The following is a 71470-nucleotide window of genomic DNA, read 5'->3' as shown; positions in this document are numbered from 1 at the left end:
CCAAAATCAGCCGGGCCGCGCTTAGCACCATCGATGTGTGGTTGTACTGGTCTAGGAGCCATTGAAGGCACCGGCGGCGGAGGGATGGCGCGAGTATACACCGGTGGGCGACCCCGCAGCTTGCTGTGTTCAGATTCTTCCTCCTGAATCCAGGCAAGTGCCGCTGCTCTGGAAACGCTCGTCGGCGCGTGTTGGCGCACTCCTGTGCGGACCTCATCCCGGAGAACGATGATAAACTGAGAGACAAAAAATTTCTGATTCAAGGACGGATCCAGCGTGATTAGATGATACATAATAGCCTCAAACGAGAGCCTGTACTCAGCAACAGTAGAAGTTTGCTTGAGGTGATGCAGAGGATGCAGCAAGCCATCAAACTCATCTTGCCCAAACTCAGTCTGCACTGCCTCCATGAATGAAAACCAATCCCCCAGACCATGCAGGCGCTTGTACTCTTGACACCATAGCGCGGCATGGCCGTCCATATACAACACAGCTGTAGAAACCCAATGCTCTGGTGGCATTTGATACAACTCAAAATAGGTGTGGCAGAGGTCAAACCAGAGGCGCGGGGCGTCGCCACTGAACCGTGGAAATTCATGCTTTGGCGGCTTGTGACGGTAGGTGTCGCGCGGGGACCGTGGTGGTGAGGCCTGGCGGTGCGGGTGCGTGTTGCGATGAACAGGCGGCGGCGGTGGCCATGGTGGAACGTGGAGGAGTGGGGGTCCCTTGTTGACCAACACTGCCACGGGGTGTGTGGTGGAGAACGAAGGAGCTGTCCGCACCACCGCCTCCATGGCCTGGGTACGCTTGACCGCATCCAACCCCTCGCTGAAATCGGCCACCTGGGTACTCAGCTACTGGACTTCGGTCGACAACGACGAAAATTTCGTCAGTAATTCCTCCAGAGTTTTCTGCACGCCCTCCATGGCTTGGAGCACGAACTTGGTCTGCGCAGACAGAGTCGAAGACGGTGCCGTTGCTGCCGCCCCAAATCAAGCCTACCCTGCTCAGGATTTTGCGTCGGATCGCTGGAGCAACCCAACACCTTTTGCGGTGTATTTTATGGCCGGATCGAGGGATTGAGGCACGTCGGCGGTTCGAAACCAGTCTCTGATACCAAGTTATCACGGCCCATGCTGGATCGGACCAGGGGAGGTAGAGGGAGATTTGGAAGGAGAAGGGGGTCTAGGTAGATGAAGGAGGAAGGAGGAACTTGTTCAGCAAGAGAGCGAATACAGAGTTTTGGATAATTCCCAATTACCAAGATCCCCTTCTTTGGTCGTTCTCACATACATATAACCTGGGCAACACTTGCCCCACCTATCACAGTCTAGCTCCTAACGAAGACTATTCTACACTCCCTGCTCGTGGGCCCTGGTCGTTCTCGTCACCTGGTAGCACTGGTAGTGCCTCGCTGTCCGCCTTCTCTTCTCTGGTGATAGGAGGAGAGGAGGGTGTGACATTGTTGTCATGTCGCGGGTGTCATCTGTTCACTGTCATGCACGCTCCATCAAGCCAAGTTTCAGTGATACGTCCATTTTGCATCATGCTATTATATCAATATTTATTGCATTATGGGCTGTTATTTCACATTATGTCACAATACTTATGTCTATTCTCTCTTATTTTACAAGGTTTACATAAGGAGGGAGAATGCCGGCAGCTGGAATTCTGGGCTGGAAAAGGAGCAAATATTAGAGACCTATTCTGCACAACTCCAAAAGTCCCGAAACTCCACGGAATGCCTTATAATAAATAATGAGAAATCCTCGCCAAAGATGAAGACCAGGGGTCCCACACCCCTTCCACGAGGGTGCCCCCCTAGGGCGTGCCCCCTACCTCGTGGGCCCCCTGGTGGCTCTCCAATGACCATCTTCTCCTATATGAAGTCTTTCATCGAGAAAAAATAAGAAGCAACCTTTCGGGACGAAACTCCGCCGCCATGAGGCGGAACCTTGGCGGAACCAATCTAGAGCTCCGGCAGAGCTGTTCTGCCGGGGAAACTTTCCTCCCGGAGGGGGAAATCATCGCCATCGTCATCACCAACGCTCCTCTCATCGGGAGAGGGCAATCTCCATCAACATCTTCATCAGCACTATCTCATCTCAAAACCCTAGTTCATCTCTTGTATCCAATTCTTGTCTCCAAGTCCAGGATTGGTGCTAGTAGGTTGCTAGTAGTGTTAATTACTCCTTGTAGTTGATGCTAGTTGGTTTAATTGGTGGAAGATCATATGTTCAGATCCTTTATGCATATTATTACCCCTTTGATTATGAATATGAATATGCTTTGTGAGTAGTTACGTTTGTTCTTGAGGACAAGGGAGAGGTCTTGCTATTAGTAGTCATGTGAATTTGGTATTCGTTCGATATTTTGATGAGATGTATGTTGTCTAGCCTCTAGTGGTGTTATGTGAACGTCGACTACATAACACTTCACCATTGTTTGGTCCTAGAGGAAGGCATTGGGAAGTAATAAGTAGATGATGGTTTGCTAGAGTGACAAAAGGTTAAACCCTAGTTTATGTGTTGCTTCGTAAGGGGCTGATTTGGATCCATATGTTTCATGCTATGGTTAGGTTTACCTTAATACTTTTGTTGTAGTTGTAGATGCTTGCAATGGAGGTTAATCATAAGTGGGATGCTTGTGCAAGTAAGGACAACACCCAAGCACCGGTCCACCCACATACCAAATTATCAAAGTACCGAACGCGAATCATATGAACGTGATGAAAACTAGCTTGACGATATTCCCATGTGTCCTCGGGAGCGCTTTTCCTTATATAAGAGTTTGTCCAGGCTTGTCCTTTGTACAAAAAGGATTGGGCCACCTTGCTGCACTTTATTTACTTTTGTTACTTGTTGCTCATTACAAATTATCTCATCACAAAAAACTATCTGTTACCACTTATTTCAGTACTTGCAGAGAATACCTTACTGAAAACCGCTTATCATTTCCTTCTGCTCCTCGTTGGGTTCGACACTCTTACTTATCGAAAGGACTACGATAGATCCCCTATACTTGTGGGTCATCAAGACTCTTTTCTGGCGCCGTTGCCGGGGAGTGAAGCTCCTTTGGTAGGTGGAATTTGGTAAGGAAAAATTTATATAGTGTACTGAAATTTACTGTCACTTGTTACTATGAAAAGTAATCCTTTGAGGGGCTTGTTCGGGGTATCTTCACCCCAACCAGTAGAGCAAAGAGTTGCTCCTCAACCTACTGAACCTATTGAAGATGAAATTCCTTACGAGTATCCTTCGGGTATGATAGAAAACTGCTAGCTAATCCTTTTACAGGAGATGGAACAAAGCATCCTGATGAACACCTAATATATGTGGATGAAGTTTGTGGATTATTTAAGCTTGCAGGTGTACCCGATGATGTTGCTAAGAAGAAGGTCTTCCCTTTATCTTTGAAGGGAGACGCATTGATATGGTACAGGCTATGTGATGATACAAGATCATGGAACTATAGAAGATTGAAATTGGAATTTCATCAAAAGTATTACCCTATGCATCTTGTTCATCGTGATCGCAATTATATATATAATTTTTGGCCTTGCGAAGGAGAAAGCATCGCTCAAGCTTGGGGAGGATTAAATCAATGTTATATTCATGCCCCAATCATGAGCTCTCAAGAGAAATGATTATGCAAAAAATTTATGCTTGGCTTTCTGAAAATAATCGCACCATGCTCGATACTTCTTGTGCTGGATCTTTTATGATGAAGACTATTGGATTTAGATGGGATTTATTGGATAGAATTAAACGCAACTCTGAAGATTGGGATCTCGACAAAGGTAAGGAGTCAGGTATGACACCTAAGTTTGATTGTGTTAAATCTTTTATGGATACCGATATTTTCCATAAGTTTAGCACTAAATATGGACTTGATTCTGAGATAGTAGCTTCTTTATGTGAATCTTTTGCTACTTATGTTGATCTCCCTAAGGAGAAGTGGTTTAAATATCATCCTCCCATGGAAGTAAAAGTAATTGCACCCATTGAAGTTGAAGAAAATACTGTCACTTATAATGATCCTATTGTTCCTACTTGTTATGTTGAGAAACCACATTTCCCTGTTAGGATAAAGGATCATGCTAAAGCTTCAACTGTGGTTCGTAAAAGCAATATTAAAACATATACACCTCCTGAGCAAGTTAAAGTTGAACCTAATATTGCTATTGTTAAAGATCTCTTGTCTGATAATATAGATGGGCATGTTATTTATTTTTGTGATGAAACTGCTAGAATTGCTAAACCCCGTGATACAGCTAAACCTAGACCTGTGATAGGCATGCCTGTTATTTCTGTTAAAATAGGAGATCATTGTTGTCATGGCTTATGTGATATGGGTGCTAGTGCTAGTGCAATACCTATTGACTTATACAACAAAATTATGCATGATATTGCACCTATTTAGTTAGAAGATATTGATGTCACAATTAAACTTGCTAATAGAGATACTATTCACCAATGGGAATTGTTAGAGATGTTGAAGTCTTGTGTGGGAAAACTAAATATCCTGCTGATTTTCTTATTCTTGGTTCCCCACAAGATAGCTTTTGTCCCATTATATTTGGTAGACCCTTCTTAAATACTGTTAATGTTATCATAGATTGCACAAGGGATGTTGTTACTGTCGGCTTAGATGATATGACTCATGAATTTAATTTATCTAAATTTAGTAAACAACACCGTGAATAAGAATTGCCTAGTAAGGATGAAATTGTTGGTCTTGCTTCTATTGCCGTACCTCCTAGTGATCCTTTAGAACAATATTTGCTAGACCATGAGAATGATATGTTTATGAATGAAAGAAGGGAAATAGATGAAGTATTCTGTAAACAGGAACCTATGCCGAAACACAATTTGCCTGTTGAAATCCTAGGGGATCCCCCTCTACCTAAGGGTGATCCCTTGTTTGAGAGTAAACCATTGCATGATAATCTTAAATATGCTTATCTTGATGAAAAGAAGATATATCATGTTATTATTAGTGCTAACCTTTCAGAGCATGAAGAAGAAAGATTATTGAAAACTCTGAAGAAGCACCGTGCTGCTATTGGATATACTCTTGATGATCTTAAGGGCATTAGTCCCACTCTATGTCAACATAAAATAAATTTGGAAGCAGATGTCAAACCAGTTCGTGATCCTCAACGACGTCTGAATCCTAAAATGAAAGAAGTGGTAAGAAAAGAAATACTAAAGCTTCTGGAGGCAGGTACAATTTATCCCGTTGCTGATAGTCAGTGGGTAAGTCCTGTTCATTGTGTCCCTAAGAAGGGAGGTATTACTGTTGTTCCTAATGATAAAGATGAATTGATTCCACAAAGAATTATTACAGGTTATAGGGTGGTAATTGATTTCCGCAAATTAAATAAGGCTACTAAGAAAAATCATTACCCCTTACCTTTTATCGATCAAATGCTAGAAAGATTATGCAAACATACACATTACTGCTTTCTAGATGGTTATTCTGGTTTCTCTCAAATACCTGTGTCGGCTAAAGATCAATCAAAGACTACTTTTACATGCCCTTTTGGTACTTTTGCTTATAGACATATGCCTTTTGGTTTATTAATGCACCTGGTACCTCTCAAAGATGCATGATGGCTATATTCTCTGACTTCTGTGAAAAGATTTGTGAGGTTTTCATGGACATTTCCGTCTATGGATCTTCTTTTGATGATTGCTTGAGCAATCTTGATCAAGTTTTGCAGAGATGTGAAGAAACTAATCTTGTCTTGAATTGGGAAAAGTGCCACTTTATGGTTAATGGAGGTATTGTCTTGGGGCATAAAGTTTCTGAAAGAGGTATTGAAGTTGATAAAGCCAAGGTTGATGCTATTGAAAAGATGCCATGTCCCAAGGACATCAAAGGTATAAGAAGTTTCCTTGGTCATGCCGGATTTTATAGGAGGTTCATTAAGGACTTCTCAAAAATTTCTCGGCCTCTGACCAATTTATTACAAAAAGATATACCATTTGTCTTTGATGATGATTGTGTAGAAACATTTGAAATACTTAATAAAGCATTAGTCTCTGCACCTATTGTTCAGCCACCTGATTGAAATTTACCCTTTGAAATTATGTGTGATGCTAGCGATTATGCTGTAGGTGTTGTTCTAGGGCAAAGAGTTGATAAGAAATTAAATGTTATCCATTATGCTAGTAAGACTGTAGACAATGCTCAAAGAAATTATGCTACTACTGAAAAAGAACTTTTAGTAGTTGTATTTGCTTGTGATAAGTTCAGACCTTATATTGTTGATTCTAAAGTAACTATCCACATTGATCATGCTTCTATTAAATATCTTATGGAGAAGAAAGACGCTAAACCTAGACTTATTAGATGGGTTCTCTTGCTACAAGAATTTGATTTGCATATTGTTGATAGAAAAGGAGCTGAGAACCCCGTTGTAGACAACTTATCTAGGTTAGAGAATGTTCTTGATGACCCACTACCTATTGATGATAGCTTTCCTGATGAACAATTAAATTTCATAAGTACTTCTCGTAATACCCCTTGGTATGCTGATTATGCTAATTACATAGTTGCTAAATTTATACCACCTAGCTTCACATACCAACAAAAGAAAAAGTTCTTCTATGATTTGAGAAATTACTTTTGGGATAACCCACATCTTTATAAAGAAGGAGTAGATGGTGTTATTAGACGTTGTGTACCTGAGCATGAACAGGAACAGATCCTACGCAAGTGCCACTCTGAAACTTATGGAGGACACCACGCGGGAGATAGAACTGCACATAAGGTATTGCAATCCGGTTTTTATTGGCCTACTCTCTTCAAGGATGCCCGTAAGTTTGTCCTATCTTGTGATGAATGTCAAAGAATTGGTAACATTAGTAGATGTCAAGAAATGCCTATGAATTACTCACTTGTTATTGAACCATTTGATGTTTGGGGCTTTGATTATATGGGGCCTTTTCCTGCCTCTAACGGTTATACACATATTTTAGTTGTTGTTGATTACGTTACTAAGTGGGTAGATGCTATTCCAACTAGTAGTGTTGATCATATCACTTCTATTAAAATGCTTAAAGAAGTTATTTTTCCTAGGTTTGGAGTCCCTAGATATTTAATGACTGATGGTGGTTCACATTTTATTCATGGTGCTTTCCGTAAAATGCTTGCTAAATATGACGTCAATCATAGAATTGCATCTTCATATCACCCACAGTCTAGTGGTCAAGTAGAATTGAGTAATAGAGAACTTAAATTAATTTTGCAAAAGACTGTCAATAGGTCTAGAAAGAATTGGTCCAAGAAACTTGATGATGCATTATGGGCCTATAGAACTGCATATAAAAATCCTATGGGTATGTCTCCGTATAAAATGGTATATGGAAAAGCATGTCACTTACCTCTCGAACTAGAACATAAGGCATATTGGGCTATTAAAGAGCTCAATTATGATTTCAAACTTGCCGGTGAAAAGAGGTTATTTGATATTAACTCACTTTATGAATGGAGAACCCAAGCCTACGAAAATGCCAAGTTGTTTAAAGAAAAAGTTAAAAGGTGGCATGACAAAAGGATACAAAAGCGTGAGTTTAATGTAGGTGATTATGTATTGCTATACAACTCCCATTTAAGATTTTTTGCAAGAAAACTTCTCTCTAAATGGGAAGGCCCCTATGTTATCGAGGAGGTCTATCATTCCGGTGCCATAAAAATCAACAACTTCGAAGGCACAAATCCGAAGGTGGTAAACGACCAGAGAATTAAACATTATATCTCAGGTAATCCCATAAATGTTGAAACCAATATTATTGAAACTGTAACCCCGGAGGAATACATAAGGGACACTTTCCAGAACATTTCAGACTCCGAGAAGGAATAGGTATGTGGTACGGTAAGTAAACCGACTCCAAAACAATTTTTAAGGCAATATTTCTCCGTTTTGGAATATTTAGAAAAATAGAAAATTAAGTAGCATTCCGGGAAGGACACGAGGGCCCCGCGAGGGTGGAGGGCGCGCCCTACCCCCTGGGCGCGCCCCTACCTCATGAGCTCCTCGTGTGCCTTCCGGACTCCGTTTTCTTACACAATACGTATTTTGGTCAGTAAAAATTCACTACCTATTCTCCCGAAGGTTTTGACTCTCGTATCACGCAATTATCCTCTGTTTTTGTTTCGAGTTGTCCCGCTGCAGATTAGATCAACATGTCTCCCCAGGATTCGGAAGGAGAAAGCTATGTGGATGATTACTTAGCTAATCCTAAGGTCTATGGAGATGTGGAGCAAGATGGTTGGACCACGGAGGAAGAAGAGGACTATGAACCCAATGGGAAAGAGGAGACGAGCTCAGATGAAGATGAAGCCCCATTACCTCAACCTGGGGATATGCACGTGGAGTTCAAAAAGTCAAGTCTCCCTGATAGGGTAAAGAAACCAAAATTTGAGTTTATCCCTTTTCGTCTCTTGCAAGAAAATAAGCAGGACCTATGCAAAAAGATATTAACCCTGGAGTGGGAGATTGATGATCTGAGGGATCAAAATGTCGTCCTCAAGCATAAATTAAGGGAGAAGTCTATGCCATCGACTAAGTCAACAACACCTCCACCTTCTTCACCAACCAAGGAGATATAATCACATGGGTATGGGCACTCCCTTTGGCAACCGCCAAGCTTGGGGGAGGTGCCCCGGTATTGTATGACAATCACAACTCCTATCTTTACCGTTTTCCTTAGTTTGATCCTATTAGTAGTATTTTGATCTAGTAGAATATAGTTTATGGCATGACCTAGTTTTAAGTTTTGCTTTATGATCTCTCTATGTAATCGATTCCGTGAGCTATATAATAAAATTAGTGTTGGGTCAAGGGCTTGATTTCCTTGCTATGATCTTGGGTGAATAAAAGAAAAGAGAAAAAGAATAAGAAGAAACAAAAGTTCATATTGATCTTATTGATAGTAATGACTTCACATAGAAAGAATGTGATGATTAAAAGTTGTTGGGAGTTGGCAGACATAGCTTTGGTCATCGTTGCAATTAATAGGAAGTAATAAGGAAAGAGAGGTTTCACATATAAATATATTATCATTGACATCTTTTATGATTGAGAGCACTCATCAAAATATGACATGTTAAAGAGTTGATGTTGGACAAGGAAGACAACTTAATGGGTTATGTTTTCTTATATCTGAGATAAAGTATGTTGTCATGGATCATCCAACATGTTGAGCTTGCCTTTCCCCCTCATGCTAGCCAAATTCTCAGCACCAAGTAGAGATACTACTTGTGCTTCCAAATACCCTTAAACCAGTTTTGCCATGAGAGTCCACCATATCTACCTATGGATTGAGTAAGATCCTTCAAGTAAGTTGTCATCGGTGCAAACAATAAAAATTGCTCTAAATATGTATGATTAGTGTGGGAGAAATAAGCTTCATACGATCTTGTGATGTGGAAGTAATAAAAGCGACGGACTGCATAATAAAGGTTCATATCACAAGGGGCAATATAAAGTGACGTTCTTTCGCATTAAGATTTTGTACATCCAACCATAAAAGCACATGGCAACCTCTGCTTCCCTCTGCGAAGGGCCTATCTTTTATTATTATCTTCTACCTTATGCAAGAGTCATGGTGATCTTCACCTTTCCTTTTTACATTTTATCCTTTGACAAGCACAGTGTGTTGGAAAGATCCTGATAGATATATCTAATTGGATCTAGGGGGGCATGAGTTATTGTTGTTGACATTACCCTCGAGGTAAAAGGTTGTGAGGCGAAACTATAAGCCCCTATCTTTCTATGTGTCTGATTAAAACTCCGTAACCACAAGTATTGCGCGAGTGTTAGCAATTATCAAGGACTAGATGATAGTTGAGTATGTGGACTTGCTTTTTAGCTCTGACATAGGCTCTTTCTGATGTTATGATAAATTACAATTTCTTCAATGACTGAGGTTATAGTTTGTTGGTTCTCAATAAGGTTTTTGATTCATACATTTGCATTGTGAAAAGATCATCACTTGAACATAAGTAATCATATGACAATATCTATGTATGTTGCTATTATGAGAATAATCATGATGCCCTCATGTCCGTATTTTATTTTTATCGACGCCTCTACCTCTAAACATGGGGACATATTTATTGTTATCGGCTTTCGCTTGAGGACAAGTGAGGTCTAAGCTTGGGGGAGTTGATACGTCCATTTTGCATCATGCTTTTATATCGATATTTATTGCATTATGGGCTGTTATTTCACATTATGTCACAATACTTATGGCTATTCTCTCTTATTTTACAAGGTTTACATAAGGAGGGAGAATGCCGGCAGCTGGAATTCTGGGCTGGAAAAGGAGCAAATATTAGAGACCTATTCTGCACAACTCCAAAAGTCCTGAAACTCCACAGAATGCCTTATAATAAATAATGAAAAATCCTTGCCAAAGGTGAAGAACAGGGGGCCCACACCCCTTCCACGAGGGTGGGGGAACCCCCCCCCCCCTAGGGCGCGCCCCCTACCTCGTGGGCCCACTAGTGGCTCTCCAATTACCATCTTCTCCTATATGAAGTCTTTCGTCAAGAAAAAAATAAGAAGCAACCTTTCGGGACGAAACTCTGCCGCCACGAGGCGGAACCTTGGCGGAACCAATCTAGAGCTCTGGCAGAGCTGTTCTGTCAGGGAAACTTCCCTCCCGGAGGGGGAAATCATCGCCATCGTCATCACCAACGCTCCTCTCATCGGGAGAGGGCAATCTCCATCAACATCTTCATCAGCACCATCTCATCTCAAAACCCTAGTTCATCTCTTGTATCCAATTCTTGTCTCTAAGTCCGGGATTGCTGCTAGTAGGTTGCTACTAGTGTTAATTACTCCTTGTAGTTGATGCTAGTTGGTTTAATTGGTGAAAGATCGTATGTTCAGATCCTTTATGCATATTATTACCCTTCTGATTATGAATATGAATATGCTTTGTGAGTAGTTACATTTGTTCCTGAGGACAAGGGAGAAGTCTTGCTATTAGTAGTCATGTGAATTTGATATTCGTTCGATATTTTGATGAGATGTATGTTGTCTAGCCTCTAGTGGTGTTATGTGAACGTCGACTACATAAGACTTCACCATTATTTGGGCCTAGAGGAAGGCATTGGGAAGTAATAAGTAGATGATGGGTTGCTAGAGTGACAGAAGCTTAAACCCTAGTTTATGCGTTGTTTCGTAAGGGGCTGATTTAGATCCATATGTTTCATGCTATGGTTAGGTTTACCTTAATACTTTTGTTGTAGTTGCGGATGCTTGCAATAGAGGTTAATCATAAGTGAGATGTTTGTTCAAGTAAGAACAACACCCAAGCACCAGTCCACCCACATGTCAAATTATCAAAGTACCGAACGCGAATCATATGAACGTGATGAAAACTAGCTTGACGATATTCACATGTGTCCTCGGGAGCGCTTTTCCTTATATAAGAGTTTGTTCAGGCTTGTCCTTTGCTACAAAAAGGATTAGACCACCTTGCTGCACTTTATTTACTTTTGTTACTTGTTGCTCGTTACAAATTATCTCATCACAAAACTATCTGCTACCACTTATTTCAGTACTTGCAGAGAATACCTTGCTGAAAACCGCTTATCATTTCCTTCTGCTCCTCGTTGGGTTCGACACTCTTACTTATCAAAAGGACTATGATAGATCCCCAATACTTGTGCGTCATCATTCAGCCCTATGTTTTTTTCTCCTAGCTGCTCGAAGCTCATGTTCAGAGCTGCACCGACCAACTGCCGAACGAGCCGGCATGCCCCGTCTGCCGGCAAAGATGTGCAGGTCAAGGCGCAGGCCTGCCCTCGATGCTAGGCGCAGCGCCTGGTCTGGATATGACAAAGATGTGCAGGTCAAGGCGCAGGCCTGCCCTCGATGTTAGTCGCAGTGCCTGGTCTAGATACGGCAAAGATGTGCAGGTCAAGGCGCAGGCATGCCCTCGATGCTAGCCGCAACGCCTGGTCTGGATACGGTAAAGATGTGCAGGTCAAGGCGCAGGCCTACCCTCGATGCTAGCCGCAGCGCCTGTTCTGGATACGGCAAAGATGTGCAGGTCAAGGTGCAGGCCTGCCCTCGATGCTAGCCGCAGCGCCTGGTCTGGATACGGCAAAGATGTGGAGGTCAAGGCGCAGGCCTGCCCTCGATGCTAGCCGCAGCGCCTGGTCTGGATACGGCAAAGACGTGCAAGTCAAGGCGCAGGCCTGCCCTTGATGCTAGCCGCAGCGCCTGGTCTGAATACGAGGCGGACAGTGGAAGAGCGTTGTACTGTACTAGCTAGGCAGAATCTCCCCTTTGCCTTCTAGTGCATCTGTACCTATGAGATGGCACAAGACGTCGCCACTGGCTAATAACAACACACAATCTGAATATTTCATACAGATTTGCTATTTCACATCTAAATGTGAAATAGTTATCTCACATCTAAGTTCATAGCCATTAGATCTCGTCCTATCTTCAAGATTCGCGCTAGTTGTTTTTCTATCGTTGTAGTGCGTTTTCGCTCGCGTCCTCGTCGTTCGTCTGTGAGCGCAGCCAACTCGAGCGTGCTGTGTTGGTTTTGTTTGTTTTTCACAGGCCGCGTTGCTTTTTTGTTGGGCTGGTGGGCTGTTTTCATGAAACGAACACGAGGGAGCGGCGTTCAGTTTTCCCCCACGCTATATGTGCTCGAGGCGCAGGGGATTTCTGGAGGGTGAAGGAGAGGGAGACGCATTGTAGGTAGTTTGCTATTTCTTCTTCCTTGTTCCTTTTTTATGTGGTGTCGTTGTTGTTTTTTATTCCTTGCTCACTGATTTTAGCAGCATATATCTGGGGGTTCGCTCCTCAATGTCCCGAATTGTGGGTAGGGTCCGTTAGCAGCTGTACATTTTCATTTTGTTTCTTATTTGTTTGTCCGTAGATCTATGGTTCTTTCATCCCCTCCAATCTTTCGAAATGTGGTGTATGGTTCATCAATTTTTTTGAATCTACTAGATAATTGCCCGTGCATTGCAACATGAGTATAAATATTTTAATAGATTAGTCTGTTACGGCACGTCTATAATTATATTAATGCGCTAAAAATCTTAGCAAGTATTTGTATGCAATCGCCACAATTTACCTATTGTCTTATTGGTAAGCACTTATTTGGTAAGAATTTAATGACTTAACAAAGAAAATATGTTTTTTTATTTTGGTAAGTTAATAAAACATAAGACAACTGATTCCATTTTAAGGAAAATCGATGGGAGAAAAGTCAGAAATGGGAGAAAAAATCAAAGAGAAGAAGGAAAGAGGGGGACGTATATTATTGGTAAGCACTTATTTGGTAAGAATTTAATGACTTACCCAAGAAAATATGTTTTTACTTTGGTAAGTTAATAAAACATAAGACAACTAATTCCATTTTAAGGAAAATCAATGGGAGAAAAATCAGAAATGGGAGAGAAAAATGAAAGAGAAGAAGGAAAAAGGGGGACATATATAAGGAAGGTTGGACGAAAGAGAGGTGAAATGGGAACCTTGCATTCTTTTTAAGTAGTAAGAGATAGAGATAAGAATGCTCTGCTTGTCTTTTTTTTTAGAACATAGACGTCAGAGACGTCCGGCTTTAAATTAATAAAGCCCACAAAACTTAGGCAGAGTAGCACAACCACCGAACAAAACAACATAAACTAACACGACAGTTAAGAGGATAGGCCGCTAAATGAGCGCAAAGTTGCGTTACAAGGCGGAGAACGGCCCAAAAGCAGCGAGCACGCAGGCTCGGAAGGTACTAAGACCAAAAGGGGGTTGCCCATCCCTATGCGGCAACCAGTTGAGCAGGCGACGGAGCTCGAGCCTCGGAGTAGACGGCGTGGAGACGACAGATAGCTTGGCGGTGGAGATCAGAGTCCTGTTGTCTTCCCAGCGATGCCCATTGCTGCAAGAAAACGATGCATTTGAAGATAACGTCAGCGGGATGCGAGGGGAACACCCCCTCAATAGTAAACTTGTTACGGGTATTCCAAATAGCCCATAGCATAGCCGCCGCACAAGTCCACATGACCCTACGAGAGGCGCCTTGAAACCCAGATAAGGAAGACACGAGCTCAGGTCGGGAGCGTGGATCCCAATCCACTCCCGCGGCCTCCCGGACCGCGCTCCAAGCGAAACGAGCCAGGGAGCAAAGGAAGAAGGTGTGGTCAGCATCTTCCGGGACCCCACACAGCGCACAGGGGCCAGAGGCGGGGCCGTTGCGTTTAGCGAGGTTAATAGAGGTAGGAAGGCGATCTTGACAAAGTTGCCAAAGGAAGACCTTAATTTTGAGCGGGATCTTTGCCTTCCAAAGCCCCGTGGCCGCCGCCGGGATCTGACCATGGCATAGCTCTCTGTACATGGATTTGACAGAGAATTTGCCGGAGCTCGCAAGTCTCCACGAGATCAGGTCCGCGGATTCCGACAATCGGACGTCCGCAAGTAGCGCCAGAAGGCGGTCCCAATCTGCCAACTCCGGCCCGATTAGCTCACGTCTGAAGTTAATACAGGGGGGAGGTGCTAAGAGCCGAGGCAACCCGTTGCTCGGGTTCGACCGCTAAGGAGTATAGTTGTCGAAACTCCCCCCATAATGGGCGCTGGCCAATCCAATGATCAAGCCAGAGACGCGTAGAGCGTCCGTTGTTAACCGCAAACTTTGCGCCCCTGGCAAAGAGGGGTTTAAGGGATTGAATGGAATTCCAGAAAGGAGACCCACTGGGAGCCGCGTCAAAAAAATCCCCTCGCGGGAAATATTTTTCCCGGAGGAGGTCGATCCAGAGGCCAGTCTCATCCTGAGTCATTTTCCAGATCCACTTGCACATTAGTGCGATGTTCATCAACTTGGAGTTGATGATCCCAAGACCCTCCTGGGTTTTGGGACGACACACGGCTTGCCATTTAACCATATGGTATTTTCGTTTTGGTCCCGCTCCTTCCCAAAAGAAACGGGACCGCGGTGTGTCAAACTTAGAGTGTACCCCGTCCGCCAGCAAGAACAGACCCATGGCAAACATGGGCAAAGATGAGAGGCTGGTGTTGGTAAGGATTAGTCTTGCCCCTGAAGACATAAAACGGCCCCTCCACGGGCAAACCCTATTCGCCACCTTGGAGGAGAGGGGCTCCCAGTTAGCGATTGTACACTTCTTTGCCGCTATTGGGAGCCCGAGGTAAGTAAACGGGAACTGGCCTAGTTTGCAGTTAAGCAGGTTGGCGACCCATTGACTTTCTGTCGCGTCCATCCCTATGGACACCACCTCACTTTTGTGGAAGTTAATTTTTAGTCCCGACATGAGTTCGAAGCACAACAGTATAGCTTTGACCGAAGCGATACTATGTGTGTCGGGCTCGAAAAGAAGAAGAGTGTCATCCGCGTATTGCAAGTGGGACACTCCTCCCGGGATTAGGTTGTCCACGACACCCCTAATGTGGCCGGCTAGACGAGCCCTGTCTAGCATGGCGCCTAAAGCGTCCGCCACGAAGTTAAAAAGCAACGGCGACGCTGGGTCCCCTTGACGCAGCCCGCGCTTGTTGCGGAAGAAGTTCCCTACTTCTCCGTTCACCGCGATTGCCGTTTGGCCTCCCGAGACCAACTGCATCATGCGGTGAACCCAAACCGACGAGAAACCTCGGTCCAGGAGTACCTGTCGGAGGAACTCCCAGTTCACGCGGTCGTACGCCTTCTCAAAATCGAGTTTGAGGAGAATCGCTGGCTGTCGAGCGCGCTTAAGGGAGTGGATAATTTCTTGAAGAACCAGCGGCCCCTCCAAGATGTTACGGCCCCGAATGAACGCGGACTGGGTTCTACTAATAATGCGGTGGACTATCGAAGACATGCGAGTAGAACAAGCCTTAGCACAAATTTTAAACGGGACATTAATTAAGGCAATAGGACGAAAAAGTCTAATGTGATCCGCACCCGGGACCTTGGGGATCAAAGAGAGAACCCCAAAGTTCAGGCGGGAAATGTCTACCGTACCGCGCATAAAACCGTTGCACACGTCAAAAATGGGATTTTTGAGCACTTGCCAAAACCGCTTGAACATCGCCACCGGCCACCCATCCGGCCCCGGAGCAGTGTCAGATTTCATACCCAGCGTCGCCTTGTCAATCTCCTCAGGGAGGAAGGCTAAGCTCAGGTTCTCGTTTTCCTCGTCCGTGACCCGCAACGCAGGGTCCCACACATCCTCCCTCAGACGAGCCCTGGATTCCTCCCTGGAACCCATGAGTTGGATGTAGAACTCGTAGATGTGCCGGACGATATCCTGTTGCCGCAGTATGAGCCCCTGCTCCGATTGAAGACGAAGGATAGCGCACTTACGGCGTCGGCCATTTGCGTATGCGTGGAAGTATTTTGTGATCGTGTCGCCCTTGAGCGTCCACTTTATTCTACCGCGCCTACGCCATTACTCTTCCTCGGCCCTGAGGAGGGATTCGACTTGGGCCTCAAGCGCGTAGCGCTGGGCCCAGTCCTGCGCGGAAAAGATGTGCAGATCTGCCGCTGCGTCTAGATGGGCTAGCTCCTCGGTCAGGCGCACCCTTAACAGCTTATCCGCACAACCCTGATTAGCTCCCCACCCTTTGAGAGCCGCTCGCATACCCGCCCCTGCGGCAATCCAGAACTCCATGGGGCCGCGTACGCGCCCGATGCGAGCGACGCAATTCGCCCACTTCGAAAGGAAGGTTTGCTCGAAGTCCGGAGACTCCAGCCATGCTGTTTCGAAGAAGAAACGCGGGCTGCGTTTAAGCCTTTCCTCCCCCGAGGAAAGGATGAGGGGGACGTGGTCCGACCCGATCCTAGTTTCTGCGTGTAGAGAGCACAGGGGGAACATCACCTCCCACTCCGAGGACATAAAGACCCTGTCCAAGACCGAACGCACCGGCGTAAGCTGTTTGTTGGTCCAGGTATATCGAGCCCCCACGTCTTTTGATTAAGTTATGAATTGATTAGTTTAGGAGTATGTTTATCTCATCAGTGGGGTCCTAGGAGATGATTAGATTAGGATGTTTAGTTTGTCCCATTGTGTGATCTGCTTCAGAGGTTCCAAGAAAAACTAAAAAAAAGAGAACATTCAGCCTTACATTTCTGCAATTTCCATGTGTGGATTCCTGTGATTTAAGTTGTCTGCAATTTCCATTTCTAAGAAGCAGAATTTATATTTCTGTGATTTAAGTTGTCTTATCTCTGCATTTTTTCATTTGCCGAGATGCCCAAGTGTATGCGTCCTGTGCCACATTTTTACATTGATTCTGATTCTAAGTGTAGCTATGGTACAGTATGTTTATGCTTGTAGCTGAAACGTGCTGTTACATATTCAGAGTACTCCTCTCTGTAGGAGTAGTGTTTTCTGTTTGCTTGCTTGTCTGAAGATGCTTATCCCTGTACATGAAACTACTTTTTGCTCTGTTGATATATCCCTATGATATTTTTCTGGTTGTGCTGCTTCAGTTTGCTTACTTCGCTTCTGATGTTTATCCTGCTCTGTGCTAGCTTGTGTTTTTTATTTTATTATTGATTGACAAATTAAAGAAAGAAAATTTGGCACAAGATGAATTCTGTTCTCAGCTGAAATGAAATGTACTCCAAATTATGGACATGTGCACAAGATCAAATATGTTTCTTATTCCTGTTATAATATGTCTCCAAATTTCCTGAATTTGGAGTTTGTGGCTGTCACAAAATGCCCGTTGCTCTGCAAACACTTTTTTTGTGTGTTTTGTCATGTTTGTCATGTTTGCTCCATTTTGTTTGCAACTGGGCACCCTTGACCCGCAACTAGGGGAGTATCTGTCGCCCCAATTGCAAGTCCAACATCGACTCGCAACTCAGGGGATGGGGGGTGTTTTTTTTCATGCCACAGTCACAACTCCAACCCGGACTCGCCACTCCACCGGCGACTCGCGACTCAGGAGGTTCTGTATTCACCCCAATTGCAAGTCCATCATCGACTCACAATTCAAGGTTTTTTGTATTCGCCCTAGTTGCAAGTCCACCGTCGACTTGCAAGTGGTTTTGTGTTCACCCTAGTTGCAACTCCACGCCCGAGTCGCAACTTGAGCTGGTAGTGTTTTTGTTTTTTTGGTTTTGGTGCCATAGTTGCAACTCCACCCCCGACTCGCAACTCAAGGGGGTGTAGTTCTTTTGTATTCTCCCTAGTTGCAAGTTGACCATTAACTCACAACTAGGAGGGTAGGTGTGTGTTTTTCTTTTTTCACGCCATAGTTGCAATTCCACCCCTGAGTCGCAAATCGAGGGGTGTAGTTTTGTATTCGCCCTAGTTGCAAGTCCACCGTCGACTCGCAACTAGAGCGGTGGTAGTTTTTGTATTCACCCCAGTTGCAAGTCCATCGTCGACTCGCAACTAGAGAGGGTTTTGTGTTCACCCTAGTTGCAACTCCATGCCTGAGTCGCAACTCGAGCGGGTGTAGTTTTGTAGTTTCCCTAGTTGCAAGTCAAGCCTCAAGTTGCAACTCAAGGGGGGAGTGGTTGTTTTTGTTTTTGTTTTTCATGCCTCAGTTGCAACTCCACCCCTGACTTGCAACTTGAGTGTTGTAGTTTTTTGTATTCGCCCCAATTGCAACTCCATCGCCGACTCGCAACTCAAAAAGGTTTTGTATTCACCCCAGTTGCAAGTCCATCATCGACTCGCAACTCGAGACTTTCGTATTCTCCCAGTTGCAAGTCCACCATCGATTTTGCAACTCGAGTGGTTTTTGATTCATGGGAGTTGCGATCAGGCTCTTCACCCGCAACTAGAGGGGTATCCGTCACCCAAGTTGCAAGTCCAACATCGAGTCACAACTCGAGGCCGTGGGTGTTTTTGTTTTTCATGCCACAGTTGCAACTCCACCCCGACTCGCAACTCGAGGGTTGTAGTTTTGTTTGTATTCGCCCCAGTTGCAACTCCACCGCCGACTTGCAACTGGAGCGGGGGTAGTTTTTGTATTTGCCCCAGTTGCAAGTCCACCGTCGACTCACAAACTAGAGAGGGTTTTGTGTTCACCCTAGTTGCAACTCCACCGTCGACTCGCAACTCAGGGGGGTGGGGGTGGGGTGGTGTTCACTTGTTTTTGTTTCTTTTGTGTTTCATATTAGTTGTAATTGCAATCAAGCTATTTAACCGCAACTAGGAGGGATTTTTTCGTTGCCTGAGTTGCAAGTCTACCACCGACTCGCAACTCAGACATGTGTTTTCTTTTTGTTTTTTGTGCCACAGTTGCAACTCCACCCCCATCTCCGCAACTCGAGGGTTGTAGTTTTTTTGTATTTGCCCCAGTTGCAACTCCACTCCTGACTCGCAACTCGAGGGTTGTAGTTTTTTTGTATTCGCCCCAGTTGCAACTCCACCCCGACTTGCAACTCGAGGGGTGTAGTTTTGTATTCGCCGCAGTTGCAAGTCCACCGTCGACTCACAACTGGTGAGGGTTTTGTGTTCACCCCTAGTTGCATCTCCACCCCGACTTGCAACTCGAGGGATGTAGTTTTTGTATTTGCCCTAGTTGCAAGTCCAGAGTCGACTCGCAACTGGAGTGGGGCTAGATTTTGTATTTGCCCCAGTTGTTCCACGGTCGACTCGCAACTGGAGAGGGTTTTGTGTTAATCCTAGTTGCAACTCCATCCCCGACTCGCAACTCGGGGGTGGAGTTTTGTATTCGCCTCAGTTGCAAGTCCACCGTCGCCTCAGTTGTATTCACCCTAGTTGCAACTTCTCCGCCGAGTCGAAACTCGAGCGTGTGTATGTTTTTTGTAGTTGCCCTAGTTGCAACTCAACTTCCAACTCATAACTCAGGGGGCGGTGGGATGGTGTTTGCTTGTTTTGTTTCTTTTTGTGTTTCATGTTAGTTGCAATCAAGCTCTCGACCCGCAACTAGGAGGGTCTTTTTGTTTGTAGTTTTTTTGTATTCGCCCCAGTTGCACTAGTTTGTTAGAGGTCTCCATTTTTTGGTTTTTTTATCTCATATCTTCTTGAATTTTTTTCTCGTCACCTACTTGCTATTCAAACCACAAACTATTGGGTTTTTTGCTAATGGGGAGGCAAGCCTCAATTTTTGGCCAGTTATAATTGCACCATATGCACAATGCAAATTTTGTATTGTGTCAGTCACAACAACACTATGTTTGAAATAAACTTCACATTTTTTAATTACTAAGTTTATGATACCACTATTTTTTTGACCTTTGTGATGAAAATTTTCTTTGGGGGATCGTAAAACTAGCGCGACCATCTGGGCCCCGCAAACCTTGTGTTTCCCCAATGGCCACAACACTATACTATAAATAATTTTGACATTTAATTTTTTTGATTATTATTATTTTTGTTTTTTTGAATTAGTTTTTATGAGTTCAAATACGATGTTCACTTTATTCAACACATTTTCTAATCTTTTTAGATTTTTATTGGATTGGTCATAAGACATGTTATACTCCACAAAATATTGTGTAAATATTAAATTTGGCCACCCATAAATTGTTTCACTAGTTTTTTCAATGCCCCTTTTTTGGCCTTTTTTTTATCTCATATCTTTTGAAGCTTTTGTTCGCCACCTACTTGCTAGTCAAAACCACAAACAAGTGGTTTTTTTCCTACTAGGGAAGGCAAGCCTCAATGTTGTATTGGAAGCACTTTTTAACTTTTTGTAGGTTTTTTTTACAACCCCAAAGCACCAACGGTCTCCCATAATTATCCACACCGACACATTTATGTTGTCCTTTTTTCTCGTGTGGCACTGTTTGAATCGGTGGAGCAGAGGAGAGGAGGAAGAGACGGGGGCGACTAGCTCCAAGGCGTTGGCGACCGAGCTCGCCGCCGACGAGCCCCCCGCAGCGCACCCCCGCACGACGGAGGAAGCACTCGCCACGGACACGGCGGACGAGAGCTGCGCGGCCGGCGAGGCACGCAGCATGAACGCCGTCGATGTCCTCTGCGTCGCCGACAAGGCACCGTCAGGCGGCTCTGCCCGCGAGCTCTGCGCCGCCGACATGATCTGCGGCATCCCCATCGGCCCACCGTGCGCCGCAGCCGAGGCGCAGCAAAAGCCAGTGAGCAGCACCCCTCTCCTTCCCTCCCTGAAACCTGCTTGTTTTTGTTCGTTCACATTGTAGAATTCTTACTCAAAATTGTGGCCGTCCAACTCGAGGTGTGTGTCCTGTTTGTGTTCTAAGCCGGTGGACTAGTTGTGTGGGTAGCACATAGGCGAGTGGGATGACAGGAGGCGACTAGTTATGTTCTGAATCTGCACATGAATTGTTTTCAGTTTAAGATGTGCAGTCTGTATCCACATAAGTCCAGCCTCCAGGCATAAACTCCAGAAGCCATCAACTACACTAGCTGAACTGGACTGATGCTTTTTTGCCTGATGTGATTCTGGAGTTTATGCAATTTGAGCAGGTGTTTAGTCTGACCTGCTGAACTGATGTTGTTAAAGAAGCGGCCTACTGAGAAGAGCCAATCTTCAGTTGATGGCGCTGGAGTCTATTTGTTGTATGATATTTTTGCTGAATATTTTGTATTCAGCTGTTTAGCTGGACATGTTTGTGTGGTGGATGCTCTGGTAAAAAGGGAATGCACGGACCTTTAATCATGTCAGTTGAAGAGGGCTGCCTGCAGAAATCGTTCAAGGTTGCATCAATTGTTGATTCATGGAGTGAGCAAGAAACAAATTAAACAAAGTTGCAACTGTTATATGCTGCCAAACAAAGCCCAGTCCTTTTTGTGTCTAACAAACAAACAGGCAAAAAAATAGCAAGGCCCAGGAGGCTCGGTAGTTGGGGCTGGGTGGGTTGGAAAAAAAAAAGACCAACAAACAAGGAACAAACGAATACAGGCCGAAACAAAAAAAAAACAAACCCTATTTCATATGGGTAAATATAAGACTTGAGAAAGGAAAAGTTTGTTGGTTAATCATGTCTTGTGTGTTTACTAAGGTTCAGATAGCTATAGTTAGCTGGCATGGATTCCAGTCTTGTGTCTGCAGGCGATTTGGCAAGCCAAAGCTCAAAGCGCAGAGCCTATCAACCAACAAGCAGACCGTCAGCAGTTTAAAAAAAACGACCGTCAGCATGAGAAATCCGATTCCCAGTCCACCAAAATCTGTCACACACCCAAAAAATGAACGATTTTATGCAACACAGTGGCTCTGTTTCCACGAATCCTCTGCTCAACTCCGTAAACAGGCAGCAACCCTCCACCTCTCCCCGAGCCGCTTCCGGAATCAAGATCTCGGTTGGTCCATTCACATAGGTACAGCAAATCTGATCCTCCTGGGGTCAAAAGCAGTCCAGTGTGTTCTTCTTTCCTGTTTCATGATGAAAACCCTTCCAGTCCGATGTTGCGAAAGCGATATTGTGCCGCATCGCAACTCCTCACCCGTCCCAAGGGTTAAAACCATGATCTTCTGTATAATGGTGATGGTTATCTGCAGATAGTGGAAACAAAATAACTGAATTAGCTAAATGTTTGAGATTGGCAAAGAATTCTAACCGATTCTACTTGTTCCAGCTGTCGAACTCACGCACCATGGAGAAGGAAGGATGGTTCACATGGTTTGTTGTCATAGGTAAGCAACATCTCACTGCAGGATGAATGTGTCACTGTTTCTTCAAGATGCGCTTGAACTTGCTCCACAAAAACACGCTTCTCCCGTTGCCTTACAATTTACATCTACAGATAGTGTGGTCGCGCTTATTAGCAGAAAACTAACAGTCGTGCTGCGAACAACTAAAGCTGCAGGTAGTTGCAGAGGCGCTAAGCTCTGTGCGAGAGCAACTTCATGGTTCTAAATTACAACAAACATTTGTATTGTTTTCAACTTTTAACCAATGGATGGAAAGATGCTGGTACTATTTCAGGTCATCATGAAAATAGCTAAAAGGGAAACTAGATAAAAGAAAATCTACCTCTGCCTTAGGGGTCTTTCCGAGAAGAATATAGTTAGTGTCATGGTGGAAGTAACCACATATGTTGTGAATGCAAGAAACACTGGATCCTACACTAACTCCAGCAGTCGAACTCTTGGAACATTTGCTGAAGGTGCAGGAGAATCATATTCAGTTTTGTACCTAGGAATATACCATTGGAAATGTTGTTTGGGAGATTAAAAATCAGTTTGTTTCTTTATCAGCACTTAAAAGAAACCTGTCTCTAGGCTACCAACATTAGGCTCCATGTACATTCAATATACAAGCTAATTTAACCAGTTCAACAGACAGATTATAAGCAATTTCTCACATATGTTGTGAATGGCACTACATCATGCTACCAAAGTTTGACACAGTGCATATTCACGTTTTCGGAAATTACAAGAAACACTGTATTATTTTCAACTTTTAACCAATGGGATGGAAAGATGCTAGTAATACCATTTCAGCTAATCATGAAAATAGCCAAAAGGGAACTAGACAAAATAAATTCTACCGGGATGATTGTTTCTTAGGGGTCTTTCTGACAAGATCATTCATAGTTAAAGTCATGGTGGAAGTAACCACATCTATATTGTTAGGAGGGGAAGGCAAGAAACCCTGGATATCAATCAATCAGGTAGAGACTCCACCAGTCCAACTCTTGTAAATTTGCAGGAGAATCATATTCAGTTTTGTACCTAGAAATACACCATTGGGCATGCTCATTGGGAGATTAAAAATCAGTTTCTATATCAGCACTTAGAAGAAACCCGTCTCTACAGGCTACCAACATTATGCTCCATGTACATCCAAATACAAGCTAATTCATCTAGTTGAACAAACAGATTATAAGCATTTTCTCACGTATATTGTGAATACATCATGCTACCAAAGTTTGACACACGAGTAAGATACCTTGACATATTCACGTTTTCGGAAATTTCATCTTACATTCTGATTGATTGAACAGACAGTATCACTCCATACAAACACAGTAGTAGTTCCAAATGTTTTTGCTTAATCTACTGCATCAAAACAAGCCAGGCAATGCAACTCACTGAATCAGGTGCCTTATTCGCCTTCCTCGCGCCTTCATCCTACTCCTTCATCTTGCGGAGCCACTTGAGCGAGCTCTCGAGCTCACTGTACGCGGTCGCCTGTGCAAAGCTCTTGCTCTCGATCCCGTAATCAAAAACCTCATATGCATCTGGAACCCTCCCCGCCCGACACAATGCCCTGATGAACGTCGCGTACGCCGGCGGCTCGAGCTTCATCCCAGCCCCTACAATGGACTTGTACACCTCGAAGGCCTTGTCCAGCTTCCTGTTCCTGCAGAGCCCCATGAGCAGCGTGTTGTACGTCCGGTCATTGGGCTCGCACCCATTGGCCTGCATTTCCTCAAGCAGCTTGAGCGCGCCAAGGGCGTCGCCCTTGACGCACATCCCGTTCATGAGCGAGGTGTAGGTGATGACGTCCGGGAAGAGGCCCTGGGCAGCCATGGCGTCCAGGTAGGTCCTGGCCTTGGCGACGAGCCCGGCGCGCGCGAGGCCGTAGACGAGGGTGTTGTAGGTGACGAGGTCGGGGTCCACGCCGTCGTCCTTCATCCGGCGGAGCACGCCAAGGAGCCCCGCGGTGTCGGAGTCGGCGCAGTGCCCCTTCATGAGGGCGTTGTAGACGTGGGCGTCGGCGCGGACGCCGTGGTCGGCGAGCACCGGGAGGAGCTGCCCGATCTCGCGCGGGTCGCCGCGGCGGCAGCAGGCGTCAGCGAGGGCCAGCAGCGCCGGGCGCGGCGCGGGGTTGTCGGCGGAGTACGGGAGCGCCGCGAGGAGGTCCCGCGCCGCGGCGACGGAGCGATGCGCGGCGAGGCGGCGGAGGATGAGGGCGAGCGACTGCGCAGGGAGCGGGATGGTGGGCGCGGCCTTGAGCGCGAGCGAGGCGGCCGCGTCCACGTCGGCGTCCACCGCGGCGCGGATGGCCGCCGAGAGCTCCGCGGGCGTGGTGATGGGCCTCTTCTCGGCCAGCGGCGCTGGCCGGTCCGGCAGGGCCAGGGCCCCCGCGTGCTCGGAGGGGCCCCTGGTGGTTCTCCGGGGCGGCTTGCCGTGGGGAGGTTTACCGTCGGCGGGACGAGGCCCCTGTGGTGGCGGGGGAGGGGGCGGCGGGGTGGACGCCGCGGAGGGCTTCGGGACGAGGGCGTGGCGGGGGACCTTGGCGGCGCGCATGGCTTGCGCCGGCACCCTCCCCATCCTTGGCGGCGGCGGCGGAGGCGCGGGAGAGCGGCGAGGAATGGGGATGAGAATACGACTGTGGGGTGCCGGGTGGGCTTTGGCACGCGGGAGCCCGGATCTCAGCCCAATGTAAGAAGATTTCATGGGCTTCGTGGGCTTGTTGTTGGGCTGGATTTTCTCTCACGTGCTCGACGTTGACGGGCGGTAAACGCACAGGACACGAAGACAGGGACACGGGAAATTCTGTCGTGGTCTTTGCCGGCCTGCCCCTCCACCTTTTCGCAATTCGTGAAATCGGGCCTAGGTTGTACCGTCCGACACCTAGGAATGGGCGTCGAGTGTGTATGTATGGTCACGTCTCTTTGTTGCTATACTTTTGGTATTGATAGCAATGCTGCACAAAAAGTTTTGTTGGATGTATGATGGATTTGCTGTTACGTAGAGCGACATATTCTTCTGTCCACTAGAAATCATGATTGCAATGGCTCGCATACAAACCGACGGGCAAATGAGTTTGCATTCGACTCTTGCCTAAATTTCGACGTTTGAGAGCTTTTTCTTCATGTCCTTCTATTGAGTTAAAAAATGAACCAGATTTAAGAGAGGCATGTGACAATGCTCATGTGCCATTACGACTTATGACCAAAGCGGTTTCCAACGATAGGAGAACAGGTGATTGTTACTTGTATGGCGACATCATCTAATAACCTAATAAAAAGATATCTAGTCATAATATCATGATTGTGAGAGGTTTTTTCATGCCATCCTCCCCTCCACATTTTTGCAATTCATGAAATCAAGCCTATGTTGTACAACAACAGGATACGAAGACCATACGACACGTATGCGTGTGGTCACATCTCCAGTTCCCTACTTTTAATGTTGATAGAAACGTTTCATGTAAATACTACTCTGTGTCACTTGTGTGAGTGTTTGTTATGTGGAGGCACGCATATCCCTTTTCATTAAGCTTGTGCTTGTACCGGTCGACAAGCTTTATAAGGATTATATTCACGACGCTTTCTTTGCTCATTATGACCTAATTTGTCGTTTTGTCGGCAAGAGGCAAGCCGCAAAAGGAATTTCTATTTGCTCCGTGAAGCACCGAATCCACAACATACCAACAATGCTCAACGAGGAAATAAGAATAAACTGCCTGACAGAAAACGCCAAATTGAACGAGAATGGTCAGGCACGAGGACGCAAACCGAAAATTAACAAAGTTGCATGTGGCTTTTCACTTGAATTTTTTATGCTAAGAGATAGTTTTTCCGCGTCCTTTCGATGCATTCGGCTATAATCGTTGTAAGGGGTATATACTTACACATAGCTTAGGGAGTGCACGGGACAAAATGTTCCCTTAGCTAGCCATTTTATACATTTATCCATGCATGTTCCTCGTAATCCAAGTTCGTGATAACAAAGTCTATGAAGGCCCCTTGTCAATCTGTTTTTGGGTCGACCACTCGTCATTGCATAAATGTACGTTACCACATCGCCCGCACGCAATAATTTATGTCACCATATTGTCAAAGAAAAGGGAAGCAATATGAGCCACAGATGGCTCCTCCCAGTTGTGTGTTGACCTAGACGGCGGTAGGGGTGCTTATATCCATACTCTTATAAAAAAACAGAGTTGGTGATGATGGTGTTCCTGCCATCCTTCAATATAGGCCATCCGATTTATATCCGACGAACAGGAAGGAAACTATGGCAATTTTGCAAAAAGATACCCACACCCCTTTTCGCATTTGCAAATAAGGCATTCCCTCGTTCATCCTTTTCTCTCACAAGATAAACTTTTTATACAAATGCATCTTGATGTTCCGTGCAACGTATGAGCATCTTGCTAGTATTCATAAAACTATGCCCTGCAGGGGGGCGAATCGTGAAACGGCCAGGCCTTCCCTCTCTCTTCCCTCCTCCTCCCTCCGCCTCATATCACCACCCAACCGGCGGCCACCACCATTGCCAGCCACAACGGGACAGATCCCCGCATAAATTCCTCCACCCGTCGCGCCGCCCCCATTCGCCCACGCGCGCGCGCCCGCGGCCGCCTCCTCCTCCCCCCTATTCGCTCCCTCCCTCCCTCCGCCGGCCGGGGATTCGGGCTTGGGGCGAGATGGGGTACGTCGGGAGCCACGGCGTGGCGACGCTGCGCAAGTACAAGTACAGCGGCGTCGACCACTCCATCGTCGCCAAGTACATCCTCCAGCCCTTCTGGTCGCGATTCGTCAACGTCTTCCCGCTCTGGTTCCCGTAAGCGCCCTCCCCTCCCCTCCCCCTCCCTCCCCCCCTGGTCCGCTCCCCGCTCCGTATGCTGTCCTCCACGAGCGCTCCCCGTGCGCGCGCGCCCGCCCGCTTGATCCGTTCCGTATCAAGCTCAATGCGCGAGTAATGCGCCGGTGCTCGTGAAATAGCCCCGCGTCCTGTTTCCATGTTGCTTTAGCGCGGATGATGGTAGCGTTCTGGCACTCTGCGTTGATCCGTCAGGCCGAGACACGAGCTATGCCCCCGTGTTTGTGTGTGTGATTTGGAATGCGCGCTTTGTTTTAGCGAGGAACCGTCTTTAGCCTGGGGAGCATCTTGCAGGCACCTGGTGCAGACAACGCTAAAGCAGTCTTCAGTGACGAGCCCTGGCTTTTGCTTAGTGGTAGTGGAGTTGCTAATGAGGCGCTGTAAAGCTCGCTTTGCACATATTCCGTTGTATAATTAATACCGGATTAGCTACTCGCCTTCGTACACCTGCTAGCGCGATGTTCTTTAGTTTCTCTAAAGCCGGTGATTCGAAACTTCAATGTAGTCATTTTATATTCATGTAGGGTCAGAGTGACACATTCCAAACACATGATTTTTAATGAAGGATTTTGCTGTGGTGGGTTCGTTGTGATTTGTGAATCTAAGACACATCATGCTTGTTTATATACTTATTATAATGAAGGTTTAGCAGCGGTAAATTATAGTATCTTATAGTTACTTAATGGAAGTAATTTCGGCTTTTTCATTCATCTTGTATTGTTTGTTCAAATATGTGGACTGTAGACTAACCTTCTTTCTTTTGTCTCTGTGTCGAAATCATCCGCAGACCCAACATGGTGAGAGTTCTGCACATGCTGCTGTTGTCGCAAGCGATGCTATTTTGTTTGAAGGCCTGATAAAACATTGCCTTTTATTTCCAGATCACGCTGACAGGTTTCATGTTTCTGCTGACATCGGCATTGCTTGGCTTTGTAAGTAATCTAGAGCACGCAAATATGAAGATTTTGCGTCTTGTTAATTGCCGCTGCAGTAATACTCTAGCAAGCTTTTAACTTGTCACTGTCATTTTGCTGCAGTTGTATTCACCTCATCTTGATACAGCGCCCCCTAGATGGGTTCATCTTGCGCACGGAATCCTTCTCTTCCTTTACCAGGTATCCAACTTTATATGCTCACCCAACCATTGTTGAGGAAATCGTTAACTGGTAGCTACTCAGTTGCTAGCGAGTAGGGGATTATTAATAGGCTAATCGGCAAGTTAATCGGCCATTTAATCAATTAATCGGCCGGTTTATCAGTTTATCAGCTACTCGGTGACCCAACGAGTAGCGATTAATCGGCAAGTTAACTGGTTAATCGAATGAATTGTTGAACAGGGCACCCAACCATGCAATACTGTACCATCTTATTCTCCCTTTCCAGCATAACACAACTGCCACGTTTTCTATAGAACAGATAAGGGTGATATTAATCTGCAGTTCTGGCAATATTGTTCAAGCATTTATGACCCATGCACGAAGGGCTTGCTATTAATTTTATGCATGCTAAGGTTCCTAAATGTCTTCAATGTGTGGCCCCTTGTCCTATTAGTCTCTAAATCTCTAGATTTTCTTACGGTTCTACCATGTGTAATTTCCAGTCACTGCCAGTTTAGAATTGTAATACACATGTTGAAATATGGATGCAGACTTTTGATGCTGTGGATGGTAAACAAGCAAGACGTACCAACTCATCAAGTCCTTTAGGCGAACTTTTTGATCACGGTAATCCACATTCCAAATTCGGCTTGCTGAACTCAGTTTTGGGAAAGCATGCATGTGACACTGACAAGCTTTTGTCCTGAACAGGATGTGACGCGCTTGCATGTGCTGTAAGGATATTCATCACTTTGTTTCGTACATATGCATAGATACTAAATTGTTGTGAACTGATTAGTCTATCTATTAGTTTGAGTCCCTGGCTTTTGGGAGCACAGCTATGTGTGGAAATGCTACCTTCTGGTTTTGGGTCATTTCAGCTGTCCCCTTCTACTTCGCAACCTGGGAACAGTGAGTTAATTTGTTCTTTCACTTCTATGTTACGGCATCAAACTATCTTAGGAGCAAGTATTGCTCTATACTCTTCTACACCTATCACCAAACTGGTTGTACTTTTGCTTGGATAATGTCACCCTTATGAAGTATAATGATTCCATGTCCCTTTGGATGCTTTATAATTTTTAAATGATGAACATGTCTTGCAGTGCTTGTGCCATCTTTTTTTTTTCAAATGGTTTGTGAATCTTCATATGCCTTACTTGTACCAGCTCTTTTCATGTGGTTTGTTAAGTTGGAAGTGTTTTAATGTTCTCATAGAAGGTGCCAAGTAGGAAGCATGTTGGAACCTTATTAAGATTCCCGCAATTTAGTTTCCACAAGAGCATAGAAGCACTACTATTTTTGAGTTTGAAACCTTCTTACTATTGATGCCTTGTAATATTTATGGTTATTCCTATATCTGTGTCGGTGATACCTCCGCAGACGTTTGTTGTGTTACTTTTGAGTGGTATCATATTTCCATCTCACACATAATTGCTCTCTGTGTAGCTATTTTACAAATACACTTGTTCTTCCTATAGTCAATGGGCCGACTGAAGGCCTTATGCTGATCTATGTGTGCCATATCGTCACCTTTTTCACAGGTACTATTTGACTTAACTTTTATCAACCTTCACAGAATCAAATCATGTCGAGCTTGTCAATCTTCGTAGTTTTCTCCTGCTAATATACCGTACATATGTATCCGTCATGTATACGTCGTTCGTATCCAACCATATAGTTTACTGATATTAACTGCACATCTTTCCTTTCACTTTCCTTCCATAGGAGCTGAATGGTGGGCACAGGATTTCCGAAAATCAGTGCCCCTCCTTAATTGGGTGCCTCTTGTTCCTGGTATGTAGACCACCAAGCTTATGGTTCTAATTTTGCTTTTGTATTAAAACCATATGTTAATAATTTTCTTAACATGAAGCCTGACTGTTTCATCTGTTGCCGATGAAACCGTGTGCTGTTAATACTGTGTGAAAACTGTAAAATGAACTCGGATAGTGACAAATGCTGGCATTCCCTATGCTGAAGTCTATTTTCCATTGCTTCTTTTCCAGAAATCTCGCTCTATGGCATTGTGCTGTTTCTAATGATTGCTTTTGCTGTAATTCCGACAATTGGATCTAAGTAAGTTCTGTTTGTCATTTTGCGTAGTATTTTCTGTTTCGATTCTCGTTCTATCTCTGTGTTTTTTGCTTGCTCAATAGATCTGAAACACCTCTTATTGTACTACATAGCTCTAATACTCCAGTTCAAATAATCCCAGTGTCGAGGATCTGAATTACCCTCTTATTCTTTTTTATGTTTATTTATCTTGTTTATCCTCTTGTATTGGTTTGGGGTGCTAGCGAGGCAGATCTCTGAGCCTTTGAGTTGGAAAGGCACCACATTTGTTTAATTTAGAACTGATCAAACATTCAAGTGTTAATCAAGCTGCACTAAGCTAGTGTTGTAACCTACCTACAGCACTCACAATGTTTACAAAGTCGTCGAAGCAAGAAAAGGAAGTATGGTGCTGGCACTAGCAATGGTAAGGTCTAGATTTGTTGTCGTATTGCATAAAACTTTTCTCCATGTGACTTTCCACCCTTCTTCATTTTTACCAGCTCTTCCCTTTCGTTCTACTCATGGCTGGAACTCTCGTGTGGTATCCTCTTGACCCTTCTGAGTTCTATTGTATATATCTACTCTTTTAAAAAAAGAGCAATAACGTAGAAAAAAAAATCTGTTACGTCATTACTGATGGATGTTACTTCAATGTGCAGGTCCTATCTATCTCCTTCAGATATAATGAGAAATCAACCACATCTGCTAATTATTGGAACTGGTTTTGCGTTTGGCTATCTTGTGGTAAGGCCTCTTCTAATACCTAGATTAAATATCTGGTTGATCTGTGTTTTGATGATGTTGCTCTTTTACACCTTTTCATGTTTGAAACTAATTCTTCATTTTGCCTGCCAATCTGGGCATTGTCACTACTGTTGCGATTCTGCTCTTGTTTTGACTCTTTATCCAAGGGTAGTTAGATTGATCTCTTGGTTTCTATACCACCGTTACAGAATACTTCATTTTAATGTTACATATTTGGTCATGGTTAAATGACCAATTGAAACCTCATAATCTGCTCATCAAACAGCTTTCAATCCCTCAGATTTTAATTCCAAAAAATGGAAATTGGGCAGAACCTCCCCTGTAATTTTGATCCCACATCTCACACAATTCATATATATAAATACAAAATGCATCACAACATGTACAACTACCAGAAACATCCACACATACTCCCTCCGTTACCAAAACGTCCTATATTTAGGAACAGAGGGAGTACATCACATCCAGGTTCACATTCACCACATACATCAGTACTAGTTCACAACTACCAGTCAAGTCAGAATCAATAACAACAACAACAAAGCCTTTAGTCCCAAACAAGTTGGGGTAGGCTAGAGGTGAAACCCATAAGATCTCGCAACCAACTCATGGCTCAGGCACATGGATAGCAAGCTTCCACGCACCCCTGTCCATAGCTAGCTCTTTGTCGATACTCCAATCCTTCAGGTCTCTCTTAACGGACTCCTCCCATGTCAAAATCGGTCGACCCCGCCCTCTCTTGACATTGTCCGCGCGCTTTAGCCGTCCGCTATGCACTGGAGCTTCTGGAGGCCTGCGCTGAATATGCCCAAACCATCTCAAACGATGTTGGACAAGCTTCTCCTCAATTGGTGCTACCCCAACTCTATCTCGTATATCATCATTCCGGACTCGATCCTTCCTCGTGTGGCCACACATCCATCTCAACATACGCATCTCCGCCACACCTAACTGTTGAACATGTCGCCTTTTAGTCGGCCAACACTCCGCGCCATACAACATTGCGGGTCGAACCGCCGTCCTGTAGAACTTGCCTTTTAGCTTTTGTGGCACTCTCTTGTCACAGAGAATGCCAGAAGCTTGGCGCCACTTCATCCATCCGGCTTTGATTCGATGGTTCACATCTTCATCAATACCCCCATCCTCCTGCAACATTGACCCCAAATACCGAAAGGTGTCCTTCCGAGGTACCACCTGGCCATCAAGGCTAACCTCCTCCTCCTCACAGCTAGTAGTACTGAAACTGCACATCATGTACTCGGTTTTAGTTCTACTAAGCCTAAACCCTTTCGATTCCAAGGTTTGTCTCCATAACTCTAACTTCCTATTTACCCCCGTCCGACTATCGTCAACTAGCACCACATCATCCGCAAAGAGCATACACCATGGGATATCTCCTTGTATACCCCTTGTGACCTCATCCATCACCAATGCAAAAAGATAAGGGCTCAAAGCTGACCCCTGATGCCTATGTTTTTAAGGCGGTAAGGCGAGGCGAGGCGCTGGGGGGGCGCCTCACTGCCTAAGCGGTAAGGCATAAGGCGAGGCGACGCCTTAGACACATACATATATAATAGATGGCAGCCAATTAGGAGATTTAACTACTAGCATTGACATCATAAATTGTACATACATATATAACAGATGGCAGCCATTTAGGAAATTTAACAACTAACAGTAACATAATTAGTTGTTGCCAAATCATAGGCCTCAAATCATCTTCTGTATATGACAGAACGGCGCCTTTGAACTTCAGCTTCATCCTTCTCATCAATATATCGCTCCATAGCTTTAAACTTTCTAGTGTTTAAGGATTTGCGCATCTCTATCCTAATCTCCATAGATGCCTCGGGACACATATCTGCATCACTACAACCCCCAGAAAGGTGCTGCTTCAGCCTTCTCACTCCAGCATGGACTATCTTGCCACACAATGTACACTGGAGTAAATCTTTCCTCTCTAAATCTGGCCAGAACCCATACTTCCAAACTGGATCATCTGATGTAGCTCTTCTCCTAGGATCCATCAGAGCAGGGCCACCTCGCTGCTGCAGCAACACTGAGAAAAGACCCAATCAACCGTCAAAGAGAGAAGAGCCAAATCACTAGAGCAAGCAGACAAGCATGGGGAAGGAGAGAAGCGATGGTGGGGTTGCTGCCTTGTGGATGGAGAAGCAGATTTGGGAGCAAACAGATGCAGAGGAGGAGCAGGCAAGCAGCCAAGCACATCTACAGATCTACCTACAATGCAGGAAGAAACAAAGTACTAGGAGGGGTAGAAGAAAATTCAGAGGAGGCCAGGATAGAAGTGAGATGAGAACGGGAGCCACACCTTGCTGTTGCGCCAGAGTTGGAGGGAGAGCTGAGCCCGGCGAGGAGGGGCACAGATCGGAGCTGTAGAGGAAGGAGCCGCCGCCAAAGGTCAGAGAGGAGAGAAGGAAACCCTATCGGGTGGATTGGACGATTGGTTCGATCCTCTCTGTCCCGCCCTTCGCCTTATACCTGTTCGCACTCGCGCGCGAGCCCAATATTTCCAGCGAAAGCCCGCGAAAGCTTCCCGCGTGGGCCACTCTTTCCCGCCTGGAAGCAGCCCATGGCGTCCGATCTGGCCCAAGGCGCCGCCCTACGCGCCTAGGCGGACGATTCAGACGCCCTAGGATCTAAAGCGGACGCTTTACGACGATGTGTAGGGCAGGTTCGACGCCTTGCCATTGGAGGGCGCCCCGACGCTAAGGCGTCGCCTAAGCGACGCTTCACAGACGCCTTAAAAACAGAGCCTGATGCAGTCCTATCTTAATCGGGAAGTCATCGGTGTCGACATCACTTGTTCGAACACTTGTCACAACATTATTGTACATGTCTTTGATGAGGGTAATGTACTTTGCTGGGACTTTGTGTTTCTCCAAGGCCCACCACATGACATTCCGCGGTATCTTATCATAGGCCTTCTCCAAGTCAATGAACACCATATGCAAGTCCTTCTTATGCTCCCTATATCTCTCCATAAGTTGTCGTACCAAGAAAATGGCTTCCATGGTCGACCTCCCAGGCATGAAACCAAACTGATTTTTGGTCACGCTTGTCATTCTTCTTAAGCGGTGCTCAATGACTCTCTCCCATAGCTTCATTGTATGGCTCATCAGCTTAATTCCACGGTGATTAGTACAACTCTGAACATCCCCCTTGTTCTTGAAGATTGGTACTAATATACTCCGTCTCCATTCTTCTGGCATCTTGTTTGCCCGAAAAATGAGGTTGAAAAGCTTGGTTAGCCATACTATCGCTATGTCCCCGAGACCTTTCCACACCTCAATGGGGATACAATCAGGGCCCATCGCCTTGCCTCCTTTCATCCTTTTTAAAGCCTCCTTCACCTCAGACTCCTGGATGCGCCGCACAAAACGCATGCTGGTCTCATCAAAGGAGCCATTCAGTTCAATGGTAGAACTCTCATTCTCCCCATTGAACAGCTTGTCGAAGTACTCCCGCCATCTATGCTTAATCTCTTCGTCCTTCACCAAGAGTTGGCCTGCTCCGTCCTTGATGCATTTGACTTGGCCAATATCCCTCGTCTTCCTCTCCCGGATCTTAGCCATCTTATAGATGTCCCTTTCACCTTCCTTCGTGCCTAACCGTTGGTAGAGGTCCTCATATGCCCGACCCCTTGCTTCACCAACAGCTCGCTTTGCGGCCTTCTTCGCCATCTTGTACTTCTCTATGTTGTCTGCACTCCTATCCAGGTATAGGCGTCTGAAGCGGCCCGGCCCTTGCCCATTTTCCACCACACCCGGGTTCCGATGTGGCACGTCGCTGAGAGGGTTACGCCCCAACGAAAATCTTTTGGGTTTCATCTCCATAAGAGTGGCTGAGTTTTTACGTTGGCTCGCCAAGCCTATCAGAACCCTCCTCCTTTACCCGGGCTTGGGACCGGCTATGTTGAGACAACATAGGCGGAGTTAGACAACATAGGCGGAGAACCTTCTCAAAATAAAAACACTTGATCTCCTTTCTAGTTTTTTTTGGGTCGCCAAGCAATTTAATTTTCAGCACATAACTTGTATTTGGATCCATCCTGTAAATAGAAGAGAAACTTATGCATGACATTGCTACTGGATATGAGGCAATCTGCTCCTTCCAATCCTGCATTTGGAGAGCAATTTGTGGAAGACACTCACCCTTCTAGACACGCCGACGACGCCGAACCTGAAGCCAAGCCTGCAGCCGCACCGTGGCCCAAGCCCGCATCCACGCTCAACCATGCAGCTGAGCTCGCAGCCGCGCCATGGCCTGTGCCCGCAGCTGAGCTCACCGACGAGCGCTCCACAATCGCGCTGTTCCCGCTGCCGTGCCTTGGCTACCATCCCCAGCCCCGCCTTGGCCGCCCTCTGCCGTGCCTGGGTTGCCGTCCGCCGCTGTGCTTGCTCCGACCCCTGCAGCCGTGCCTGAGCCGCCACCCGCAGCCACCTGTTGGTCCATGGCCCCTCAGCTCACGCCACCGCCACGAGCCAGCCCTCCGCCGCCGCTGCTAGGGTTCAGGTTGGGTGGGGACTCGAGATAGGAACGAGAGCGACGGTTCGGTCGGGATTGTTTCTTCGGTTTGATATAGGATAGCGACTAGTAGAGGGGTATTTTGGTCCACCTAATTTTTTTTTGACGGAACGGTGTAACGGAACCAATGGCGGTTGTCACATAAGGAAAGAAATTAAGACTAGATATGTCAAATAGGGAAGATAATTTTCTACAGGGCCAGACAAGGAACCTCATTTTAAGTTAGTGTCAAGTAAGGAATTTTCTCTATTAATTGGGGGGCACGTTTCTTTTGTAGATGCTGTTTTTCATAACTGTATGGACATTACTTATCTGCTTATATTGCTGCACAGGGAAGAATGATTCTGGCTCACTTATGTGATGAACCCAAAGGTCTGAAGACAGGAATGTGCATGGTAGTTGCCTCATGACCTGGTTTCTTTGCAGTGTTCTTTATGGAGCCTATGCCAGTATGTTTATACTTTGTCATGTCTAAAAACTGGCTTCCTTTTGCAGGCCCTGGCATATTTCCCGTTTGCAATTGCAAATGCGCTGACTGCCCGACTTGATGATGGGTTTGTGCCTCTGAGCCTTTTGTATTACACTGTATAATTATCATGGGCTATGATGGGTTTTGTATGACACTCTCATTTTATGGTCATTGATCGTTGCAGAAACCCCCTTTTTGATGAGCAGCTCGTTCTCCTGATATACTGCTTATTTACAGGTATTATCTTATTTTCACAGTACATTTCTTTTCAATGGACGAGTTGCAGAGTTTTGCATTCAATATACTAGAGGGATCATTTTTGTACTGTTGTTAAAAAGTAGTACGTATTATTTTTCTGGTTTTCTATTTTAGATTAGTGAATCTGTTTATATTGTCATGCGTTTGGTCAGGCATTGGATTGTTGTATTAGTCACTTGGTTGTACTTTGGTACTTGTTCTTGATTTATAAGCTTCAGACGGATCCTCCAAGTTATTCTTTACAGTAACAAATTTCACTTGACAAATATATATCACGAGACATGGATTACAGTATATCATGTGCCCATCATAGGCTGTAGTGCTAAACGTATCTTTGATCTGACTACTTTGATCAATTTGACAGTGGCGCTGTACATGCATTTTGCTACGTCTGTTATCCATGAAATCACCAACGCACTTGGGATTCATTGCTTCAGGTTTGTCAATTATCACTGCAATTCTTTTCCACATTTTGCATCAATTGTTCTGACTGACATAATTTCTGTCTGGCTACAGAATCACAAGGAAAAAGGCGTAACTCTGACTTAGTTGGTAATCAACATGGTATCTACCAAAGAAGCAAACATGCCTGCTTGTCTTCATTATAGGGGTGATGTACGAATCATATTTGCATCTGTCATTACAGGGACATTCTCCCCTGAAATTTACATCAGCACTAAAATTTGTGCTGATGAGAAAACAATGTATGTGAAATAGTTGGCAAAATTTTGTTGTATTGTTCATAGAGCAAATGCTCAGCAAAAACTTTCTGGGGGAAATGCTGTGCTGATTGGCAGAAGTTGCCTTTGTAACTTGTCACATTGTAACATCAGCAGAGATGCGGATAGTGTTGTTTATGCATTTTATTCGTCTCTTTTTCCGACCCAATGCCTCCATGCATGTTCCGATTTTCAGAGGCGGATACCATTAGCAGTCGGTTTTGTTTCTTTTTTGTTTTGAGAAAACAATCGGTTTTACTCCCTCTGTATATATCACTCTGCATCAAATGAATTCCCATGTTGAGATGGAGGAAGTAGTTCTGATTTGGCTGACAGATTGCGTTTTGATTGTGCTCTGTATATACCACTCCATCAATGAATTCCCATGCTGATACTATTTGGGAGGACTTTTTAAATTCGAATTACTGATGTGCTGTGCAAATTGATTTGTTTCAGTACCATGTGATAATTGTGGCAGCTAGAACCTAGACAATTGTGGCTTCTTTTCTCTTCAGCCTTGTGGTAGTTATCTTGGTACAATTTTAATGGAGCAAGTAACTGTAATTGGAGAAGGTGCAGCACGGTGCACTGAGCTTAGCTGGAGCATGCTGCCAGGGTTCATTTCATTCTTCCATCAGAATATAAATTGGCCAGACTTGCTAGCAAAGCATCAGAAGTTGTTTCTTTGTGTGGTGACTGGAGTCGGCCATGGCCGCGCTGCGACAAGCTTCAACGGCACTCCGGTTGCTGTTCGTGGCTGCGGTGATCCGGTTGCTGTTCGTGCCCGTGGTGAGCAGCACCGTCGCCTCCATGGTGGTTCCGGCGATCTTTGTGTTCGGCGACTCTACTGCTGATGTGGGGAACAACAACTACTTGCCGGGGACCAGCGCCAGGGCTGATTTTCCTCACAATGGCGTCGACTTCCCCGGCGGTGAGCCGACGGGCAGGTTTAGCAACGGCTTCATTGGCGCCGATTTCTTGGGTGAGCAAGCCAATTGATCACATGCTTTTGAATGAATGGCGGCTCGGTTGTCTGTCTGATCAGTTGTGAAATTTGCAGCTGTCCACATGGGCTTCAGCGGGAGCCCACCGCCGTACCTCTCTCTCATCGCCGGCAGTGGCGAGGCATTGGGCAACACGACGACGAAGAAGCCGGTAGCCGCTTCTGCCTCCATGAGAGGAGCCAGTTTTGCCTCTGGAGGCTCCGGTGTTCTTGACTCCACGGTACGTCCAAGCCACATGTGCTGTAAACATTTCTGACTCTGTTTTTCCAATTTATCAGACATATATGTGGTTTAGTAGAAACATGTCGTCATTTATTTTTTGTGCGGACATAAATTTCGACTGAATTGGTTACAAACCCCAAGTACATTTGAAATTTTGTTCTATATTTTACTGTTCACTGGAAGAATTTAGGTGGAGCAGATGATTCGTTACTACCTAAAGTTGAGAAAATTCTTCAATTGTTCAATCAAAGCAACAACTTTCTCCTGTACTCCATCTCTCTTTAATGTCATGAACCACACACAATTTAAAATCTGGCCAGAATTAAAAATCAGCAAGTACAATTGACATCCTCAGCTAGTGCCAGCAACATTTGACAACCAGATGATGATCATATTACCAGGGAGACACGATCAACATGACGAAGCAGATCGAGTACTTCTCGGATCTCAAAGACCAGATGCTGTCAGCCAGACTGGGTGCCTTCGGTGCGTCGGCCTTCCTGTCCAAGTCCATCTTCCTCATCAGCGCGGGCTCGAACGACGCCATCGACTTCTTCTCGCAGGACACGTCGCCGGACTCCACCGCGCTCCAGCAGTTCCGGGAAGCCGTGGTCTCCACATACGACAGCCATGTCAAAGTAAGAGACCTGACCAGTGATGATCATTTCCATTCCATCAGGCTTCAACTCAGCCAAACTCACTGTGTTATATTCAACTCTGAATCAAATCAACTGCATGGTTGTGCTGCAGACGCTGTACAACCTGGGGGCGAGGAAGTTCGCGGTGATCGACGTGGCGCCGATCGGGTGCTGCCCGTACTGGAGGAGCCGGAACCCGGCCGGGGAGTGCGTCGAGCCGCTGAACCGGCTAGCGAAGAGCCTCAACGATGGGATCCGGGACCTGTTCGCCGGCCTCGTCTCCGAGATGCAGGGCATGGAGTACGCCATTGGCAGCGCCTACGAGCTCGTCTCCAGCATCGTCGAAGACCCGCAGTCTGCAGGTAAAAATAAATCGCAGCATTCTGATGTCAAGCTGATACATCTACCAAGTACAGTACATCTAGAGTCTGCGGCATTGTAATTCGTACATCGCTCATGCTTTGCACCAAGAATGTAACGTGGCTCGCTTTGCTGCGTGCAGGGTTGACGGAGTTGAAGAGCGCATGCTGCGGCGGCGGCGGCAGGTTCAACGCCGACGGTGGGTGCACCCCCAGCGCCGGCTACTGCGGCGACCGCGGCAGGTTCCTCTTCTGGGACTTCCTGCACCCTACGCAGGCCACCTCCAGGCTCGCCGGCCGAGCGTTCTTCGACGGGCCGGAGCGATTCGTCGGCCCGATCACCTTCAGGCAGCTGGCCGAGGCGTAGGGTCGTCTTTGTATCATTCCACGACATGAGAGAGAATCAAATGTGGTTTTGTGTTTTTTGGGGCCGGTCCAAGTCAAAATCCTGGTCTTTGCCTTTCGTGGCGGCGACAGTTTAACAACTGGCGCCAATTGTCCAAATTGGGTGTTGATTAATGATTAATGTGCTATATATACATACTATTGGGGCAGACACACACTATTTACTCGTCGATCGAATTCTCGTGCACACTGACCTGGTATTGGAGACCATCTAAATTATCCAAAATCTCTTCAATTTATGAGCTGAGGGAGTATTATAAGTAGACGACGCTCAACAAGCTAAATGAAAAATATGCAATCAATTTCATGAAAAATAAAACACCGGGCCATTAATTTGGTGGACCAAACCCCTAACAATTGTGATTCTTATGTTTATGTTCCAAGCATTGTTCTGGCTGGTTCCCTAAAAGTTTCATTTTGAATATCAGCAAGTCTGTTGCAGCCCCAACCCAAAAGTCTAGTTCCTTTTACTATCTTTGTTATATATACTAGTACATATGCCCATGCGTTGCAACGGAAGAAAAAAATAATATGTATTTAAAGTTAGTGAAAATTATATGGGCAAGCAAAACCCCGTGTACATGTGAAAAAAGAACATTTAGCTTCTCGGTTTTGCCGGGTGTGAAGTAATCAATCCGTTATTTTTCCACTCATTAATCGAGGACATTTAAGAGTTTTGTTACGTCATTGTACGCCATAGAAGGCCAATAAATTATTCAATCTACTTTTTCTTTCAATCGAGGAGACTTTTAAGGTATGAAGTTTCTGAATATTGTAGGAAACATGAACCATTTTTAAATCCTAATGTTATTTAAAAATTGTGACACTTCAAAAAAATGAGAACAAAATTTGAAATGGAAACATCTTTCAAAATTTACAAACATTTTAACATAAAAAAATTCACAAACTTTTTTGAAAACACCAAACTTTTTTATAAAAACATGAACATTATTTGAATTTGTGAGCATGTTCTTAGAATGGAAACATGTGTTGAAATTTCATAAGATTTCTCGAAAATGTGTATCTTTTATATGCGAACATTATTTTGAATCGTGAAAATTTCACTAAAACAAGAATATTTTGCAAATTTGGAGCATTTCTTAAAATGGCATTTTATTTTTAGAAATATCTAACATTTTTAAAAAATAAGAAAAGTTTTTTAAAAGAATAGGAAACTTTTTTCAAGTTCCGAATATTTTTCAAAATATTACCAAATTTTTGGAATTCAGGTGATTTTCTAAAATTTTATTTTTTAAATTTCTGAATGTTTTTTAGAATTTTGAAATTATGAAATAAATTCTATAAGAAAATAAATTTGGAAGGGAAAAAGGGGGAGGAGAATAAAAATAGTAGTAAAACAAAAAAACAAAGGAAAATAAGCGAGCGCATTATTGGTTGTCCTGTGCGAAGCTCCGACTATTTGTCACCTTATACGGAAAATAGTATTTTCCGAGCTGCGTGGGCAGAAAAAAAGTGGGCTAGCTTCGCTGGGCCACAGCATGCGGCCCACGTACGAAATTCTGGAAAAAGGCCATTTTCTTCTAGCAGACGAAAGTATAAGAATTCAGTACCACCTCGGATAGATTTTTTTCCGGCAGTGAATGGTTGAAAAAATTGGCGAAAGACACCTTGCTTTATTACTAGGTATAGGTATAGATTCGGTGAGTTAATGTGTGGATTTTATTTTTCTTTTATACATGCCATCAAATATTACAACAAATTAAAATCTATGAATATTTTCATAAAATAATTTGAGGTTTCTTTATATTTTCTCTTCCAAAGGTTTTGAAAAATCCCATGCCTTTCCTACTTCATGTTTGGACTCGAAGCTTTGCCACAAATCCTTTTTGCTTTTATCAAAGCTCCACCAAAAATTCCAACATTTTTTGGGCAATTCTAATAGCTAGTCCTAGTTCAAACCCATTTGAATTAAATTAGAAGGAGTTTCAGTTCAAATTCTCCCACCATGCCCAAATTCAATTTTCCTGAAGTAAGCACATTTTAACCAGTCCAGGGGAATTTTCTTCACCTTTAATCTCCAGTAATAACTCCATGTGCTTTTGTAAAAAGGCTTTTTACATTTTAAATAAAGAAGGCAGAAAAGTAAATCAGATAGAGAGAAGCCCAAGCCAACCAGCGCAGTGGCCCATCAAACTAAAGCCGGCCTAGTACGACCACAGGACCCAGTCAGCTTAAGTGCCTATCTTGGCCCACCTACCCACCTATCTATCTCTACTTTTATAAAAAAAAAACGAGTTGATGATGATGATGTGTCTACCATCTTGTAATATAGATCGTCCGATCTACATCTGATGGATAGAAAGCAAACTATGACAATTTTATAAAAAACCCACACCACCCTCCACATTTACAGATAAGGTCTTGCCTCGTTCATCCTTATCTCCCACAACCTCATTGCTGAGCAATTAAAAAAGAAAGTCTTTGGAACAATCTGGCATGGTGGCCGCTGCCGACGTCGTCCATCCCCATGCCTCCGCCCAGTCCGACCACCAGTCACCACCACGCCCACTCCTCCTCACCTTATCTCTCATCTTTCTCGAGATATCATTTTTTCGATGAAATTCTCGAGATACCATTTTTCCAATAAAATTCTTGAGATATCATTAGTTTTTACACATGGGATTACTCTTGCATGGGTCAATCATAACAGGTGTTTTGTAAAAAAAAATGCATCTTGATGTTCCGTGCAATGTACGGGCATCTTGCTAATCATTTTGAAAACTTTAGACAAACTTGACAAAAATGTATGGTGAAGTATGGCAATGCAATGCCTAGACCCAAACAGGATAAGTACGTACGTACTATGAGTACTAGTGTTAAAAAAGAAAGGCGGGGTTTTCCTTTGCGGGATTAATCGGTACAAGTCCTCATTTAACGTGTCAATTAATGTGTATTTTTTTCTCTAAAGTACAAAAAGCTAACCATCTCACTCCTCGTCGCTTGATTAATGCAGCGCCATGCAAACAAACCTTCTCACTTCCGCATGCATGCAAAAGTATATTAATGTCCTTGATTGCTAGTTAAAAACCACGTATCTAAACCTAGCCCAATCCATCCGCGAGAACTATGTCTCGCATATAGTGAGACTGTAACTTCTCTGCGGCGAGTGTCTACAGTAATAGGCCGGCCCACTAGCGTAGTTAAAAGGGGTTTGACAACTTCTCTCCTAGTTCCTTTGTAGCGCTGGTAGTCATTTGAAATCACTAATTAAGGAGTACTACTTCAAAAGATCACTTACACCTCCTCTGGTTGTGACAAGTGGTGCGCACTGCGCCACTTGTCACAACCTGAGAGTTTTTTTCTTTTTTCATAGATTGTTTATTCAAAATGTTTATCTCCTAAACCGTGCATCCAAATCTCGAACCGTTTTCACCCTTGTATTTCTTGCGTCGTGATCTTCAACTAGATCCCATGTTGATAGGTTTTGACAAACTTTTCTCATGGAAAAACCGGACAAAAAATCAGACGAAAAAATTAAACCAGGAGCATGTTTTTTCCTTTTCTGAAAGCTGTTACCATGAGGCACGGCCGTGCCTCTCACGAAAAAAAATAGAAAACACGTATATTTTCCAAGAGGCACGATCGTGCCTCTCACGGAAGCAAAATCGTGCCTCTCGCGGAACCAAAACCATGCCTCTCATGAAAAAAAAGAGAAAACAAGTTTTTTTCCGTTTCCAAGAGGCACGGCCGTGCTTCTTGTGGAAGCAAAATCGTTTCTCTCGCGAAAGAAAAAGAAGAGAAAATGTATTTTTTTTCATTTTTGAGGGGCACGTCCGTGCCTCAGGGAAATAAAACCATGCCTCTCATGAAAGTAAAAATGTACCTTTCGCAGAAGGAAAAATAAAAGAAAAAATATATTTTTTTTTGTTTCCGAGAGGCATGGCCGTGCTTCTTCGGAAGGAAATTCATGCCTCTCGCGGAAACAAAAAAAAACGTGTTTTTTCGCGCAGATTGTTTCTCAATTTTTTTGTCCAAAAGCTAAGGAAAATGAGTGGAAAACCAAAAAGCCGAACAAACCTGAGAAAAAACCATCTAAAAAACCCAAAAAATATGCGGAAAATAAAAATAAAATCCGGAGAAGCACCCAGAGCGCGACACGTGGCGGCTGCTGAGAGCGAGCCAAGTCTCAGCCCATCCCAAATGACCCTTGAGGAGGCTGGGAACGAACGTTCCTTAGTTGATTGCTCCTGCAGTCACTAGGCCATCGTGGAGTTCAAGTTAGATAAGAAGGGCGTGAACTACTTCAAGAAAAAAAAACGCCGGCTTTCCACTGGCTTTTCATTCTTGTTGTTTCCATCAGTTTTTCTCTGTTTTTTCGGCTTTTTTTGTTTATTTTCTTTGGGTTTCTTTATTTTTCTTGGTTTTTAGTGCCTTTTTCTTTTTCTTCATTTTTCTTCCATTTTGTTGCTTTCTTTCTCGTTTTTCTTTTGTTTTCCCTTGGGTTTTCACTATTTTCCAACACACATTTTTGGTATATTTCTAATACATTTTTTCTAATACACGTGTAACATTTTTTCAAATACAAGTTTAATATTTTTTGGATGCATGGTCAACATTTTTCTATACAGATTTTTAAATGCTTGATTAACATTTTTAATACAAAATTAACATTTTTTGAATACGTGGTCAACATTTTTCTCTATAAATTTTTAACATTTGAACTTGTATGTAATATTGAAGAATGCTTAAAAAGGTCAAAACTGATGGATGTCGGAACCAATTATCCCCTAGGAATTTTATGTCTACTTGTGGAGCTTAATTAGCTTAACCTTAAATTTCATATTGTTTGCACATTGTTTGCATGCAGGCAAGAACTTTATATCTACAACCGACCAAAAATGCTAATCCAGGCCTCATCTATACTTCATCAATGTTTTGTCATTCAAGTGAGAAATATGTACGGTTATTATTGTAATCTCGTTGAATAAGTTTATCATAGACAATCAGCAAATGAAAATAACTATTAGCACCCAAAATTGCATAACATTATTAAACTGAGTTGAGAAAAAACACTTAATTCCAGTGAAAACATTCCTTAAGTAAGTATGCAGAGATTGAGGACTCTATGCGGAGGGCCATGCGTAGAATTGCATCGCGGAATCTCGACTTTGATGGTAAGTCTACTAGTAAATCTTTTCTCTCTTTTGATAAAGCCAAAGTGTCTTCAAATATTGCTAGTCTTGGTATTTCATTAGGTAGAAATGAAAAAAGCAGTAGGCTTTTCTGTTAAGGCTCTTAAGCAAGTGGAGTTCGACCGGCTTACGGTTGCTCCTAAATCGCATTTTTGGTGGATCCTTTAGTATCAGATGAGGAGGATGAGGAGTCGGATGCCAATCATGAAGGCAGACTCCTCTCTCATTTGGTCAAAGATGCTACAGAGGTAGACTTGGAAGATACCACGCGCGAGACTATGCTATGCGAGCTCGTTGCGTCGGTATGCAAGAACAAGTCTAATTCAGGTAGTAAAAAGGGACGCCCAAATAAGAAGGCAAAAGTCTCCAAACTTAAAAAAGTTTCATCATGAAAGGAATGTTTTGGAATAGCAGAGGTCTTGGTGACTTGGCTAAGCATAAACACATTTCAGATTGTGTTAGGGATTATGCTCTCGACTTTGTGGCAATCTTTGAGTGTGGTAAGCGTGACTTCCCAATACGTGATCTTGACCATTTTTCATGTGGCAAAGATTACGAGTGGCATATTCTGCCGCCTTCTGGGAGGTCTGGAGGTATTCTGTTAGGTATACACTCCACTTACTTGGAACTTCTTTCTACGTCGAAGGGGGAGTATCACATCAAATTCCACCTTAGAAATAAATCTGATAATTTCATTTGGAGTTTGGTTGTTGTTTATGGCGCCGCTCAAGATGAGTTTAAAGTGGCCTTTCTCAAAGAACTTGTGAATACCTGTCGAGAAAATCCTCACCCAATGTTACTCAAGGGGGGGGGGGATTTCAATATTCTCCGATATCAGCAGGACAAAAACAATGATAGGTTCGACACTAGATGACCGTTTCTTTTTAATGCTGTTATTGACAGTCTCGATTTGCGGGAACTTTTTCTTTCTAGGCGCCAATTTACCTGGGCCAATAACAGATCCATCCCAACTAAAAAACTTGACCGGGTGCTAGTTACCACCGACTGGGAATTTAAATACCCACTAGTGTCAGTGCGGGCTCTAGAGAGAATTGATGCCTTGTTAGATCATGCTCCATTGCTTACTATTTTTGGTCAAGCCGCTCCCAGTATGAACCGCCATCAGTTCAAATTTGAACTGGGATGGCTCACTAGAGAGGGTTTTCATGAGCTGGTAAAAAAGGTGTGGCAGCGCCAAACTCGTGGTGACACACCGATTCAACGATGGAACAACTGTATTCGTGCGTTGCGCCAATTCCTTCGCGGTTGGGCTAAACACACCACAGGGATTTATAAAAAAGAGAAGTTGCGGCTCTCTACCTTAATTGACTCCTTAGATAAGATGGCGGAGGTGAGGCTTCTTTCTACCACGGAGATTGAGTAAAAAAGTCATCTCAATGAGCAGCTAGCCCATCTCTTACGCGAGGAGGAAATTAAATGGTACCAAAGGTGTAAGAGTGACTCGCTGGTACTTGGGGATGATAATACGAAATACTTTCAAATGTTAGCCAATGGCAGACATAGAAAGAAATGAATCTTCGCTCTTGATCAGGAGGAGGGTCGAATTGAGGGGGACGCCTCTCTAAAGAACTTTATTACCAAGTACTGTAAAGATTTGTTTGGTCCATCTTTGAAAACTTCGCTTGATATGGATGATACTATTTGTCATGACATTCAGCAAGTTTCCGCTGCGGAAAATGAATTCCTAACCTCTCCTTTCTCTGAGGAGGAAATTCGGACTGCGGTATTTCAAATGGAACATAACAAATCTCTGGGCCCGGATGGTTTTCCGATGGAGTTCTATCAATATTTTTGGGATATGTTAAAATCTGACTTGGTTCAGTTGTTCAATGAACTGCATGCTCATAGACTCGACATTTCCCGTCTTAATTTTGGGGAAATTATTCTTTTACCCAAGACGAAAGATGCTAGTCGGATTCAACAATACAGACCGATTTGCTTATTAAATGTAAGTTTTAAAATCTTCACTAAAGTCGCGACTAACTGGCTGAACGGGGTGGCAGACCATGTAGTCAAACCAACCCAAACAGCTTTCATGCAAGGGCGGAACATTTTGGACGGTGTTGCTGTCCTACATGAAACTGTCCGTGAGCTTCATCATAAAAAGTTGAACGGTGTCATTTTTAAAATTGACTTCGAGAAAGCTTATGATAAAGTGAAGTGGCCCTTTCTGTTACAGACATTACATTTGAAAGGGTTTTTCGATACTTGGTGCCGATGGGTTGAGAGCTTTGTGTCCGGAGGTAGCGTGGCCATTAAGGTAAATGATGATGTAGGTAACTATTTTCATACAAGGAAGGGGCTCCGTCAAGGGGACCCCGCATCACCCATCTTGTTCAATATTGTGGTTGATATGCTAGCTACTCTCATTGAGAGTGTAACGCCCCGGACACACCCTCTGGTGGTCGTTACTCCTGCCAGGATCTAGACTGGCCCCACAAATCAGTACTAGTCTTTTCTGCGCACTTTGTCCTCACTCGTGCACACCCGGGAGCAACTTCCCGGCCGGTCACCCATCCTGACACTACTCCAAGCTGAGCACGCTTAACTTTGGAGTTCTATCCGAATGGGCTCCCGGAAAAAAAGGAATTCCTTATTGATATGAGTAGTCTATCATCCCTAATAAGCCAGGCCATCACATACACCCCCACTCAGAGGAACCGACGTCCTCGTCGGGCCACAAGAACGTTCCCTCTTGGCACATACGTCTGTGCATCCAGTCCGGTACATGTGCCATGCCGGGTGCCACGGCGGGTCACAAACGTCATGAACAACATGACCGCGCACCTGTCCGCAACCATCCGTGTAACCGCGAGGGTCGGCTCTGATACCAACTTGTAACGCCCCAGACACACCCGCCGGTGGTTGTTACTCCTGGTAGGATCTAGACTGGCCCCACAAATCAGTACTAGTCTTTTCTGCGCACTTTGTCCTCACTCGTGCACACCCGGGAGCAACTTCCCGGTCGGTCACCCATCCTGACACTACTCCAAGCTGAGCACGCTTAACTTTGGAGTTCTATCCGAATGGGCTCCCGGAAAAGAAGGAATTCCTTATTGATATGAGTAGTCTATCATCCCTAATAAGCCAGGCCATCACAGAGAGGGCCAAGTGAGCTGGTCAAATCACCGGGGTCATTCCTCATTTAGTAGAAGGGGGCCTATCAATTTTACAGTACGCGGACGACACTATTTTGTTTTTGGACCACGACTTAGAAAAGGCTAGAAACCTCAAATTGCTGTTATGTGCTTTTGAGGATCTTTCTGGACTTAAGATTAATTTTCACAAGAGTGAACTCTTCTGCTTTAGCGAGGCCGCAGAAAACTCACAAGATTATGCTGAAATCTTTGGCTGTCAACTCGGACATTTTCCGATTCGCTATCTAGATATCTCTATTCATTATCGGCGACTGACAATCGCTGAATGGAAGCGTGTTGAAGAGAGACTAGAGAAACAGTTAGCTAGCTGGAAGGCCAAACTCTTGTCCTATGGGGGCCGATTAGTTTTGATCAACTCGGTCCTTACCAATATGGTTCTTTACATGCTATCATTCTTTCATCTGCCAAAAGGAGTGCTCCAATGTCTTGATTACTTTAGATCAAGATTTTTTTGGCAGAGTGATAATGAAACCAAGAAATATCGTTTGGCTAGGTGGAATATATTATGCCGTCCTAAAAGCCAAGGGGGCCTTGGAATCCAGGATCTTGAGATAAAAAACATTGCATTGCTCAGCAAATGGGTATACAAATTACTCACCGAGAATGGTGTTTGGCAGGAAATCATTCGTAATAAATATGTGGGCTCCAAAGCAATTTCCCAAGTCTACTGGAAACCGGGCAATTCACATTTTTGGAGTGGGGTAATGAAAGCTAAAGAATTCTTTTTCCAATTTGAAACGTTCTCGGTTAGGGACGGCTCCCAAATACGTTTTTGGGAAGACACCTGGCTCGGGACCACCCCATTAAACGTGCAATACCCAAGATTATATCGGATAGTTAGACATAAATTTGTCACGATTAAGCAGGTGCTGGGCCAAGAAAACCCAGATATTTCTTTTCGTAGAACCCTCAGTGGACCTCGTTTGGCAGCATGGGATGATTTGCTAACCCGATTGGGAGCCATCCAACTGTCGGCAGAACCGGATATCTTTAAATGGAAACTGCATCAGAGTGGGAAGTTTTCAGTCAAATCTATGTATGATGCATTGGTTCATAACGAGGTTCCAATTGACAATAGAAAATTGTGGAAGCTGAAGATTCCTCTAAAAGTGAAATTTTTTCCTATGATTTCTCAATAATGGAGTTATCTTAACTAGGGACAATTTGGCACGACAAAACTGGCAAGGTTGCAAAAAATATGTTTTCTGCCACCATGATGAGTCCATTAAGCACTTATTTTTTGATTGCAAGTTTGCTTGATCTGTATGGGCCATTGTCCAAATAGCTTCGAATCTATATCCTCCACGTAGTGCACGAAATATGTTCGGTAATTGGTTGAGGGCTATAGATAAACAGTTTTCTAAACACATTCTTGTGGGGGCGGCTGCCTTATGTTGGGCACTGTGGCTCACTAGGAATGCCATTGTTTTTAACCGTAAATGTGTTTCATCTCCTATACAGGTTATTCATATATGTTCGCCATGGCTCCGTATGTGGTCTATCCTGCAGAGGCCGGAGGATAAAAACCTTTTTATGATGGCTTCTACTCGGCTGGAGCGTTCGGCCAGGGAGATTTTTTACCCCCATGGATGGCGGTGTGATCTTCGGTTAGGATCGGCCTCTCTATAGGCATTTTTATTTTTCTCTTGTTCTAGCTGTTTTGCCACTTTATTTCGGTTTACAGTACTTCGAACTTTTGGCTGTGTGCATCTAGCTATGCAGAAGTCGGGTAATCTTTGATGCGGTTGTATCAACTCGATATTTTAATTCAATGAAAAGCCCTTTATCGAAAATGCGGAGATTGACAGTTTCAAGTTTCAACAAAAAAATACAAAAAATATGAATAAAGGAAAACCACATCCCAGACTATCTGCGCCTCTTCATCAACTGAAATAGGAGTAGCGACATATGTTGCTTAGATGGTGGCTTTAATCTTATTGTTGTATGACTTTATAAGTTCTTATGTTAATAATTAATAAAATGACTATACGCATCGCCTAAATGCAGAGGCCGGGAGTCTTCCTCCTTTAAAAAAAAAAAGAAAAACCACATGCCGACGGCAGCGGTGGCGTTGCCGATGCCGTTTTTCATTTTTCACTAGAGGACCAGTACTAGGAGGTGGTCCGAGCCTGACGGCGACGTTGATTGGGATGTCCAACTGCGTCACATCGTGCGGCGGCGTGGAGGTGCCGGACCCCTTCAGCATTGGTCAGGACACCAGCTGCTACCTGCCGGGGTTCAACCTCCCCTGCGACAGCACTACAAGCAGCGCCGGGCCACACCAGCTGCTCCTCCATCTCTAAAATTCTGAGTATATTTACTCCATCTCTATGCGGCCGAGTAAAATTGACGTTTCTTCTCCCCACCTTCTTTTTTCTCAGTACTAGAGAAAAGGCTAGCAGCAGCGCGAGTTTTATGTATATCAGTAGCGCGGGGACCGGCGTTACTAATAAGGTGCTATAGTTAACCCGTAGCAGTAGCGCGTGCAGACCCGCACTACTGCTATACAAGTGTAGCAGCAGCACGCTTCGTGGAAGCTCGCTACTGCTAACTTTTCTACACTCGCTACTGCTAATTTTAGTAGTTTTTTTTCCTGCATATTTGTTTTGTATTTGAATAGGCTTTATACAATAATCTTTAGCATATGATACACATACAAATGTAATCATAGCATATAAATACAAATAGTCTCATCAAATCATGTCATCATCATAATCATCATCCAACACAAAGTGGTCTCTCGTTATCATCTCGAAAATAGCGATACAAATCTCGATTACTTGCAACTACATCGTCATCCATCTAAACAATGATATACGCGAGAAGAGCTATCACTTTGCGTGAACCTAAACTAACTACTGGCTGTCGCTCGAAAACCAGAAACCGGTACACATGGGCCTGACATTCCGGCCACTCGCCGTATACTCCTGGCGTAGCACTTCTTCGCCATCGATGATCTATACACCTGCATCGCCACATGAGTCGATGATATGCAACATATATAGTTGAGCAACAGAAAGAAACAGACTTGGCAAAAATAGAAGCAACATATCATAAGCATAAATAACAAAGTTCATCGTACCCAAAATGCCCTAACTAGAGTGATCTTCGCTAGTCGAGGAGGACGGTTTAATTACATCACAAATAAAGTTTCGTCGTGCATAATTCAAAGTTTCGTCATACAGATAGTATGGACTAAACGGACACATTGTCATATATCGACAGTCACTCCATGTCGTGTCATCCATCCAAGTCAGGGAGATAGTCCCCGAGCTTAGTGAAAGGCTCCAGGTCGAGACGCTGAGCGGCTACGCGTGTTCGAACGTCTTCCCGCGACATTTGTCCTTCTTCATAGAACATCCCTGTTTTTTCGACAACCTCCTTCATGATGATTTGGGCAAGTTAGCGCTGGATGTGATAGAACTCAGCTCGAAGTCGATGATCCTCGATATCTCCTAAGTCCTTTGCCCATTGCAGAATATGGGCATCGCCGGATGTAGGTGACATGTGAAGGTTCTGGTGATCTCGTCTGTACTCCAGCATCTGGTGTAGGACATAGAATCCATCATTAAGAGAATCACTCAGTTGCTGGATGCAGCAGAAGTCGGTCTTATGGCCGAAGGCGGGCCTGCTGTCCTTTTTCTTCTTGTCCTTGACCTCTCCACCCCGTGCGCCGTAGTAAAACATAGCACTATCGAGAACATACTTGATGTGGGTGTAATCCTTTTTGTTAATGTTCTTCGACGAGTCCATGTAAAGAGCGTGGGAGTATCGGGGGTAGAGGATGATGAGGACGGCGTGCCCGCCGCTGCGCAAAATAAGTACACCTCAAATTAATTAGCCTCCACCGTGTGATAACCCACAAGTATAGGGGATCGCAACAGTTTTCGAGGGTAGAGTATTCAACTCAAATTTATTGATTCGACACAAGGGGAGCCAAAGAATATTCTCAAGTATTAGCAGCTGAGTTGTCAATTCAACCACACCTGGAAACTTAATATCTGTAGCAAAGTGTTTAGTAGCAAAGTAATATGATAGTGGTGATAACGGTAGCAAAAGGTAATAGTAGTAAAAGCAATGTTTCTGGTATTTTGTAGTGATGATAGCAATAGCAACGGAAAAGTAATTAAGCAAAGAAAAATATATGGAAAGCTCGTAGGCAATGGATCGGTGATGGAGAATTATGTCGGATGCGGTTCATCATGTAACAATCATAACTTAGGGTGACACAGAATTAGCTCCAGTTCATTGATATAATATAGGCATGTATTCCGAACATAGTCATACGTGCTTATGGAAAAGAACTTGCATGACATATTTTGTCCTACCCTCCCATGGCAGAGGGGTCCTTACGGAAACTAAGGGATATTAAGGCCTCCTTTTAATAGAGAACCGGAACAAAGCATTAACACATAGTGAATACATGAACTCCTCAAACTACGGTCATCACCGGTAAGTATCCTGATTATTGTCACTTCGGGGTTAACGAATCATAACACATCATAGGTGACTATAGACTTGCAAGATAGGATCAAGAACACTCATATATTGATGAAAACATAATAGGTTCAGATCTGAAATCATGGCACTCGGGCCCTAGTGACAAGCATTAAGCATAGCAAAGTCATAGCAACATCAATCTCAGAACATAGTGGACACTAGGGATCAAACCCTAACAAAACTAACTCGATTACATGATAGATCCCATCCAACCATCACCGTCTAACAAGGCTACGATGGAATTACTCACGCACGGCGGTGAGCATCATGAAATTGGTGATGGAGGATGGTTGGTGATGACGATGGCGACGGATTCCCCTCTCCGGAGCCCCGAACGGACTCCAGATCAGCTCTCCCGAGAGGTTTTAGGGCTTGGCGGTGGCTCCATATCGTAAAACACGATGATTTCTTCTCTCTTATTTTTTTCTCCCCGAAACTCAATATATGAAGGTGGAGTTGGAGTCGGAGAGGCAACAGGGGGCCCACGAGGTAGGGGGGCGCGCCCTAGGGGGGCAGGCGCGCCCACCCTCGTGGCAAGACGGTGGGCCCCCTGGCCTTCATCTTTGGCAGGTATTTTTCTTATTTTCTGAAAAGTGTCTCCTTGAAGTTTTAGGTCATTCCGAGGACGTTTGCTGTTGCACATAAATAACACCATGGTAGTTCTGCTGAAAACAACGTTAGTCTGGGTTAGTTCCATTCAAATCATGCAAGTTAGAGTCCAAAACAAGGGCAAAAGTGTTTGGAAAAGTAGATACGTTGGAGACGTATCAACTCCCCCAAGCTTAAACCTTTGCTTGTTCTCAAACAATTCAGTTGACAAACTGAAAGTGATAAAGAAAAACTTTTACAAACTCTGTTTGCTCTTGTTGTTGCAAATATGTAAAGCCAGCATTCAAGTTTTCAGCAAAGATTATAACTAACCACATTCGCAATAACGCATAGGTCTCAAGTTTACTCATATCAATAGTATAATCAACTAGCGAGCCATAATAATAGAACTCGGATGACAACACTTTCTCAAAACAATCATAATATGATATAATAAGGTGGTATCTCGCTAGCCCTTTCCGAGACCGCAAAACATAAATGCAGAGCACCTTTAAAGACCAAGGACTGACTAGACATTGTAATTCACGGTAAAAGAGATCCACTCAAGTCATACTCAATGTAAACTAACAATAATGAATGCAAATGACAACAGTGCTCTCCAACTGGTGCTTTTTAATAAGAGGATGATGACTCAGCATAAAAGTAAATAGATAGGCCCTTCGCAGAGGGAAGCAGGGATTTATAGAGGTGCCAGAGCTCGGTTTTGAAACAGAGGTGAATAATATTTTGAGCGGTATACTTTCATTGTCAACAAAACAACCAAGAGATGGCGATATCTTCCATGCTACACACATTATAGGTGGTTCCCAAACAGAATGGTAAAGTTTATATTCCCCCTTTCACCACAAGCATCAATCCATGGCTTGCTCGAAACAACGAGTGCCTCCAACTAACAAGAGTCCCAGGGGGAGTTTTGTTTGCAATTATTTTGATTTAGTTTGCATAAAGCATGGGACTGGGCATCCTGGTGACCGGTCATTTATCTCGTGAGTGAGGAGCGGAGTCCACTCCTCTTGAGAATAACCCGCCTAACATGGAAGATGCAGACATCCCTAGTTGATACATGAGCTATTCGAGCATACAAAATAGGATATTTATTTGAAGGTTTAGAGTTTGGCACATACAAATTTACTTGGAACGGCAGGTAGATACCGTATATAGGTAGGTATAGTGGACTCATGTGGAATAACTTTGGGGTTCAAGGAGTTTGGATGCACAAGCAGTATTCCCGCTTAGTACAGGTGAAGGCTAGCAAAAGACTGGAAAGCGACCAGCTAGAGAGCGACAACAGTCATGAACATGCATTAAAATAAATCAACACTGAATGCAAGCATGAGTAGGATATAATCCACCATGAACATAAATATCATGAAGGCTATGTTGATTTTGTTTCAACTACATGCATGAACATGTGCCAAGCCAAGTCACTTAAATCATTCAGAGGAGGATACCACCATATCATACCACATCATAACCATCTCAATAGCATGTTGGCATGCAAGGTAAACCATTATAACTCATAGCTAATCAAGCATGGCACAAGAAACTATGATCTCTAGTTGTCATTGCAAACATGTTTATTCATAATAGGCTGAATCAGGAATGATGAACTAATCATATTTACAAAAACAAAAGAGGTCAAGTTTATAACAGCTTTTCTCATCTCAGTCAGTCCATCATATATCATCATAATTGACCTTCACTTGCACGACCGAACGATGTGAATAATAACAATAGTGCATGTGCATTGGACTAAGCTGGAATCTGCAAGCATTCAATAAACATGAGAAGACAAGGCAATATGGACTCTTTTGTCAGATCAACAATAATGCATATAAGAGTCACTTCAATAATTTAATTATGGTCTTCTCCTATCGACCCCCAAGAAAAAGAAAAGAAATAAAACTATTTACACGAGAAAACTCCCAACAAGCAAAAGAAGAACATGAAATCTTTTTGGGTTTTCTTTTTAATTACTACTACAAGCATGGAAAGTAGACTAATTAAAAGCTATAACTAATTTTTTTGGTTTTTCTTAAGGTTTATTAAACACACAAGAAGAAAGAATAAAAAGGAAATTAAACTAGCATGGATGATACAATGAAAAAGTATGAGCACCGACATCTAGCAATGAGTGTGTGAGTATAAATGTAATGTCGGTGGAAAATACGTACTCCTCCAAGCTTAGGCTTTTGGCCTAAGTTGGTCTATGGCCACGGCTGGCCTGGCGGATATCCATAATAATAGTTGTTGGGGTCGTATTGTGATGCAGCAGCTATCGCCTGCCGAGCTGCAGCGTGGCGACGAGCGGCCTCCTCTCTCCTCTCGTACTCATCTGCCTCCTCTCTGGTAATAGTATATCCTCCTCTTGCCTGATAATCAAAGAAAGCGGGAGCAGGGAGAGTAATATGGACAGAACGGCTTCTGTCAAAGATTAGTCGATACTGGAGAGGTGATTCGTTCCTCTCGACAAACTGATGGTGAACCATAGCATTAAAAACTAGATAGGCAGGAGGTAATTCAATATCATCTTCGCGCACATCTATACCAAGAAAATTAGCTACGCGGGTTGCATAAATTCCACCAAAGAAATCTCTATTACGTCTATTAAGATGCAACCTACGTGCAACAATGGCTCCCAAATTATATGATTTGTCTCCTAACACAGCACTCCTAAGAATACTGAGGTCAGGGACACACACGTGACATGCCTCATCTTTACCATTTATGCATCTACCTATGAAGAGAGCAAAATAATGTATGGCAGGAAAGTGAATGCTCCCTATGGTAGCTTGTGTAATATCTTTAGATTCTCCCACAGTTATATTAGCAAGAAAATCTCTAAATTCATATTTGCGAGGATCCCTTATACTACCCCATTGTGGAAGTTTGCATGCAATGGTAAAATCCTCTAAGTCCATGGTATAAGATTTATCATAAAGATCAAACAGGACAGTTGGAGAATTACGTGAAGTTGAAAATTCAAACCTCCTCACAAAGGAGCTAGCGAGCTCATGATACTGACTGCACTTCTCTTCCTCGAAGCTCACGAGATCAGCGTTACGCAAATATGCGTCGAATTCTTCTTTTATTCCCGCTTGATCCATAAAATTTTCAGAAGGCCACTCACAAGGACACACTTGAGCGTCTCCTGGTGGCTCTTCGTCAGCATCACGCATTGCAAGCCTGGGTCCTTGCTTCTTGGAAGAACCACCTTGGAACATTTTCCTAAGCATTTTTCTTTCTCTGAAAAATTCTGAAATTTTTTAGTAACTTCAAAATAAAAGTAAACCAAACTCAATAATATTGATAGTAACTACTCCTACAAGTGCCTAGGGCCTGTATCATGCATCAAAACTACTTTTGACCATATAAATTTGGCATGCAAGCTCAAGAACAGGGTCACCTAAGCAGTAAAAATTTACAATGAATAAAGCACTAGAATAAAAACTAACTGGACCAATGGAGGAGTCACATACCAAGGAGCAATCTCCCCAAGCAGTTTTGTGAGAGGTGCTTTGAGCAAGGAGATCGAAAATGGCAGCAAGATGAGCTAGAACTCGTGCTTGAGCTGGTTATTCGTGTTTGTGGGAGGAAGATGAAGTGTGTGGGTGCAGGAATAAGTGGAGGAGAGCCACCATGGGCCCACGAGGCAGGGGGCGCGCCCTAAGGGGGTGGGCGCGCCCTCCACCCTCGTGGCAAGGTGATTGGCCCCCCTGGTGTGTTCTTTGTTCCATAAATCCTCAAATATTCTAGAAAACATCATATTTAATTTTCAGGGCATTTGGAGAACTTTTATTTTTGAGGTATTTTTATATTGCACGAATAATCAGATAACAGACAGAAAAATATTTATTTTTATTTCATTTAATATAAATAACAGAAAGTAAAAGTGGGTACAGAAGGTTGTGCCTTTCTAGTTTCATCCATGTCATGATCATCAAAAGGAATCCACTAACAAGGTTGATCAAGTCTTGTTAACGAACTCATTCTGAATAACATGGAACCGGAGAAATTTCGAATAACACTATGTTACCTCAACGGGGATATGCACCTCCCCAATAATAAGAATATCATATTTCTTCTTGACAGTAGGAAGAGGAAATTCAAAACCTCCAAATATAATCGATGGAATTTTTCCAATAGAGTTGATACTATGAACTTGAGGTTGTTTCCTCGGAAAGTGTACCGTATGCTCATTACCACTAACATGAAAAGTGACATTGCCTTTAGTGCAATCAATAATTAGCAGCACCTGCAGTATTCAAAAAGGGTCTTCCAAGAATAATAGACATACTATCGTCCTCGGGAATATCAAGAATAACAAAGTCTGTTGAAATAGTAACGTTTGCAACTACAACAGGCACATCCTCACAAATACCGACATGTATAGCAATTGATTTATCAGCCATTTGCAAAGATATTTCAGTAGGTGTCAACTTATTCAAATCAAGTCTATGATATAAAGAGAGAGGCATAACACTAACACCGACTCCAAGATCACATAAAGCAGTTTTAACATAATTTCTTTTAATAGAGCATGGTATAGTGGGTACTCCTGGATCTCCAAGTTTCTTTGGTATTCCACCCTTAAAAGTATAATTAGCAAGCATGGTGGAAATTTCAGCTTCCGGTATCTTTCTTTTATTTGTAATAATATCTTTCATGTACTTAGCATAAGGATTGGTTTTAAGCATATCAGTTAATCGCATACGTAAAAAGATAGGTCTAATTATTTCAGCAAAGCGCTCAAAATCCTCATCATCCTATTTCTTGGATGGTTTGGGAGGAAAAGGCACGGGTTTCTGGACCCAAGGCTCTCTTTCTTTACCATGTTTCCTAGCAACAAAGTCTTTCTTATCATAACGTTGATTCTTTGATTGTGGGTTATCAAGATCAACAGCAGGTTCAATTTCTACATCATTATCTTTACTAGGTTGAGCATCATCATGAGCATTATCATTAACATTACCACTAGTTCCAGGTTCATTACCAGATTGTGTTTCAGCATCAGAAATAGAAATATCATTTGGATTCTCAGGTGTTTCAACAATAGGATCATTGGAAGCATGCAAAGTCCTATCATTTTTCTTTTTCTTCTTTTTAGAAGAACTAGGTGCATCTATATTATTTCTCTGAGAATCTTGCTCAATTCTCTTAGGGTGGCCTTCAGGATACAAAGGTTCCTGAGTCATTCTACCAGTTCTAGTAGCCATTCTAACAGCATAATCATTATCTTTACTATTCAATTCATTGGGCAAATCATTTTGAGCTTTAAGTACTAGTCCTACATGAGTGGTAACCATAGAAGCATGTTTACTAATAAGTTTAAGTTCACCTTTAACATTAGCCATATAATCACCCAAGTGTCCAAGCATATTTGAATTGTATTTTAATTGTCTACCAAAATACGCATTAAAATCTTCTTGCTTAGCCATAAATTTATCAAACTCATCTAAGCATGGGCTAGCAATTTTAGTAAATGGGATTACAACTTTATCATATCTATAGAGAGAATTTACCTTTACTACCTGTGTCGGGTTATCAAGACCATGAGTTTCTTCAATAGGTAAAGGATTAAGATTATCTGTTTCTTCAACAGACGGTAAATTAAGACCATGTATTTCTTCAATAGGAGGTAAATTCTTAACATCTTCAGCTTTAATACCTTTTTCTTTCATAGATTTTTTTGCCTCTTGCATATCTTCAGGACTGAGAAATAGAATACCCCTCTTCTTCGGAGTTGGTTTAGGAATAGGCTCCGGAGGTGTCCAATTATTTTCATTTGTCAACATATTATTTAATAGAATTTCAGCTTCATCCGGTGTTCTTTCCCTGAAAACAGAACCAGCACAACTATCCAGGTAATCTCTGGAGGCATCGGTTAGTCCATTATAAAAGATATCAAGTATTTCATTTTTCTTAAGAGAATGATCAGACAAAGCATTAAGTAATTGGAGAATCCTCCCCCAAGCTTGTGGGAGACTCTCTTCTTCAATTTGCACAAAATTATATATATCCCTTAAAGCAGCTTGTTTCTTATGAGCAGGGAAATATTTAGCAGAGAAGTAATAAATCATATCCTGGGGAGTACTCACACAACCAGGATCAAGAGAATTAAACCATATCTTAGCATCACCCTTTAATGAGAACGGAAATATATTAAGGATGTAAAAGTAGCGAGTTTTCTCATCTTTAGTGAACAGGGTAGCTATATCATTCAGTTTAGTAAGATGTGCCACAACAGTTTCAGATTCATAACCATGAAAAGGATCAGATTCAACCAAAGTAATTATATTAGGATCAACAGAGAATTCATAATCCTTATCAGTAACAAAGATAGGTGAAGTAGCCAAAGCAGGATCAGGTTTCATTCTATCATTTAGATATTACTTACTCCATTTAGCTAATAATTTTTTAAGTTCAATTCTATTTCTGCAAGCTAAAATAGCTAAAGAAGCATCTTGATCAAATACATAACCCTTAGGAATAGCAAGTGGTTCTTCATCATCACTTTCATCAGTATCATCAGATTCAATATTTTCAATTTCTCTAGCCCCAGCAAGTTGTTCATCAAGAAAATCACTAAGTGGCATAGTAGTATCAGGCATAGAGGTAGTTTCATCATAAGTATCATGCATAGAAGAAGTGGCATCATCAATAACACGTGACATATCAGAACGAATAACAGAAGCAGGTGTAGGTGTCGCAAGCTTACTCAAAACAGAAGGTGAATCAAGTGCAGAGCTAGATGGCAGTTCCTTACCTCCCCTGGTAGTTGAGGGATAAATCTTGGTTCTTAGATCTTTCAAGTTCTTCATAATGATAAGCAAATATATATCCCAAGTGACTCAAAGAATATAGCTATGCTCCTAGGCAATGGCGCCAGAAAATAGTCTTGATAACCCACAAGTATAGGGGATCGCAGCAATTTTCGAGGGTAGAGTATTCAACCCAAATTTATTGATTCGACACAAGGGGAGCCAAAGAATATTCTCAAGTATTAGTAGCTGAGTTGTCAATTCGACCACACCTGGAAACTTAATATCTGCAGCGAAGTGTTTAGTAGCAAAGTAATATGATAGTGGTGATAACGGTAGCAAAAGGTAACCGTAGTAAAAGCAATGTTTTTGGTATTTTGTAGTGATGATAGCAATAGCAATGGAAAAGTAAATAAGCGAAGAACAATATATGGAAAGCTCGTAGGCAATGGATCGGTGATGGTGAATTATGCCGGATGCGGTTCATCATGTAACCGTCATAACCTAGGGTGACACAGAACTAGCTCTAGTTCATTGATATAATGTAGGCATGTATTCCGAACATAGTCATACGTGCTTATGGAAAAGAACTTGCGTGACATCTTTTGTCCTACCCTCCCGTGGCAGCGGGGTCCTTACGGAAACTAAGGGATATTAAGGCCTCCTTTTAATAGAGAACCGGAACAAAGCATTAACACGTAGTGAATACATGAACTCCTCAAACTACGGTCATCACCGGTAAGTATCCCGATTATTGTCACTTCAGGGTTAACGGATCATAACACATAATAGGTGACTATAGACTTGCAAGATAGGATCAAGAACACTCATATATTGATGAAAACATAATAGGTTCAGATCTGAAATCGTGGCACTCGGGCCCTAGTGACAAGCATTAAGCATAGCAAAGTCATAGCAACATCATCTCAGAATATAGTGGACACTAGGGATCAAACCCTAACAAAACTAACTCGATTACACGATAGATTCCATCCAACCCATCACCGTCCAGCAAGCCTACGATGGAATTACTCACGCACGGCGGTGAGCATCATTAAATTGGTGATGGAGGATGGTTGGTGATGACGATGGCGACGGATTCCCCTCTCTGGAGCCCCGAACGGACTCCAGATCAGCCCTCTCGAGAGGTTTTAGGGCTTGGCGGCGGCTCCGTATTGTAAAACGCGATGGTTTCTTCTCTCTTATTTTTTCTCCCTGAAACTCAATATATGGAGGTGGAGTTGGAGTCGGAGAGGCAACAGGGGGCCCACGAGGTAGGGGGCGCGCCCTAGGGGGGCAGGCGCGCCCCCCACCCTCGTGGCAAGACGGTGGGTCCCCTGGCCTTCATCTTTGGCAGGTATTTTTCTTATTTTCTGAAAAGTGTCTTTGTGAATTTTCAGGTCATTCCAAGAACGTTTGCTCCTGCACATAAATAACACCATGGTAGTTCTGCTGAAAACAGCGTCGGTCCGGGTTAATTCCATTCAATCATGCAAGTTAGAGTCCAAAACAAGGGCAAAAGTGTTTGGAAAAGTAGATACGTTGGAGACGTATCATCGTGCAAATGAATGATTGAAATCAAAGGAAGGATATCCGCGCGGATGACTTACATGGGATGATAAGGCACGAGAATCGCCTCCTTGTCCTTATTGGTGAGCATGAAATTGACGATGTATTCCCTCGCGTATTCACAGTGCTTTGCGCAGACTCCCAAGAAGGCCTCGTGCATGAAGTACGGGTTAGCGAGACAGATATGAGGTATCTGCTCAACCCCGATGAGGTAGTTCATGTGCAAAGCATAAAGGCGTACAAACGCAAAATCCAGCTTCTTCAAGTGAAACATGTCGAAGATGTAATCGAATCGAAGGAAGAACTTCTCCGCGGGGAATGTGTCGACGTACGACAATCCCCGCGGCACGTTAACCACGTAGAGTGGGTATCCTGTATTTTTTGAGGAGATGACGCCTTTCTCTATCCGCAGCACATCGTCATGAAGTCTCCTTACATCGATGTATCTGGCCTCCAGCGCTGCTACAGGTAGGATTGGTAGACCGGGGATATGTCATTTTGCCGCATCGGGGATATCTATACGGTCTTGAACCCGAGGCTGCTGAGGCGGCTGGATCACAGAAGCAGCTTTTTTGCCTTTCCTGGGTCTTTTCCTAGACTTCTTTACTACCGGAAGGTTGTCCATAATACGTTCAGACTCCTGAGGTGGCAATTCAGGCACCGACTCATGACGCTGAACCCCTAAGTAGGCGCCAGTATAGACATACTCTTGAGTGTCATCGTCATCCTCATCCTCATCTATGGCGACGTCACCAGCGACTAATGGAGTAGGCGAGGTGTTGATGTTCATACCTAACTACGTGCTCGTGTGTGTGCTCCCGGCCGCCTCCAGACGAAGCAGACTCTTTAGCCACAACAGGACCCACCCATTGCAACAATCACCAAGCCGCCACAGGGTCTCGTCGTCTTCCCCCACTTGTATCGGAGGAGCTAAATTCTCTTGGCCCGGTTTGACACTGGTCACGGAAACCTTGAAGACTTTTGGGGGGATCGGCCGGCTATGGACTAATGGTTCCTTCGGCTCCATTATCGTCGCCTTCCCCACGTCCACCTTCTGGTCGCCGATGGTGTACAATATGGTGCATGGGGTTTTGTCGGCCTGCAAAGAAAAGTCTGCGACGTGAGACATCCGAAAGGAAACGAAAATGGGAGATTATACATTTATTGAAGGGGGCCGGTGTGACAGATACCGTGAGGGCATCGAGCTTAGCCAAAGATGAAGCACCACCGAGCACGTCCGGTGCCCGAGCCAGTGCCGGAGCAGGTGCGGAACCCGGTGCGGGAGCAGGTGCAGGAGCCAGTGCGGGAGCAGGTGCAGGAGCCAGTGCAGGAGCAGGTGCTGGTGCAACGCTAGTCGAGTTGCTCCTGAGGAAGTCAGCAAGGGGAAAGTCCGCTGCAGTTTTTTCTAGATTTTGCCTGCTCCAATTGAAAATGGCCGGAACCAAGGCAGTAGACATATCTACAAGCACCTGTTTTACGACAGCTACCACTGTTGTGACTGTCTCAGATGATTTCTTTTCAACCGCAATCTCAACCTTCTTGTCGATGTTTTCTTCAGTTAACCTCCATTTTTCCTTTCTCTCCTCCGTGGTCTCACGGTAGTACTTCTTCCATGTGGCGTCATCTCCGACACCGTGCATGCGTCCATACGACGGTCGATTCTCTATCGGGAGTCCTTTCAATATGTTCAACGCCCAGTTGAATGGAGTGTCCCACTTGGGCCTCGCCAACGCCTCAGACGGCGAGTCACTTTCGGCCGCAATCCTGTGCTACTCTCTCTGCAAAAGGCACAAGGATCGTTTACAAATATGACTAACATGCAGTCGAATTGATCAGAAACTAAAATTAGCAGCAGTCTAATGAACTCCGTCGTGACCGCGTTCTTCTCGAAAACCTTCTTCACTGGGTCCCAACGGTGCCGGGACCTGAGGACGTCATGCTCCAGCGGGACGGTGAACTCCGCCAAGGGGTCTGGGATGCCCAGACTCGCGGCTTCCGCGTCCTCCTTGGCCCATACGGACCTCTTCCCGCAGTAACCACGGCTTCCGAGGTGGTGGCACCCAATGTTCTTCTATTGAAGCCCCTTCATGTACTCTGACTTTTCTTTGGCATCTTCGGCCTCGCAAGCCGCCTTGAATATTTCAAAGTGCTCTGTCGTGATTGTCGGATTATCCTTTACAATCTCGGAGTGGGTTTCCTTTTCCTTGACGATCCGATATTTCACCCTTGCTTTCCAGGCGGCCAACGCGTCGCTAAACTTTCTCATGGCGTGTTTGTTTATCTTCTTCATTGTCGGGTCCTTATCTGGTTCTTTATAATCCTTTTCATTCCGGCCCGGGAACAAGTATATCTGGTGCAGCTTCTTTAGGAGGGAGGGCCTCATATTATCTATCTTGTTTAGTTTCTCATCGTTGATGGTGGCGGTTGTCCGTATGATGCAGCCAATTTGATTGTCGTAGCACGCGCGCTTCCTCGGGCGCGTTTGGCTCAAAATTGCCGTCGTCCACCTCCGTGATCACCATTCTAGTAGTCCTGAGCTTGTTAGGAAGTCGTCGCCTCTTTGCTTTCGGTTCTATACTGGCTCTGCTCCCCGAGGCAGCGCCGGTCTCAGTCTCAGCGCCGGTCTCGATGCCGGTCCGAGTCTCACTGCCGGTCTTAGTCTCAACGTCGGTCTGCGTGTCGGTCTCAGTCCCCGATGCAACCGGTGGGCCCAGCAACAACATCGGTTGATCGTCGGCAAGGCTCAAAAATTCATCCGCCGCCAGGTAGACGTCGTCGCAATCACCAGAACCCTATCCTTCATCGTTGATAGCCATGTTTCCTACGATTAAATTTAATAAATTAATTCTAGACCTAATAAAATGAATAATGACATACAAATGGCCTATGTTTTGCAGGAACGTTGACTCCTTCCCAGTGCGGCAAATCCCGGGCACTCGATATGTCCTAGTTTGTAGCACAAGTCATGCCGAAATTCACGGAAAATTTCAGCATGACTTTTGCTAAAAAGTGGACAAATCGAGAATCTGAAATTTTCCGGAACGGAAATGAATCAACATTCCGGCAAAACATAGGCCACTCAGCTTCATTTCCTGGAAACAACAAAGCCACTTGGGCACAATCGAACCACTTCAATGAAAAGATATAACATGAGCAAACACTGAGGAATTTGCATATAACATGGCCACTTTAATGAAAAGATATAATCAACAACAATGGAATATGCAAATGAATATCAATGACATATATCATATAACAACAATCTTGTTTTTTTGTTTACATAGCAACAATTAGTTTAACCAAGTTTTTGAAAAGGAAAACAATTCTGTTTTTTGGTTTATAGCTAAATGTCATAGCTACTGTTTTTTATTTATAGCTAAATACTTTTGTTTTTTTTTGTCTAAAGCTAAAATTCTAGGAACTCCATTTCCTCTAACCCTTCTGACCTCACCGAAATTTCCACAGCAAGGCCTTAGTACCTACACCCAATTTCTTAAAAAAATATTCCGGTGCATAGTCCAAATAATTCAAATTTCATTTGAATGAAATTTGGAACAGATTCACGTCCATAGTCCAAATAATTTTTTATAGCTAAGTGTTTTTTGTTTATAGCCTCTGTTAATTTAAATCTAAATGCTACTATTATTTACATACCGTCTATTAATTTAAAGCTAAATGGAATTACTATTTAGGCATTTTCATAAAAAAATTGCCCTAGCTAATTTCCTAAAAAATTGCTAATCATTTTTCCTAAATGCTAAAAAATGCCTACTGCCCTAAACAAATCTAGGGTTCATATGAACACCTAGGGTTCATATGAACATCAACACGCATCAACATATATATGAATTGCCCTAGCAGAGAGAGAGAGGAGGGTAGGGGAGAGGAGAGGCAGAGCCTTACGGTCGGCGGCGAGGAGACGGCCTCGGGCGGCGGCTGTGAGGTCGAGGGCGGCCTCGGGCGGCGGCGGTGTGGTCGAAGGCGGCCTCGGGCGGCGGCGATGTGGTCGAAGGCGGCAGGGCGACAACGGTGATGGAGCAGTTGGGGGAGAGGGGGGAGTGGAGGGGGAAGGACTTAGCAAAATTTTGAGCCGGCGCGGCCGGGGGTTAAGTCAAACTAGCAGTAGCGCGTTTTGCCAAACGCGCTATAGCTAACTTAGCTATAGCGTTTTCCAGCGAAACTCGCTACAGCTATTCCTTTATGTTTTATTTTTCTTTTGTTTTCTTTATATTTTCTTTTTTTCATTTCTCCTCTTTCTATTTCTTTCATTTTCATTTACTTTTCTACTTACTTTTCTATTTATTTTCTTTTTCATAGCAGTAGCGCTCTACAGCATAAACGCGCTGCTACAAAGTGTTTAGCAGTAGTGTGCTTCTGGAAGAATCGCTACTACTATTCCTAGCCTACGGCACCAGCGAGGGAATTATATTAATAGCGCTTTTCCGCGCAGACGCGCTACTGCTACAACAATGGTTGTAGTGTGCTTTTGTAAGAAGGGCTACTAATAAGTAGCAACAGCGCCGTGTTTTGACCAGCGCTACTGCTATACATCTGTGTATAAGGGTTTTCCTAGTAGTGTCGCCCCACACCGCCGCCGGTGCGCCCCCCGCTCTTCCCCGCCTTCCAGACATGGTGGCCGCCGGTCCCCCCTGCTGATAGGCAACGCGCATCTGCGCCGCCATGCACGCGGTCTTCCTCCCCCGGCTCTTCATCAAGCCGCAGTCACCGGTCGCCCGATCCGCCCGCCTCCGCACCACTACGCCGGTTCGAGGACTTACCCGTCCTCCCTACGCCGGTTATCTCCTCCTCCAACGAGGTCGAAGGCGGCGAGGTGGGTCGCGATGACGAGGAGATCGATGTCGATGAGTGGAGGAATGTCTTCCCCGACGACCCCGACGACGGCACCGGCCCGGACCCGGCTCGCGGCACACCGTACCTAACGAGGAAGGGTTGGCTCGACATCCACTTCAACCAAAAGTAGTTTAGTTGCTTAATTTAGTTTAAATTTATGTTTTATGTTTGATTGTGCAAAATTATCTATGCTTATATTTGATGCAGACTACTTTTGGTTCCGATTGCTTGAACTTGATTAAATTGAAGTTTACTTCGTTAAGTTTAAAGAATCGGCTAGAAACGCTAAAAGTTAGAGCATCTTCAGCTGCGCCCCCAACAAGGCCCCCAGGACGACTTTTCGGTCGCCGGCGCCGAAAAATCGGCCTAGTCGCGCCCCCAAGGGCCCATTTTTCGCCGGCTCGGGTCGAAATTGGCGCGGGCGGACCCAATCCGAACCCGGCGCGTTGGGGGCGCCGGGTGAATCGTTTTTGGCGGGAAACAACCGCGGGCCCTCCTTGCCATCGACTCGTCTCTCTTCTCGCCGTTTCATCGTCCTCATCACCTCGTTTCCCGCGGCGAATCAATGCCAAAGCTGCCGTGCTGGTCAGCCTCCTCCATTGATGCCTCACGGGCGGCGCAGTGGCCGGACGACGCGCGTCCCCTCACCCGCCACGCGTACACATGGCGGCCACGCGTACGCGCGACGCCTCCGCCTATATAAGCCGACCCCCAGCATGCCGGTAACATGCACAGAGTCTCCACCGCTGCAGCGCTATTTCTCCCCCTTTCCTCCCTCTCCTCTCGCCGTCTCCAATTCAAAGCATGGGCGAGCGCTTCCCAGGCGACGGTGCGGCGGTGAACGGCTTCGGCCGCCGCCACCTTCATGAGGACAAAGCTCGGCTCCTCTTCGAGGCCGAGTACCCGGTCCCGCCGGACATGCTGGTGCCGGGGTCGTGGAGGATCAGCGCCGGCGGGTCCCGGTGCTACCACCGCCCATCGGGGCGGCGCGGCGTGCGGAGATCGCGCGTATTCGCGCCTCTCTGGCGCGCGCGGCGAGGGAAGGTTCACTGTACGTCCCCGACAGCCCGCTCTGGGAGCCCTACTTCCGCCGCCACCACGCCGAGCAAGTCGAGGCCACCAACGGCGTCGTGCCCTCCGAAAGTCTCAACTCCAAAGGCCGGCGCCGATGGTGGGGCGTGCCCTACCGCACGCTGGAGGCCGTCCTTGAGTACATCGAGGGCGGCAACACGCCGAGGCTGGAGTACGCCGCTCCCCCGTCCATCTCTCGCCGGCGTGGGAGCTCGTGGACGCCGAGGGTCATGGACCCGGGGGCGTCCTCCTCCTTGTCCGACTCTCCCAGCCTCCGCCCCGTCAAGCCGGAGCCCCAGGACACGCCTGTCAGTGCGCGCACCCGTAGCTCCGGCGTTCGCATCGACGACTCCGCCCCTGCCTCTGGCCGCCTCGTCCTCGTCAGGCCGAAGCCAGAGCCCGTCCTTCCCACGGAGTATGAGGAGATATCCCGGCGCGGCTTCTCCGACGAGGACGCCCTACAGTGGGCGCGGGACGACTACCTCCGCGACGAGATGGTCCGGCAGCGCCGAGCCCTGGAGGAGATAGCCGCCCGCAAACGTGGGCGCGAGGACGAGCGCGGCGTCGTGATCCTCGACAGCGACGACGAAGAGGACGCCCCCGGACCGTCCAACCCGCCGCGCCAACCGGGGGAGGGTTGCAGCAGGGACGGCGGCCGCGGAGGAGGCGGCGGCGACGACGACAACGATGACGGCGGCAACTACAGGCGGTTCTACCGCCTCCTCGGCATGTAGAACTGCAAGGGCGGTGGGCGGCGAGGAGCGGCGAGGGAGACGGCGAGGAGTAGCCTAGTAGCGTTTTTTTCTTTTTTGTAAAATATTTTAAATATGTACGAACTCGCCGAAGTTTGGTTGAATTTGCGCCGTGTTTGTGCCGAAATTAAAATTTTCAGAAAAATATGGACGCGGCGATTTGGGGCATCACACCCCCAGCACACGGTTTGCGCCGGTACGCCCCAGAGGGCGATTTTTAGCGTCTCCTGGGGGGCCAACAGCCGAAGATGCTCTTAGAGCATGTTCAATGCTGGACGCTTGAAGAGGAGCTTAGGAAGGAAAAAAATAAATATCATAAAATAAAAAATACCTAAGCGCGTCACCCTCTCAATGCTAAGCGCTAACTTCAAGCGCTAATTACAACCACGTACGCCTGGCGGAGCGAAGAAAAGAGGCCTAGCGCCCGATGCAAACCTTTGCATCGATGCCACACCTGGAGCTAGGATTTGACGGGCTAACTGCTAATCGGCTGGGAAATCAATAGGAAATATATCCTGGCGTCGTCTAAGCATCTGGCGTTGGAGATGCCCTTAATGGAGTATATATACTCCACTAAGGATTTTACTTCCTTAACTCTTAGGGGATCGGCTAGAGAAGGCCTGAGCAGAAAGCAAAGCTAGCTAGCCAATCAATCACAAAGCACACAGTACACACGTACAGTAAGAATGGCCAGGTGGTCGATTAAGAGTTTGACCAAACAAAAGATGCTACAATATGCGAAGTGCACATGGATAAGTCAGTCCTGCTACATATGTGCGGACGTGCTGACCTTGTGCATGGCGGCTGTTAGCTTAGTTAGTTAGAGCAACTTCAATGGGGAGACTCATTTTGTCTGTTTGGATCATCCGAACAAAAAAGATGGCCAACGGGGCGACCTAAACGGACAAGGCATCCACCCGCTGTCCGTTTACTGTCCGTCCCCGATCCAAATTGGACGCAAATATGGGAAGAAATGGGTCGGCAACGGACAAAAGCGGACGCTCTCGTCGCTCGCTCGTGTCCTCGCGTGTCCGACCCGGTCCCACGCATCAGCGACCCGCCTCCGACCGGAGCACAGCGCGGCCGCTCGCTCGTCCCCAGCTCCCACGCCGCCGCACCAATCCTGCCTGCCGTTGGCCAGATCCGGCGCCGGCCGGCCAGATCCATCCCGTCCCGCGCGGATCCGCCACCCCTCACCGGTCTTCGTGCCTTGCCGGCCGCGCGCACTAGCGAGGCCACCGGCGCTGGCCGCCGCCTCCCGCCTCGTCGAAGGCGACCTCCCGCATCGCTTGCGGCCACAACAACAACAGTTTGTTGGCCGGGCGCAGCGAGCTCGGGGAGGGAGGACCGGGCCGCGGCGAGCTCTTGGCCGGGCGCCGCGAGGGAAGGCCGGGCGCCGCGAGTTCTTGGTCGGGCGCGGCAAGGCTGCAGCGAGTTCTTGGCCGGGTGCGACGAGGGAGGGCCGGGCACGGCAAGCTCGGGGCCGGCTGCGGCGAGCTCTTGGCCAGGCGCGGCGAGGGAGAGTCGGGCGCGGCGAGCTCTTGGCCAGGCGCAATGAGGAACGGCCGGCCGCGACGAGCTCGGGGAGGGAGCGGCACGGCGAGCTCGGGGCCAGGCGCGCGGCGAGCTTGGGGCAGGCGCGAGAGGAAAGCCGCGTCTCCACATTGCCTGTCCACTTTTTGGTCTTTGCGTTGGGTTCATCCACGGGCAGCCCCTGTCAGACTCATGTCCGTTAGGCGGATGGGTGACCCAAACGTACAAAATGCGGACAAAATCCGTGTCCGTTTGGATCACTGCATTGGAGTTGCTCTTACATGTGTTATCCAACCTTACAATTTGTCAAAACTATAGTATAAGAACACGGGCTAAACACCTCGGTAGTTTTGACAAAACTAAGAAAAACGGGTGTGTCTAGGGCACACATCTACATATGATCTACTTATTGCACATCTAAGTAAATGAATTATGCATAAAGAGAAAAAGGAAAAAAAAGAAAATATACACATGAATCTCAACGTAAAATCAATGACATAGGACTTAAATGTGCAATATTTATGTCGCATCTAGATGTGCTTTAGCAAAACTGTTTTTTAAAAACTATGTTGCCGAACTTATTTTGTGAATAAAAAACCATTCATTCATCAACCAGGAGAATTACTTTACCTCAAAAGAAAGAAAAATCCAGGACAATTAGAGCATCTACAACCGGACCCTCAATGCAGGGCCCAAGGTTTTTTTTAAAAACTTCGTAACATCTTTTCCGCATGACTTTAATCGGTTTTCATTGGATGTTGATTTCCATGTGATTATCTCCTTATGTTTACCGCCGGTTTCCAACTGAGTTTTTTTTTGTAAATGAATGCCCTTTTTAGACATTAGATAGTGTAAAAAATATTTTCCGACATGTTATGTTTATAGGTGCTATATTCTTGTTTTTAGTTTGTTTTCGTTCAACAAATAGTCTCCTTCTCCACAAAAAAGCTAGGGTTTCTGCCTTTCGCCGGCGCAACCGCAGATCCGCCTCCTCTCCGGTGGCCCTAGGGCCATGGGGGTGCGGTGGGTCTCGGCAAGGGCTGGCGGGAGGGCTCCGTTTTTAGCCGTTTCTTTTATTTTTGCTAGGGTCTGTGTCATGCTCAGGAAGACGAGATGGCGGCGGCTCCCTGAAGGTGGAATAAAGGTCTTCCCGCCTAGCCCTCGTTCCGGCAGTGCGTCTAGCACCATTGGTGGGCGTGTGTCTCCGGCGGATCTATCTTTGGTGGATTTTCTCGGATGTCGTCATTATTCGTCTACGTTCGTGTGTCTTCGGGTTGGATCCTTCTGATCTACGTTATTCTTCATTTGCGGCGGTTGTTGTTCTGGTGCGCTGGTCCTACAGGGCCTTAGCACGACGACTTCCCGACTGTCTACTACAACAAGTTATGCTCGACTCCGGCGATGGAGGGGCGGTGACGGCGGCGCTTCTTCGGCTCGCTTCAGTGCTTATAGTTGTCGCTAGGTGGTCTACGAATCTGGATGTAATTTTTATTATTTTTGATATTCATTTTACTGTC

The 71470-nt window shown here is 44.9% G+C and overlaps 3 protein-coding genes across 4 annotated transcripts; 2 read left to right on the top strand and 1 right to left on the bottom strand.

The window, feature by feature from the left end:
• Window positions 1–21841: 21841 nt before the first annotated feature.
• LOC119314569 (pentatricopeptide repeat-containing protein At2g17670-like) lies at window positions 21842–25294 on the bottom strand. Of its 2 annotated transcripts, none has more exons than XM_037589272.1 (2): window positions 23969–25294; window positions 21842–22426 (listed from the first exon to the last, which is right to left on the bottom strand). In XM_037589272.1, the coding sequence occupies exon 1, from the start codon at window positions 25277–25279 to the stop codon at window positions 24008–24010; it is 1272 nt and encodes a 423-aa protein (XP_037445169.1). In that variant the 5' UTR covers window positions 25280–25294; the 3' UTR covers window positions 21842–22426; window positions 23969–24007. The 2 variants fall into 2 exon arrangements, with proteins under 2 accessions (XP_037445169.1, XP_037445168.1); XM_037589271.1 differs by lacking the exon at window positions 21842–22426 and adding an exon at window positions 22544–22671 and having other exon boundaries at window positions 23969–25293.
• A 1765-nt stretch (window positions 25295–27059) lies between these two features.
• LOC119314567 (choline/ethanolaminephosphotransferase 1-like) lies at window positions 27060–37509 on the top strand. Its single transcript, XM_037589268.1, has 18 exons — window positions 27060–27394; window positions 28221–28230; window positions 28315–28365; window positions 28471–28548; window positions 29082–29157; window positions 29242–29264; window positions 29342–29442; window positions 29980–30074; window positions 30259–30327; window positions 30540–30609; window positions 30949–31012; window positions 31089–31129; window positions 31248–31332; window positions 36234–36296; window positions 36397–36455; window positions 36555–36607; window positions 36993–37065; window positions 37145–37509. Exons 1-18 carry the CDS (start codon window positions 27258–27260, stop codon window positions 37164–37166), a joined length of 1170 nt encoding a protein of 389 aa, XP_037445165.1. The 5' UTR covers window positions 27060–27257; the 3' UTR covers window positions 37167–37509.
• A 530-nt stretch (window positions 37510–38039) lies between these two features.
• On the top strand, window positions 38040–40128 carry LOC119314568 (GDSL esterase/lipase At5g55050-like). The gene is made up of 5 exons (XM_037589270.1): window positions 38040–38329; window positions 38408–38571; window positions 38975–39211; window positions 39324–39573; window positions 39714–40128. Exons 1-5 carry the CDS (start codon window positions 38056–38058, stop codon window positions 39935–39937), a joined length of 1149 nt encoding a protein of 382 aa, XP_037445167.1. The 5' UTR covers window positions 38040–38055; the 3' UTR covers window positions 39938–40128.
• Window positions 40129–71470: the final 31342 nt, after the last annotated feature.

The sequence above is a fragment of the Triticum dicoccoides genome, chromosome 6A, assembly GCF_002162155.2.
Source record: "Triticum dicoccoides isolate Atlit2015 ecotype Zavitan chromosome 6A, WEW_v2.0, whole genome shotgun sequence".
Lineage (NCBI taxonomy): Eukaryota > Viridiplantae > Streptophyta > Magnoliopsida > Poales > Poaceae > Triticum > Triticum dicoccoides.
This window is presented reverse-complemented; position numbering and strand designations above follow the sequence as displayed.

Bases quoted from the DNA above. Each gene is read 5' to 3' on its own strand.
- LOC119314568 (XM_037589270.1), top strand. From the start codon at position 38,056: ATGGCCGCGCTGCGACAAGCTTCAACGGCACTCCGGTTGCTGTTCGTG. The intron at 38,572-38,974 runs GTACGTCCAAGC...TCATATTACCAG, and splicing joins CCGGTGTTCTTGACTCCACG to GGAGACACGATCAACATGAC. The intron at 39,212-39,323 runs GTAAGAGACCTG...GTTGTGCTGCAG, and splicing joins CATACGACAGCCATGTCAAA to ACGCTGTACAACCTGGGGGC.
- LOC119314569 (XM_037589272.1), bottom strand. From the start codon at position 25,279: ATGAAATCTTCTTACATTGGGCTGAGATCCGGGCTCCCGCGTGCCAAA.
- LOC119314567 (XM_037589268.1), top strand. From the start codon at position 27,258: ATGGGGTACGTCGGGAGCCACGGCGTGGCGACGCTGCGCAAGTACAAG. The intron at 31,013-31,088 runs GTAAGGTCTAGA...CATTTTTACCAG, and splicing joins TGGTGCTGGCACTAGCAATG to CTCTTCCCTTTCGTTCTACT. The intron at 31,130-31,247 runs GTATCCTCTTGA...TTCAATGTGCAG, and splicing joins ATGGCTGGAACTCTCGTGTG to GTCCTATCTATCTCCTTCAG.